General features: G+C 48.3%; 1 protein-coding gene across 2 annotated transcripts; it reads left to right on the plus strand.

The window, feature by feature from the left end:
* Positions 1 to 14,112: 14,112 nt before the first annotated feature.
* Positions 14,113 to 57,070, plus strand: BDKRB2 (bradykinin receptor B2). 2 transcript variants are annotated; one of them, XM_059879135.1, is made up of 4 exons: positions 14,113 to 14,209; positions 14,929 to 15,008; positions 50,010 to 50,117; positions 53,560 to 57,070. In XM_059879135.1, exons 3-4 carry the CDS (start codon positions 50,044 to 50,046, stop codon positions 54,650 to 54,652), a joined length of 1,167 nt encoding a protein of 388 aa, XP_059735118.1. In that variant the 5' UTR covers positions 14,113 to 14,209; positions 14,929 to 15,008; positions 50,010 to 50,043; the 3' UTR covers positions 54,653 to 57,070. The 2 variants fall into 2 exon arrangements, with proteins under 2 accessions (XP_059735118.1, NP_001179055.1); NM_001192126.1 differs by lacking the exon at positions 14,929 to 15,008 and having other exon boundaries at positions 14,123 to 14,209; positions 53,560 to 54,652.
* The last annotated feature ends 8,385 nt before the right edge of the window (positions 57,071 to 65,455 follow it).

Here is a 65,455-nt window from a genome sequence, read left to right on the forward strand (position 1 = left end):
AGGAGATCAGTCCTGGGTGTTCTTTGAAAGGAATGATGCTAAAGCTGAAACTCCAGTACTTTGGCCACCTCATGCGAAGAGTTGACTCATTGGAAAAGACTCTGATGCTGGGAGGGATTGGGGGCAGGAGGAGAAGGGGGCGACAGAGGATGAGATGGCTGGATGGCATCACTGACTCGATGGACATGAGTCTGAGTGAACTCCAGGAGTTGGTGATGGACAGGGAGGCCTGGCGTGCTGCGATTCATGGGGTCGCAAAGAGTCGGACACGACTGACTGACTGAACTGACTGACTGAGAGCTAAAAAGATTGACCTAAGTGCTGGTAAACCCAGAACCACCCTATATTGCTGGAAGGAATCAAAAGTGATACAGGCAGTTTGGAAAACAGCTTGGCAGTTTCTCAAAAGGTTAAGCATACACTTACCATGTGATCCAGCCATTCTGCTCCCAGATATTTACCCAAGAGAAAAGGAAATATATGTCCATACAAAGATTTTGTACCTGCATGTTCATAGCAGCTTATTTGTGCTCACTCAGTCGTGTCTGATTCTTTTTTTGTAGTAGCCCAGAACTAGAAACAAACACCTTTGTCCATCAGCAGATGAGTGGATAAGCAAATTGTGGTCTATCCAGTTACACAAGAATGAGAAGTAGTGAGCATCTGAAATACACAAGAACATGGGTGAATTTTGAAATTCAAGCAGACTGAGATACTGGGGCTCAATTCTAGATCACAGCAATAAATCAAAGATCGAATTAAAGCAAGTCACATGAAATTTTTTGGCTTCCTAGCACATGCAGAAGTTATGCTTCATAAACAAGATGTGGTGTGTGTGTGTGTGTGTGTGTGTGTGTGTATATATATTTACAATGGAATATTTCTTGGCCATATAAAAGAATGAAATCATGCCATTTGCAATGGCATGGATGGACCCAGAGATTGTCATACTGAGTGAAGTCAGTCAGACGGAGAAAGGTAAACATCACACAATATCGATTTTATGTAGAATCTTAAAAATGGTACAAATGAGCTTGCGTACAGAACAGAAATAGGCCCACAGACATATAAAACAAACTTATGGTTTCCAAGGGGGAAAGTGGAGCGGAGGGATAAATTGGGAGATTGGGATTGACATGTACACACTGCTATATATAAAATAGATAATCAACAAGGACCTACTGCATAGCACACAGAGCTCTACTCAATTCTCTGTAATGACCTATATGGGAAAAGAACCTAAAACAGAGTGGATGTGTGTATACGTATAACTGATTCACTTTGCTGAATAGCCAAAATGAATACAACATTGTAAATCAATTTTACTCCAAAAAAATTAATTATAAATGAAGTTATGTTTGCACTTTTCATGCTGTTCATGGGGTTCTCAAGGCAAGAATACTGAAGTGGTTTGCCATTCCCTTCTCCGGTGGACCACGTTTTGTCAGCCTGTTTATTTAACTTATATGCCAAGTACATGATGCGAAATGCCAGGCTGGATGAAGCACAAGCTGGAATCAAGATCGTTGGGGGAAATATCATAACCTCAGATATGCAGATGACACTACCCTTATGGCAAAAAGTGATGAAGAACTAAAGAGCCTCTTGATGAAAATGAAAGAGAGTGAAAAACTTGGCTTAAAACTCAACATTCAGAAAGCCAAGATCATGGCAACTGGTCCCAACACTTCATGGCAAATAGATGGGGAAACAATGGAAACAGCGAGAGATTTTCTTTTCTTGGGCTCCAAAATCATTGAAATTAAAAGACTCCTTGGAAGAAAAGCTATGACCAACCTAAACAGCATATTAAAAAGCAGAGACATTACTTTGCCAACAATGTTCTGTCTAGTCAAAGCTATGGTTTTCCCAGTAGTCATGTATGGATGTGAGAGTTGGACTATAAAGAAAGCTGAGTGCCGAAGAATTGATGCTTTTGAACTGTGGTGTTGGAGAAGACTCTTGAGAGTCCCTTGCACTGCAAGGAGATCAAACCAGTCTATTCTAAAGGAGATCAGTCCTGAGTATTCATTGGAAGGACTGATGCTGATGCTGAAGCTCCAATACTTTGTCCACCTGATGCGAAGAACTGACTCATTGGAAAAGACCCTGATGCTGGGAAAGATTGAAGGCAGGAGGAGAAGGGGACAACAGAGGATGAGATGACTGGATAGCATCACTGATTCAATGGATATGAAATTGAGCAAACTCTGGGAGACAGTAAAGGACAGGGCTGCCTGACATTCTGTGGTCCATGGTGTCACAAAGAACTGGACATGACTTGACTGCTGAACAACAGCAAGCCCCCATGGCTGGGGTAATTTGTTACAGCACCCACAGGATGACAAATCTAATGAAATCCAATCAAGGTGCCACCGTTGTCTACCAGGAACAACATTCCACATCAGAGACAGAGGAACATGGAAACTGAGGGTCGATGGAAGCACCTTTTTTATATCTTCATATTGGAAGGAATGGGGGAGACAGAGCAAGAGAAATTATGTATGAAGCACAAAGATGGGGGGATGTGCAGTGGATGTCAGGCTGAACTCAGACAGCAGCACAGGCAAAGGCCCTGGGGTATAACCTGTGACAAGGATTGGCCTATGCATGACATGTCTGCGGGAGGCGGTAGGGTCGTGAGCATGTTTATTCTTGCTGGTCTCCCCCGATCTCAGAACACCCTTGCTAGATTTAGGGGATTCCCCACCCAGTGAGTTTTGGAGATGGCAAATGCTTTCACAGCCTCTCCTACAACAGGGAGCAGGTGGGCACTGGGCCATGAGTCCCAAATGGGCCTTTGAATCAGAAGCTGGTGAGGATCTGGGAACCCCTCCCAGGATGGGCCCGCAGCTACACCAGCTCCTGGAGGCCCTAGGGTCCAGTGGCAGGCCTGGGGCATCAGCAGTGTGGTCTGTGCTCATGGGGGATAGGAGGGCAGCAACGTGGAATGCGCCCATGGAGGGGGGGACAAGGAGGTGTCCACACAGGCACCGTTCCAAGGGAGCTTTGTGGCACCGTCCCTGGCCGGACCTCTAAGCCCATCCCTGACCCCCTCTCTAGACTTGAGCCACCTACTCATGGCCTTGGGCGCACAGACTTGCACCCAAGATCAGTCTCCTGTGGTTGGTCTCCCAGGCTCTGTGTGCACAGTGGGGGGAAGAGAAGGCATCTGCTTATTCAACCAGCAACTGTTTATCACCCATTTCCCTGTGCCAGGCACTGTGTCAGCCTCAAAAATTGGACATGATTCACTCTGGTTTCCATTAGGTTGCCAAAAAAAGAAAACCACCCTCAAATAAACTCCGGAGTTAAAAATGTAACCCTCAGGAAAGGAAAAGGTCACCTGCTTACTTTCTGAATCACTCAGGTCTGGGAGGAGAACATGGACCGTTTCCCGGAAGGGTGGCCCGCCGCTGCCCCAACCGTGTCTGCTGAGGGGCCCTGGCCTATTTCTGCCCTCAGGGAACCCTGACCCTGCTCCACTCCATGCCCTTGGGGTTCACAGAAGGGAACGTTTGGGAAGGCCGTGCCTATTCACGGAGCCACAACAGCAGGGCGAACTCGGTCATGTCACCCTGATGTTGGGGGTGGTGGGGGGTTCCCTCTCCAGGGGCCCAGAGCACCCCTCCCCCATATCTCCAGAATGTCTGCTTTTCTGACCCACCGAGAAGCACGGGACCCTAAAGGATGGGCCAGATGACTAAAGCATCCTGTCTGGACCTGTTTCTCCACTGGGCGCTGAAGGGGGCCCTCAGCTCCCATGTTCTCTCATGGACCCTCCAGCTTCCAGGTGCCCACCCTGCCCACCTGAGGACATATCCTCTGCCCACCTTCTGCCTTTCTCAGAGGGCGCTGCGTGGCTCCAGGGGTGCTGGGATATCCTGAGATGCCTTCAGGTCCTGCTCTCCTTGGACAGGTCCCTTCTCCTTCTGTTGATAATTCTAGTGTCACTCGCCCCCACGGGTCTGTGAGGAGGAGGCCACCGGAGGAAGAGGGTGGGGGATACCCCTAAGGGCAGGGCAGGGATAGGAGGCTGTTAATCTTGACCACGGGAAAGCAGAGACCAGCCTCACTGGCTCTGGGAGCCCTGGGTTGGCACAAGGGACAAAGCTGGCCTCAGGGAGGGTTTGGGGGACAAACAGATGGATGGACAGATGGAGAGATGAGCGAGAATTCTGGGGAGACCCCAAGGCATGGTGGAAAAGATACAGATTGAGAGTCAGACAGAAACTGGCTTCTCTGCCATCAGCAGCCCTCCTTCATCAGTTCAATGAGTGTTTTCTGAGCACCTAGGACCTGCCTGCCAGCAGACTGGAGAGTAGTGTAGACACGGCCCTGCCCTCATGGAGCTGTGAGTTCACGGCAGAGGACACGCAACCACACACACACACACACACCTTGTGGGTGTCCAGCAGAAGAGCCCCGAGGTTTCAGACAGGAAGGAGGGCAGAGAGAACCCCCTGAGGAGGAACCACTGAGGCTGTGGCTTGGGGAGGAGAGCAATTGGCCCTGGGAGAAGAGGGAAGAACGTTCCCAGGGGAGGAGCAGGCTGGGCCGGTGTCCCGTGGCTGGGAAGTGCTGGTAAGCAAGAGGTCTGGAGCTGTGTTTTATGCTAGATGCAATGGAAGTGGCCATCAGAGAGTGATTTCACCTGCTTTAAAATCCCTCTGTTTGCAAATGTAGGGAAGAGGCACATGGACACGGGGGAGGGGCGGATGTGGGGAGGCTGAGATGAACTGAGTGACGTTGACACCTATACACTACCATGTGTAACATAGATAGCGCAGGGAGCTCAGCTCGGGGTTCTGTGATGACCTAGAGGGGTGGGATGGGGTGGGAGTGTGGGAGGGAGGCTCAGGACGGAGGGGACGTGTATACAGTTATGACGGATTCGCGCTGTTGTACGGCAGAAACCAACAAGACACTGTAAAGCAGTTAGACTCCAATAAAAGCAGTTCAGTTCAGTTCAGTTGCTCAGTCATGTCCGACTCTTTGCGACCCCATGGACTGCAGCACACCAGGCCTCCTTGTCCATCACCAACTCCTGGAGTTCACTCAGACTCATGTGCATCGAGTCAGTGATGCCATCCAACCATCTCATCCTCTGTCGTCCCCTTCTCCTCCTGCCCTTAATCTTTCCCAACATCAGGGTCTTTCCAAGTGAGTTAGCTTTTTGCATCAGGTGGCCAAAGTATTAGAGTTTCAGCTTTAGCATCAGTCCTTCCAATAAAATAAATAAATAAAATCAGCAGTTGCCAGAGAGCAGAGGAGGGGAGGGCTGATGGCAAAGGAGCCCGCAGGCGATGTGCAAGGTGACTGAATCATTCTGTGGGGCACGAGGGTGGTGGATGCAAGAATCTGACTTTGTCAAAACTCACAGAACCGGACACCACAGAGAGGAAACTTTACTGCGTGCAATTTTTTTTAAGTTTTCTATTAAAAATTAAAAGATCCCTTTTGGCAACTGCAAAGGGAAGGGTGGGAGAGGCAGGAGGGGAAGTGGGAAACAGGTTGGCCAGCAGCAGTGGTCTGGGTGAGGGTGGATGGGTCTGGGCTGGTGGTGGCTCAGGGCCTTGACCTCTGGGAGCCTGCTTCCTCACTGGGCACAGAGGGCAATGGTTCCCACCTCGGAGCTGACCGCGTGGGTTGGAGACATCTCCTGTCACCTGCCAGGAGGGGCCTGGCGGGAGCAAGGTGCTGGGTACTTGAGAGCCTGGCTGACTGTGCTTTACCTGAGGACGGCTGGGGCTCTCCGGCCAGGGCGGGGGTGGGGGCTGGGAGCTGCCAGGGGTTGCCTTAGGAAAACAGACTTGAAGGTGAACCAAGCAGGAATTACTCAACAGTGAAGGGCACTGGGCTGGAGGCCCCGGGCAGAGGAATGTGGACCAGAACGTTGTGTTTTCAGTTTCTGTCTCCCCGGGAGGCCAGAGCATCTGAGTTGGGGTGCATTCAGGATCTGAAGGCCTGAGCAGAGACGGGTGGGGAGCAGAAAGCCTGGCTCGCGGGGGCCGTCCCCTGGGAGATGGAGGCTCCCACCCGCAGGCCACAGTGCAGTGGAGCCTGGATTCTGCTCCAACTCAGCCCCCGTCTCGCTGGGGGACCTTGGGCAGGTCACTCAACCTCGCTGCTTCATTATAAGCCTCCGATGAGTAGCACACGAGAAGACACCTCGGCGAACTGACAATGCTCGAACCAAACGGACAAAGTGAAATGGATGCTGATGCTGATGTTGATCAAGGGTCAGCCCGTGAGTCGGGAGAAACTTGAGTTGTTACCGCATGCAAGTTCATGTGCCTGTCACACAGGGAGGCCAGACAAACCAAACTGTCAGAATCTGGAGCAGAGAAAGGTTTATTGCAGGCCTGAGTAAGGAGAACAAGTGACTCCTGCCCCCACTCCAAACTCCATACACTCTGATGAGTTTCAGCAAAGAATCTTTCTCTAAGAGCAACAATGTACAGCTTTTTGTGCCTACTATAAAAAAATTTTTTTTATTTTATGTTGGAGTCTAGTTGATTAACAATGTTGTGTTAGTTTCAGGTATACAGTAAAGTGATTCGGTTATACATATAAATGCAGCTATTCTTTTTCAAATTATCTTCTGTATTAGGTTATTACAGAATACTGAGCAAAGTTCCCTGTGCTATCCAGGGCAAAGCATATTTAAAGGCCAGGTGAGGGACAGGTGTCCCAGAGTCTGCGATCAGCTCACACACAGTTCTCTGCTTGGCTGATGGTGAGGTGACAGGGCAGTGTCACAGGGTTAACCTGATCAGTCCTTAGGTGCCAGTAGATCTGGGGGGCGATGAGCTTGGGGTCATCCAGTAGTTAATGTCTTCCATTTGGTGGTGGTTTTAGCATCTGGAAAACTTGAGAAATATGCATCAGGTACTGGTATCCAGCTTGGAGAAGGCAATGGCACCCCACTCCAGTACTCTTTCTTGGAAAATCCCATGGACGGAGGAACCTGTTAGGCTGCAATCCATGGGGTCGCTAAGAGTCGGACACGACTGAGCAACTTCCCTTTCACTTTTCACTTTCATGCATTGGAGAAGGAAACGGCAACCCACTCCAGTGTTCTTGCCTGGAGAATCCCAGGGACGGGGGAGCCTGGTGGGCTGCCGTCTATGGGGTTGCACAGAGCAGACACGACTGAAGTGACTTAGCACTGGTATCCAGCTACTTCGAAGAGGAGCTACAGCAAAGGACACAGGGGCGGTATCTGCCCAGGAAGCCCCTGTAGGGTCCTGCTTGGTTCTAGAATGCCCCCTGAGGCACAGTCCTTCCCCCCACAGCAGCACCAGTGGGCCAAGTGTGTGAACCTGTGAGTGAGGACCAGCAAGACGCAACTGCTGCGAAACTGTCCGGTTCTTCCGGCAAAAGCCAAGCGCAGAGTCACCACGGCGCCTGGCACCTCCTCTTCTGAGTACATACCCTAAAGATTGAACACAGGAACCCAAACGAATGCTCTATGTGAATGCTCATGGCAGCCTTATTCACAACAGACAAAAGGAAGAAACAATCCCCTAGTCCACCCAGGGGAGAAGGGGCAGATGGATGTGGTCCAGATGCCATGAAACATTGTTGAGCCACAAACAAGAGTGAAAGATTGACACGTGCTGCCAGGTGATTGAGTCTCAAAAACACGACACAGAGTGTAAGAAAGCATGGGAAAGTGTTAGTTGCTCAGTCGTGTCCGACTGTTTGCGACCCCATGGACTGTAGCCCGCCAGGCTCCTCTGTCCCTGGAATTCTCCAGGCATGAATACTGGAGAGGGTTGTCATTCCCTTCTCCAGGGGATCTTCCTGACTCTGGAATCAAACCCAGGTCTCCCGCATTGTAAGTGGATTCTTTATCATCTGAGCCACCAGGGAAGCCTAGAGTGTAAGAAGTCAGGCCCAAAAGACCATAAGTCATAGGATTCCATTTCTATTAAATATCCATAATAGGTAAATTCAAGGACACTGCTCCAGAATAAATCTTCTCTCTGAGCATCAGTCTCTTGATCAGGGGTGTGGGGTGGGAAGGGGAGAGGTGGGGTCTCAGCGTAGTGCCAGCCCAGTGGGCACAATGCCAGCCCGGTGGGCACTAGGCCAGTTAATCAGACAGCACGCTGCCAAGACGGGGGTGGAACACACTCCCGGGTTCTTTGGGAGGCACGAGGACCCTGCAGGCAGAGCCAGCTGTCCGGAGACCATGGCTCAGCGCTTAGTCCCAGGAGCAGAGGGGCCAGGGGTGCTAGGAACCAGCCTGGACCCCTCACCCAAGGCTTTCCCAAACTCAGTGGCCCCAACGGCAGGAAGTGAGCAATCTCCTCTAGACCTAAGAGCGGCGTCAGCCCCAGGGCCAAGGACAGAGTTAGGAAGCAGCATTGCCACGCTGACTGGCAACCAAGACCCCCTCCCCAAACCAAACCCGGGGGGTTACAACCTGCCGGCCCAGCAGGACCAGACTCTGGTCCACCTCCCAGGACAGCAGGGAGGGAGGGAGACAGACAGACAGACAGAAAGACTGGCTTCCCTGTGCACGAGCTCCCTCCACCTCCTTCCCCACATTCCTCTCAGTTCTCAGCGCTGAAGGTCTTTGCACCAGAAATAGCAAGGATTTCACTCACTCCCTAAATCTGGGGAGGGGTGCGGGAAAGTCCAGTAGGACAAAAGTTGTGGGGAAAACTCCCATATTGAAAAGTTAAGTAAAAACAGACGAGTTTGTTTTCTGCTGTGTTTCCACTGTTCTGGAAAGAAAAAAAAATACATATGTGCATATAAATTATAGAATACAAATGGCGTCGTTTCGGTGATTTCACATATGAGCTAAAAGGATTGATATTTGCACTTCAAGCTGAGCAGTATAAAGGTGAATGGTAAAATGCATGCTAATAAACTAAATTTTTAGTTTTCCTTTATCCAGGAGGACAATAAACAGCTAGTAACTTATTGCTGGATGGTGGGCAGTTCAGAGCTGAAAAGTGACCACTGGCTGTACCTCTGCTTCCTGTAGCATTGTAGAGGCTCCTGGATATCAGGGGACAGAGGCAGGACATGTGGGGCTGGGGCTGGCTACACACTGCCTGGACACACTCTGCAGGGTCCGTTAGGCATGGGCATCAGTGCCCACCAGCCCACGTTACAGGCTCTGTGCATGTTTTGCTCTAAAGCAGAATGTGGGCTCACCCAGTTTTTCAGGACTGGTCTGCCTGGGGTGTGGGGCTTCCTTGGTGACTCAGTGGCAGAGAATACACCTGCCAATGTAGGAGCCGCAAGAGACATGGGTTCAACCCTTGGGTCAGGAAGACCCACTGGAGGAGGGCATGGCAACCCACTCCAGTATTTTTGCCTGAAGAATCCTGTGGACAGAGGACACTGGCAGGCTTCAGTCTATGGGTCGCAAAGAGTCAGACGTGACTTAAGCGACTTAGCGCACAAGCATTCACTGCCTGGGATGTGCCGAGTGGCTGCCGAGAACAGAGGTTGCTTCTGGTCAAGACGGTAGAATTCTAGGCAAAAGCACAGCCCACTTATGAAAGCAGATGGAAAAGGGCCTTACCGGGGATGGGACTGAGGACCTCAGCCTCAAACATAGACCTTTGTAGAGACTGTTCCACAACACTGAGTTAGAGGGGCAGACACATATAAACAAACATGTGTGTACATGTCATAGCCTGCTTTGTGCTGTTCTGTTCTATGGGGTCTTTTCTCCACCCCATAGAAAAGGTTAGATTTAGGGGCTTTTGCCCCAGAACTGATCTGTGTCTTCCTTCCATCAGCAGGAGCTCACAGTGGGCCAGCTATGCTCTAGATAACGAATAGTGATAAATAAGACAGGAGCCCCTGCCTCATGGGGTTCATGTCCAGGGACCACGGACAAAAACCGCAGAGCTGTGAAGGAAGACAGTCAGGCTGCTGAGCGCAGGCGGGGCGCTGTCCTCACCAGGCACATCAGGGAAAGGCCCTGTAAGCAGCCCCTAAGAGAAGAGTGGACGTTTCCCAAGGAAGGGCGCTCCAGACAGAGAGCACTGCAGGTATGTTTCAGCTGCCATCTGCCGCACCCAGGAGCCTTAGGTGACTCCATGATGCTGAAGCTTAGGCTTGGACATGAGCTGGAGAGGCCTGGGGTGGGTTCTTACCAAGCCACAGAGGGGCCCTGGTTAAATGCAGAGACTTGTCCAGGTCACGCAGGAGGAACTTGGTCCCTACTCTGTTCACCCTGAAAACAGCTGCTGGCTGGAGCCAGAGTCCAGGCAGGGCTGAACCCCACTGTGACCCGAGCCAAGCAGATGAGTGCACAGGCGTGTAAGAAGTCAGGGGTGCCAGATTTCACAGGGAGGGTTTCATCAAGTTTTCTCAAAGCGAAAATGAAGTCCTGATTCAGATATAAATGAGTGTGGGTTCTGACTGAGTCCGTGAGAAGTTCATTTTCAAATGGTTCCCCACCCGAGCTCTGCCCCTGGGCAGGGGACTGGCCTCAGTGATAGGCTTGGTGCCACTTTTCACCTCTGTACCCCAATACTGAATTAATTCTCAGAGACAGACTTTTGAGTGAATTAAAGAAAAAAAGAAAAGCTTTATTGCTTTGCCAGGCCAAGAGGGCCACAGCAGGCTAATACCTTCAAAACCATGTGTCCCCAACCCCTGGGGGCTTGTGAGGTGTTTTATAGTCAAGGGGCTGGGCTGCTGACAAGGATGAGGGTGTGTGCAGGGTCCGTATTTCTTCAATCCAGAGACCATCTGGTAATGAAGGATGAGCTGTGACCGTCTCTGGAATGAAGAGGGCTTCATCAGGGGTTAACATCTTCCATTTGGTGGGGATTTTTGTTCTGCTGGAAAGGCTCAAAGATACATCATGTGTATCCCTTGAGGGGGCACCGGGACCCTGCCCCAAGGCTCACTATTGTTGCTTGACTGCTCTTCCCTGGTCTCTTCATTCCCTGATTAGCATGCTTGAGCCTACCCTTTGGTACTCAGGGAAGGGGACACAGAAAGGCTTTTGTGCCCAAGAGCCCCACAGGGTCCTGCTCGGTTTCAGGCTCCTCCCAGGCACGGGAGTATCCATTCATTCACTTCTGCCTATGGCAGGTCTGATAACAAGTGGATGGATGGGAGGACGGGTGAATGGGTAGATACAAGTGTGGGTGAATGGAAGAAGGGGTGATTATTTTACAAGATTTAAGAATTCTTTTGCTAGGGAGAGACCATACAGTAACACTCAGATAGATGAAAAGCAGCATATTTTGTTACTTAGAGCTCCAAAGGAGAGAAGGCTTCCAGGCAGGGCCGCACAGGGGTTGTACCAGGGACAGGGAAACAGCAGCTGCTGCTGTAAGAGAGCGTACGTAAGGCAAGCAGGATGCATTAGGCAGCTTTCTCAGGCTCCCTGTGGATTGGCTAATCTGAATAATTTTGCAAGTTCCGGGATATGGGGTTGTCTGTAGGTGTTTGGCCCCAGTCTGATTAGGGTGGGCACAGAGTGGCCTGAAGCATGAGAGCCCGAGAAAACAAGCGACGGGAGTGTGATCCTAGCTGTTCAAGAAGAACTGCCCAGCTCCCAGCCAGGACTCCAAAACCGAGTCAAGATAGCATCCCCTTCCCCCTACCAACACACTGTGTTACTGTGGTGGACGGAGATTTCTACAGACGGACGGATGCCTGGTGGAGCTGCCTCAGTCAACAGTATTTACAGAAGCATTGGCACTGGATTCAGGTCTTTGGGGATTTTTCATCCTGTAGATGTAGAACCCTAGAATATGGGAGCTGGAAGGGACTTCACCAGGTCTCTGTCTGACATCCAGGGGTCTGAAGATGCTTTGGATCATCAAAGATCATTTCAATGATTTGATGAAAACTATAGATCCTCTCTCCCAGAAAAAGCACACAGCACTGTTCCGTATACCATGTTAGAGGGCGGGTAGACCCTGGGCAGCTCTGTCCACAGAGCCCTGCCCCCACCTGGAAGGTTAGAAGCCTCAGATTAAGGAGTTCCAGCAGGGAAGAACCAGTCACTATGCAGAGGAGTCACTGAGACACCAGGTTGGGGAAGGGACCACAATCAAGCTTATGTGACCAGTTTATAGCCAAGCTAGGTCTAAACCCCAGATCTCCCCTTAAACCTTTCCAGAAATTCATTTCCCCATCTCTCTGATGACTGTTGTTGTTCAGTTGCTTAGTCATGTCCTACTTTTTGCGACCCCATGGACTGCAGCACGCCAGGCTCCCTGGTCCTTCACCAACTCCTGGAGTTTGCTCAACCTCATGTCCCTTGAGTTGGTAATGCCATCCAGCCATCTCGTCCTCGGTCAGTCCCTTCTCCTCCTGCCTTCAATCTTTCCCAGCATCAGGGTCTTTCCCAATGCGCCACTCTTCACATCAGGTGGCTATCTGATGATCAAGTCGGATTCCACTGCTGGTTTGAAGAGTTGGTAGACAGAAGTTTCAAGCAAAGGGGAGACAGAAAGTGGAGTTCTGACCCTCCGTCTATCCCCCAGTCCCCCCAGGCCCGTGTTATCTTCTCTGTTTTAAAAGAAAGCCTTTAAGACTTTTTTTCAAAAACATTTGAAGGCCCATGTACTTTCCAGCTTCTAAGCTTCGGGAGTGTTAAGTGCTGTGGATTGTCAGTAAGTCTCCAGGGTGAAGCCAAAAAACATCTGAAGGCTCATGCACTTTTCAGCTTCTAGGCTTCAGGAGTGTTAAGTGCTGTGGATTGTCAGTAAGTCTCCAGGATGAAGCCAAGAAAGTCAATCAGTGTTAAAGTGGGAGGACACCATAGCCAGACAGCCCCCCAAAAATGGCTGAGTCTCAGGAGCACAAAAACCCTTAAGTGTCACTGGGAAACAGGACCGCTAAAGGTGTTCTATCTCTGAAGATGTTTCTGAGTTTCTACTGCCGTCATTCCTTTGGAAGCATGTGGGGTGTGTGTGTGTATGTGTGTGTGTTAGCTGCTTAGTTGTATCTGACTCTTTGTGACCCCATGGACAGTAGCCACCAGTTTCCTCTGTCCATGGGATTCTCCAGGCAAGAGTACTAAGATGGGTAGCCATTTCCTTCTCTAGGAGATCTTCCCGACTCAAGGATCAAACCAACGTCTCCTGCATTCCATGCTGCTGCTGCTAAGTTGCTTCAGTCATGTCTGACTCCGTGCGACCCCATAGATGGCAGCCCACCAGGCTTCCCCATTCCTGGGATTCTCCAGGCAAGAACACTGGAGTGGGTTGCCATTGCCTTCTCCACCTGCATTCCATACATGGCATTAAAAAAAAAAAATCAGAACTCCCTTGCCTCCCTGGTCAAACTCTGCTTCTACCTTCTGTGTAAATGCCCACTGTTTATACCTAAACTCAGACACAAAACAACCACCTAGGGAAAACAGATCATGATTTGTTGCTATAAACATGCTATTTAGAAAAATGTGTTCGCTTGTGGAGTCTGTCAGCTACCTACCTCAACATCAGAAAGAAGAAAGCTAGTATTTTAGGGGTCACCTGCTAGGTATCCGATTTTCACACCCATAGTTTCATTTAATTGAGAAAAGGAATGGGAAAGTGGTTAAGAACAGACTTTGAAGCCACACTGCCTGGGTTCCAGGGAGGATTAGCTGAGTGAATGCATTTATGTCTTTACAAAGCGCCTACCACAGTAAAAGTCATATACATGTCAGGACTGTTCCTAATCCTCACCACACCCCCTCTGAGTGGTGTCACCATCAGCTCCATTTCAGAGTTCAGAGAGGTTAAGTCACTTGCCCGGGGCTTTTCGCTGGGGAAGCGGGGCTGAAAACCCCGGGCTGACTCGCAGCCCAGAACGTTTGCCAACCGGAGCCTCTCAAGGGCAGCCTGTCTACACAATAGAACACTCCGCGGACTAACTTGGAGGTCTTCCACGCGGCTCGCCCAGCTCCCCCGGCTCAGAAGCCAGGAGGAGCCCTGGGCAGCTGCAGCCACCCTGCCTGGCCTCTACAGGTCTGGGTTCTAGAAACTGTAGCCAGCCTGGCTAGGCAAGGCGCTGGGCAGAAGCCGGAGTGCTGGGCTAGGCTGGAGGTGGAGGGAGGAAGTGCCTGGAAGGGTGATGACATCACGACCCAGCCCTTGAAAGATGAGCTGTTCCCGCTGCCACTTCAGCTCTGCTCCGGAGGCTCCTGGGAGGACTGGGGACCTGGGGCAGCCTCGCTGGACCAGGGAGCCATGGAGGTGCCCTCGATTATGCTCCAGACAAGGTGGGTGCTGGGTGGGGGCTGGACGGGCAGACCCAGCACAGAGGGAGGTGGGCAGATGGGTGACACACCCGGGGGCTGATCCCCAGGCTGGGAGAGAAATTTTGTTCAGCTGCTGGGGAGCTTGGGAAAGTTCCTTTCCTTCCCTACAAGTAACAAGAAAGGTTCCCAGCAAGAGAAATTTTCTCGTTTTGTTCTCGGTGTGTCTTCTTTCAGAACTGAGGAGACAGGCAGGCAGGCGTGTGTTCGTGTGAGCAAGTTAGCGATCTGATTTTATAGGCTCCGGGTGGATTCTTGCACTAGAGCAGGGAGAAGCAAGCGAGGTGCAGTGGGAAAGGTGTGGCATTTAGACCCCAGAATCTGGCGTTGCACTCATGGCCCTGCCGCTCGTTGGCCCTGTGTGACCCTGGACAAGTTACTTAACCTCTCTGAGCCTCAGTTTCTCGTCTGTAACGTACCCTGCTCACCTATTTCCCAGGGTGTCTGGAGTTATTCAGAGCACAGATGGAAGGGGTTGTAAACTTCAGCTGATTTGCATTTGAGGTGGCTGTGATGATGATTCAGATAAGCTTCTCATCCCTCCTGTCTGGTCCTGGGTGGCTAGGATGGAGGGCTAAAACAGTACCTTGGTTCAGAGCATCAGCTCTGCATCCAGACCTAGTTGGCACCAAGTTCTGCTCTCATCCCGTGGGTAACATGTTTACATCCTTTTTTTTTTCTAGTTTCCTGGGCCAGAAAGCTGACCTGGCAGGGTGGTGGCCAAGAGAGAAATAGGCTGATGAAGTGAAGTGTCACGTATGCAGTAGGTGCTCAATAAACCATAGCCGTTATCTGAACTGCCAAGGGCAGGTAGTTTTACCAGCCTGGGTCAGGGTGGGAGGTGGGCGTTGCTCTGCCCGGGGCAGATTAGAATGTGCCTTCCTGAGTTAGGCTCCCTGCGTCTCCTGCCAACCTCAGGAAGTGGGAGCTCCAGCCCAGGTATGAGCCGTTGGGGGGACCAACCCCGCCCCATATTCCTCCTCTCAGCAAGAGAAGGGCTTGGCTGGCTGCGGGTAGAGGGAGCAACCCCACAGGTTGCTGGAGTCCTTCTGTGTTCTGTGTCCTTCTGAACCCCGGCAGTACTGGGAGTAGTGGGGATATTCCACAACAGGAGACCCAAAAGCTTGAAGGGCGCGTTTATTGTTTTTCTCCTGCTCAGAACAGGAGCCAAACAGGGGTTGGAGCCAGAAGTGGTTTTGAAAACATTGCAAACGCAGGCTCCGTGCTGGCCCCACGGCAGGAGGCACGGAGGCAGGACCACAGGGTCTCATCCCTGCTCTGCCCTGAACTCACAAAACCCCTGCAATCATGGGCTCTGGGATCCTCATGGAATAGATGAGGAAACTGAGCCTCTGAGTCAGGATGTAACCCAGCAAAGCCCTTCACTTAGGGTCTGGGAAGTCCTCAACCTCTTGGTGACTCAAGTCTATCACTTATAAGGAGGAGGAGGTTCCAATGATGGACTGATGGTGAGATATAAGGACTTGGGATTAGGCAGAAATGGGGAGATGCTGTCCCATGGCATCAAGCAGGGGAAACAGCTGTGCCACGTGGCCTCTGCTAACACAGTGATTCTGCCTGGATAAAAAGTTCAGAGGGGGTCCAAGGGTAAGACTAAGGGCTGTCCTTTTGACCTGTGCCACCTCAGGATCAGAGAGGGTGCACCCGGGGCACGGGAGGGGGGCTGCAGACCCAGCAGGGGATTCTGGTTTTCAAAATAAAAGCAGGGAGCGTGTCTGTCCCATGCACAGCCGCCTCACCTGCTTTTAAACCATGCCTAGCATAAAGCAGACGCCAGTCAGTATTTGCTGAATGACTAAATAGCGGATACATGAGTGAACGGATGGATGGATAAATGAATAAGTGAATACTGATCACTTAGCAAGCACTACAAGTATACAGCATGTTACTAAGTTAAAGAAGCCAATCTGAAAAAGCTCCTATTACATAACTTCCTGGAAAAGGGAAAACTATGAAGACAGTGAAAAGATGAGTGTTTGCCAGAACTGGGGACAGGGAGGGATGAACACACAGAGCACAGAGGATTTTTACGGCAGCGAGACTACTCTGCATGAAATTACGGTGGTTTGGGTCTTCCCTGGCGATTCAGCGGTTAAAACTCCACGCCTCCGTTGCAGGACGCATGGGTTCCGTACCTGGCTGAGGCATTGATGCCCTCTATGCCACACAGCACACTATGATGGTGGATACATGTCATGATACATTTGTCCAAATCTATAGAATGTACAACAGCAAGAAAGAACCCTAATGTAACCCATAGACTGGGTGACACCACATATCAGTGTAGGTTCAAGGATTGTGAGGACACAGCACTCCGGGTGCAGGATGTTGATTTGTGCACATGTGGAGCGGGAGGTACAATATTTGGAAACTCTGTACTTTCTGCTCAGTTTTTCTGTGAACTTAAAACTGCTCTAAAAATAAAGTCTATTTAAATTTTTTTAAACACATACAGTGTTTTGAAGATTCAGAAGGCACTTAGGGTTTCCCGGGCCATGAGTCTAATGAACAGAACTTCTTAAGACTTGACACTAGGACTCAGGACATCACTTCTGATGCCCGCCCAGCCCAGGAGTCCCCTGAACTCTGAGTAACCGTCTTAGTGCACATGCTTCTGGGAACAGGAAGCTCATTACTTTTTAAGTCTGCCTGCTTCATCTTGGGAGGATTACAGTGTTAAAAAGTCCTTCCTTACTTAGACTGAAGCTAAATCTCTCTTCCACTCACCACTGGCCCACTTTCTATCTTTTGGAGTTGGACTGTATAAGTCTCATCCTATGGGTCCTCCCTGAGCGAAACGTCTACAGCTCCTTAATCAAAACACACTTTTCAGAACAAACCCAAGGAGTAAGGTGTTCCTTTGACTCTGGGATCTCTAGGGTTCTGGAGGCTAGAAAAACATAAACCCCTTCTAGAAAAAAAAAAAATCATCACTGCACAAAGCAGGGTGGAACAAGCATGGTCTCTGGGTTCAAATTCTGACTGCTTCCTGCTGGAGAAGTTCTCTGAGCCTCAGTTTTCTCATCTGTACAATGGGGATAGTCACTCTTGCTTCTGAAGACCAAGGGGGGTTAGCTCAGAGGGTGTTGATGCAGTGCAAGTGGGGTTGGGGGACAGGCTCACTGCAGGTGCCCACCTAGCAGAGGGACAGCCTTTAGGACCACCAGGGTGTTGTCTGCCCTGCAGTGGAGTCATTGCAGCTTGAGGTTTCCCAGGAAACAGGCACCCCGCAATGCACACCTAAACTCCATATTCCTAGGCAGTGCGTCTGTGGGTGGCGACAGCTGGATCCCTGTCAGTCTTCCCTTGAGAGCTTAAAATTCGGGTTTCTACTCCACACACCCCAGCACCACTGGGCCCCCTCTGATCTCTGTGGCCAGTTGAACACCGGGGTGGGAGGGGGGTGGTCACAGAGATTTGGCTTCCAGACCCTGATCCAAACTTGCTAGCTGGCTGAGCCACCTCAGTGAGGCCACTTTGCTTCTCTGAGCCTCACGAGACCAGCAGCACCTGTGCTGGTCACCCATGGGGCGTTATAAACTGTGGCGTGCCGGGCATCGGGCAGCCCCGGAGCCTCAGGACACCCCATGGGGCATTATAAACTGTGGAGTGCCGGGCATCGGGCAGCCCCGGAGCCTCAGGACACCCCATGGGGCGTTATAAACTGTGGCGTGCCGGGCATCGGGCAGCCCCGGAGCCTCAGTGACTGTTGCTGTGCTGATGTGTACCTGTAACATCACATCTCCTCTTCTGTCCTTTGGGTCCCCAGGCGACCACACTCCAGGGTGGGTGTGGCCTGACCGGGAAAGACCAGCTGTGGACCACACTGCCTTAGCAAAGGGCTTTCTGGGGAAGCAAACTTGAGGGGAACTTGGGCCCTGTCCCTGCCCCAGGCCCCAAAGCCACCAACCCCAGACTCGTCCTCTTAATCCCCATGGCTGAGATTCAGGGTCCCCAACCCTCTAACTGGGGTTCCATCACTGTCCCTCCCATCTCATCTCAGGAACCAACAGACACACTGTCCCTGAGAACCCGGGGCCCCAGGCAGCTCCCAGCCCAGCTCCCCTGCACTGGGATTCGGGGCTCAGGAAACACCATGCTGTGTCCTGCCTCCCCCACCCAGCTGGAAGCCCCTCCTGGGCAAAGCCTGACACGGCCCAGAACACGGCACCCACTGGGAGTACCTGCACAGCAGGGGAGACACCCTGACTGCAGAGGGAGGCTTTCTGGGGTCTTTCAGAGCTTCTGAGATAGTGCCTTCCAGCCAAATTTGATGAAATTAATCCCATCAAATAATCCAAGAAAAGGAAAGATGTGTTACAGGGGAAAAGTAGTTGATCAGTTAAATGAGTTCAGTTCTCAGGTATGGCTAACAAACTGGTGGTAATATGATTGTGAAGCTTTGTAGCTGTTTCGGCAGCTACATGATTAAAATATATATATAAATTAGGAAATAATCTGGAACAAAAAATTTCTTATGATTTCAACTACATCTGAAAATGGGAAAAGAAAAAGAAGGGAGAAAGAAAAGTGTGCTAAAGATTTTTAAAATTGAAGTGTTGTTGATTTTGGAGAAGGAAATGGCAACCCACTCCAGTATTCTTACCTGGGAAATCCCATGGACAGAGGAGCCTGACATGCTACAGTTTATGAGGTTGCAAAGAGTTGGATACAACTGAGTGGCTAAACCACAACCACCACCGTGGTTGATTTACACTAAATATTTTATCTTAGCTGGAAGAAGAGTTACCCTTCTACTATTAATGCTAACAGATGAACACAAGATTTAATATATTTGTTAAAAATTTAAAGATAATCATTAGAAGAACTGACGAGTGTATATATATATAATTTTATATTATATTTGTAATATATTATTATAAATTATGATAAGTTAATGATAATTATGTTACTTTGTACTCGACAGAGTTAACACATTCTAAGGAATATTGATAGAAATTGACTATGCTCTAGGCCCTAAAGAAAAGTTTAATATAGCTCTCTTACAGGCTGCATTACTTGACAATATTGTGGAAATTAATATCAAATACAGAAATGAAGCACAACAAATCACTGTAAATTTTACAAAACACTCTTTCTGAGAACTCTTCTATCAGAGAGCATCAAAAGTGAAGTCATAGATCTTTGAGAAATCACCAGTTATAAGAACATGGTTAACCAAATTTATGCTGCTGCTGCTAAGTCACTGCAGTCGTGTCCGACTCTGTGCAACCCCATAGACGGCCTCCTACCAGGCTCCCCCGTCCCCGGGATTCTCCAGGCAAGAATACTGGGGTGGGTTGACATTTCCTTCTCCAATGCATGAAAGTGAAAAGTAAAAGTGAAGTCGCTCAGTCGTGTCCGACTCTTAGCGGCCTCGTGGACTGCAGCCTACCAGGGTCCTCCATCCATGGGATTTTCCAGGCAAGAGTACTGGAGTGGGGTGCCATTGCCTTCTCCAAATCAAATTCATGGGATGCAGCCAAAGCCATACTCAGGAAAATTCGTGTTAAAATAATAATTATTATAAAGATTATCATATTATTTTTATACATAAACAGTAAAAAGATCACAAGTCAATGAATAAAATGTTCAGTTCAAGTAGTTCAGTTCAGTTCAGTCACTCAGTCGTGTCTGACTTTTTGCGACCCCATGAATCGCAGCACGCCAGGCCTCCCTGTCCATCACCAACTCCCGGAGTTCACTCAAACTCACGTCCATTGAATTGGTGATGCCATCCAGCCATCTCATCCTCTGTCGTCCCCTTCTCTTCCTGCCCCCAATCCCTCCCAGCATCAGAGTCTTTTCCAATGAGTCAACTCTTTGCATGATGTGGCCAAAGTACTGGAGTTTTAGCTTTAGCATCATTTCTTCCAATGAACACCCAGGACTGATCTCCTTTAGGATGGACTGGTTGGATCTCCTTGCAGTCCAAGGGACTCTCAAGAGTCTTCTCCAACACCACAGTTCAAAAGCATCAATTCTTCGGTGTTCAGCTTTCTTCACAGTCCAACTCTCACATCCATACATGACCACTGAAAAAACCATAGCCTTGACTAGACGGACCTTTGTTGGCAAAGTAATGAAGTTAGATAGGCCCAAAAAAAGTAGAAGAAAGAAAAAGAAGTAGGAGAAAAACTAACGATGACAAAACAAGATGATCAATTAGAAAGGGGAAAACGTTAATATCAGTATCTCATCTAAGGGAAAACCAAAACCTGGCTCTTTGAAAATAAGTGAGGAGAAGGAAATACAGGAAGTGATTTGTGCTATGTGGAGAATTCTAAGTTGAGGGAGTGATGAGCAGTCACTTCATTGATGGTCAAGAGTGGCCTGCAGCAGATCTGGGGCTCAGCACCCTGGCCGTCTCGGGCCGTGGGAAGGAGGTTCTGCTTGGCTAGAGGTTTCTATCAGCCCCATGAGGGCTTTCTTTCCATCCTGGCCTCCTGCTCTCTGGTGGGGAGGGGAGGGAGTTTCGGGTGGGAGGGTGGGTGTTCCACGTCCCAGAAGGCGGGAGAGCAGAGCTAAAGGCCTTGCCCAGTGCCATGGCCCAGGACCTGCTTCAACATTTTATGTGTAAGTCTCATCAGATCCCACAGACCAACAGCCTCACAGATGTGCTAAGTATTTAGCCACTGGTCCTTTTTAAAAGGGTCAATATTTTAAAATTGGGATATATGAATGTGAAATTCGCTCAGTTGTGTCCGACTCTTTGCGACCCCATGGACTCTACAGTCCGTGGAATTCTCCAAGCCAGAATACTGGAATGCGTAGCCTTTCCCTTCTCCAGGGGATCTTCCCAACCCAGGGATAAAACCCAGGTCTCCTACATTGCAGGCAAATTCTTTACCAACTGAGCCACAGGGGAAGTCCAAAACTAGGATATGTCACATAAAAAAGCTTAGATTGCCAGCTTCTCTAGAAATGCAGGTGTCTCTGGCAAGGCTGAACTTGGATCCTCTCACATGGCCACACTCAGCTCTTTAGGTAAGACCTTGACCCTCCAGATGCCCACTGCTCACCCAGCACAAGCATCTGGTATCTCCAGTACCCCACCTTAACGGGTGGGCATTTGAATTTAAGGCTCTGCTTTGCACCTTGGGAAGTACAGGCCTAGTGAAGGCCACCAGGGTAGAAATGAGCTATTTATAATGTGGTGAAAGAACTCTCAGAGCAGATTTACGAGGGCCTGTGCTCCCTCCGCCACATCCACTCCCCACAGGCTCTCTGAAAAGAAAACCCCATGTAAGGGAAAGCAAAGGCAGGCCTCTCCCTACACCAGCCTCCAAGGGTTGAGCTATGCAAAGGGCCTGTGATAAAGCTGCCAAGAGACTTAGAGATGGGGCACTTCCCAGGCTTAAAGCAGGAACACCCAACTGTGGAGCTGAAACCGTATTGGAGGGCTTGACCCTTCCCAGCCAAGAGGGGACAAAGCTGGTGTGAAACCGAAGAAAATCTGAGCTACCGAGGATCCTATGCACATCACTTCTCCAGTCCTCTGAGCTTTCATTCATGCTGTTTCCATGCCTACAATGCTTTTCCACATCTTTGAGCTTCTTCACCTGCCTTATTCCTAGTCAGCCTTTAAGACGAAGGGGTCCTTCCTTCCAGGAAGTCTTCTACACCCTTCCCAGAGGGCTAGGTCTCTCCTCGGTGCCCCAGCAATGGCCTTTGGCCCCTTAGTGACAGCATCAGTCATGCTGTGTTGGAGCCGTCTGTGTGTCTGTCTCTCATGCAGTCCATGAGCCTCTCAAAGGCAGGGCCTCGCCTCAGCCATCTGTCTATCTCCAGCCTAGCAGAGCGGCAGGCTGCAGCATGCAAGGGGGCCTGAAGCGCCCTCCTAGTTGCTGCAGGCTGTACACTGTCACTGTGGACAGAGGTCAAGTTTTCTCCCAGGAGGCTCCGGATCTGTAAAGTGAAGGCCACGTCTAAATGGGGAAGGACAGGTGGTGGGCTGGATGAGGCTGGAGCCTAGATCAGGGGAGCGCCCCCCAACACAGGCACCATGGCCGCCATACCCCTGACAGAGCTGCCCCCGTGCAGGAGTGGAGGAAACATTCTCTGAGGGGACAGAGATGCTCAGGGGCTTGCTGGCCTGAGTGCACCTGCCTTGTGCTCGGGGCCTGGTCTGGTTCCCCCTCCAGGACACCGTGCTTCCCCGGGCGGGCCAAGATGTCAGGGCGGGAATCAGGAGGTGCATTCCGGCCAGCCACGAGACCAGCCCTGCCACTGGTTGGGGATGGGGGAGAGGCAGGGAGAGAAGACGGGGAAAGAGGGGCAGGGGCTGGACACTCTGGGGGAAACCTGGGCCCTGGCCTGGGAGCTTCCCACTCTAGGGTGTCATCTCCAAACCCCAGCTGGGTGCTGAGTGCCCTAATTGGACCACTTACATGTCCCTAGCTGTGGACATGTGTGTTTACCACAAAAATAAATTACAGTTGTGGGGACTTTCCTTGCAAGTGGCCTGGGGAATTTCTTTTGAGAGTGTGTGGATTGTGGTGGCTGGGACTGAGAGGGTGGACGTGGGCCCCTAGGAGAGTCACCACACGAAACACTCCTGGGTCTGGGGGGCCTCAGGGGCAGCGGTTACTCCAAGGTGGGGAAGGGAGCCGAGCGTTAATGAGATCCAGGACTGATCCCACTGGGTCCTCACCACCACTTGCAGGCATAATGACCCCAGTCGTAAAAATGGGGGGACCCAGGCCCAGAGAGGGGGCTGCTGGCTCAGTCACACTTCTTGGTAATTGTCAGAGCTGAGATCTGGATGCCCCCAGATGGATGCTACCTCCCAGCCTCTTTTGTTTGCTGCACGAAGGCTGGAGCTGGCCTGCGGATGCTCTGGGCGGGTGTTGGGGGGGGGGTGGGGGCACGTGGTAAGGATGGGTGACCAGATAATCCAGAGGTGGGGAGAGAGGGAAAGTGGCAGGCAACATGCAAAGGAAGGGTTTCCCACAGCAGCAAACACATCCAACCCAACAGAGGAGCATCTCCAGACTCAGGAGAGAAACAGGCTGTGAGAGTGAATGGTCTTCCTCCAGGGAAGGCAGCAGAGAGCCATGCTGAATGAGAAAGGGCTCAGGGAACATGCCATCCTTGCCGCCGTCGTGAGAAAGCCACCCAAAGATGAAACCTGGGTGACAGAGACATGAATCAGAAGGAGGAACAGAGGCTGGGGAAGGATGTTTTTGGTTCCTTGGGACCCCAAATGCAAAGAATAAGCCTGAGTCCTGTGACAGTAAGTGGCTTTTGGTGGAGCAAGAAAATCTCACCTCCCCCAGAGTTTCCCTCAGTCACTCCCCATCCAGGTGCTCTTTCCTGGGTTCTTAGAAGCCCATGATTCTACCTGCTTAATACCGACCAGGGTTCCTGGCACTCCCCAATCAATAGGAATTGACTAGAGGCTGGACACAGTCACGTATTGCTGAAGTCTGGCTTGGGGAATTTTGAGCATTACTTTCCTAGCATGTGAGATGAGTGCAATTGTGCAGTAGTTTGAGCATTCTTTGGCAATGCCTTTCTTTGGGATTGGAATGAAAACTGACATTTTCCATTCCTGTGGCCACTGCTGAGTTTTCCAAAATTACTGGCATATTGAGTGCAGCACTTTCACAGCATCATCTTTCAGGATTTGAAATAGCTCAACTGGAATTCCATCACCTCCACTAGCTTTGTTCATAGTGATGCTTTCTAAGGCCCACTTGACTTCACATTCCAGGATGTCTGGCTCTAGGTGAGTGGTTCAAGCTGGTTTTAAGAAAAGGCAAAGGAACCAGAGATCAAATTGCCAACATCTGCTGGATCATGGAAAAACAAGAGTTCCAGAAAAACATCTATTTCTGCTTTATTGACTATGCCAAAGCCTTTGCCTGTGTGGATCACAATAAAGTGTGGAAAATTCTGAAAGAGATGGGAATACCAGATCACCTGACCTGCCTCTTGAGAAATCTATATGCAGGTCAGGAAGCAACAGTTAGAACTGGACATGGAACAACAACTGGTTCCAAGTAGGAAAAGGAGTACATCAAGACTGTATATTTTCACTCTGCTTATTTAACTTATATGCAGGGTACATCATGAGAAATGCTGGGTTGGAAGAAGCACAAGCTGGAATCAAGATTGCCAGGAGAAATATCAATAACCTCAGATATGCAGATGACACCACCCTTATGGCAGAAAGTGAAGAGGAACTAAAGAGTCCCTTGATGAAAGTGAAACAGGAGAGTGAAAAATTGGCTTAAAGCTCAACATTCAGAAAACTAAGATCATGGCGTCTGGTCCCACCACTTTATGGGAAATAGATGGGGAAACAGTGGAAACAGTGTCAGACTTTGTTTTTTGGGGCTCCAAAATCACTGCAGATGGTGACTGCAGCAGTGAAATTAAAAGGTGCTTACTCCTTGGAAGGAAAGCTACGACCAGCCTAGATAGCATATTGAAAAGCAGAGATATTACTTTGCCAACAAAGGTCCGTCTAGTCAAGGCTATGGTTTTTCCAGGATGTGAGAGTTGGACTGTGAAGAAAGCTGAACACCGAAGAATTGATGCTTTTGAACTGTGGTGTTGGAGAAGACTCTTGAGAGTCCCTTGGACTGCAAGGAGATCCAACCAGTCCATTCTGAAGGAGATCAGCCCTGGGTGTTCTTTGGAAGGAATGATGCTAAAGCTGAAACTCCAATACTTTGGCCACCTCATGAGAAGAGTTGACTCATTGGAAAAGACTCTGATGCTGGGAGGGATTGGGGGCAGGAGGAAAAGGGGGCGACAGAGGATGAGATGGCTGGATGGCATCACCGACTCAATGGACATGAGTTTGAGTGAACTCCGGGAGTTGGTGATGGACAGGGAGGCCTGGCGTGCTGCGATTCATGGGGTCGCAAAGAGTCAGACACGACTGAGTGACTAAACTGAACTGAACTGAGAGGCTGGACAAGAAATTCAGGCGAGGCTTTATAGGGGTCCCTAATGCAACAGGGGAGAGCTAGAACAGAGACATTTCCCTTGCTTGGTCCCCGAGGTGGGGTGAGCTGGTTCCTTATACAGGATAAGGGTGGGAGTGTGTCCAGGGATTGCCGGGGTCCAGCCCCGGCTGATCCAGGGAGTTCAGAGCAGGGACGGCGTTGGCGAGGATCAGGATACAATAGCTTCAATTAGATATTAATTAGAGATATAAAGAGTAATAGAATGAGGATAGCTCAGTAGGAAAATTCAGTGGAGAAAAGAGGCTGAGTAGCTTGGTTTATGCAGGAGACCAATAAAACTTCAAGACAAGAAGTTTGCACCACTTACGTAGGCCGCAGGCATCCTTCCGTTCTCCCAAAGGAGAGGAGACACTGAGGCTTCCCCGATCGGATCTTAGAAACCCAGGCATAATTAGTAAGCATGGCGGGTTCCATGCTCCAGATGGAGACTCAGCCAGAATTTGAGAGAGAGAGAGACAAGGGGAGACCAGTCTTTTGAGGAACTGATCCCAATTCTTTATTTTCCGTGGTCTACTTTTATACACTGAGATGTTATGCAAAAGTCACGTGGGGTCAGCAGTCCTGACTTTTATCAAAGTCAGGTGCTTCATACAAATGTATACAGAGGTCTTAGGGGTGTTACATCATCTTCTGGCCAGGGGGCCTGCTGACAATTTATGACCCTCTCCTTGTGACAGCGGTCAGTCAACCAGGACACTTATTTCTCCAGGGGTGATTATTCTCAAAACAGACGCCACGCAAATAAAGTTACATTCCTATAGGGTGAGGGTATAGTGGGTTTTAGTTAAGGAAAGAATTTACTTAGCCTAAGGTCTAACGTGATTTATATCAAAGGTTAATACTTATTTCTTCTATATATTCATTAATGTGTGTAAGGGCAGGGGATGTGGAGACTTAGCAACAAACATTGGCTCAACAAATGAAAAACCCTTCACCAATACAATTTCTAATCAGCCCACTATACTTATACTAATGGTTTTCTAACTTTTCTAAGGAACCTGTTTTTAGAAGGTTTAAAGCATCTCATGCCTTTCACAGTTGGGAGGCTGTGAGCAATCACATGTGGCCGGACAAGCCTGTCAGGCAGGCTAGAGAACCTTCAGAGGAGTTTGTAGGTTAAAACACTCTTGTCACGCCCAGGAGTTTTTATTAACTGGAGTTCTAAGTTAACTCCTTCTCCGAAAGAGGTGGTGGGGGACAGCCCCCCGTAAAGTCAGAGGTGTAGGTAAGAGCACAAAATAGTAAAGTAGGCAGCCTCTGGTTATGGGGGTAGATGCTCGAGGATTTTCAGGGGGACTCCTGAGGCTCAATCCCGCCTTTGCGTATGTCGAGCCTCCTTCCTCATGACCTTTGCCATGGGCGGAGTGCCTCACTCTGGCCCCCAACAAGGGATGGCTTAGGTGTTTTGCCCATTCCTTTGGGGGGGCATTGCTCCTGACACCCTGTTTTTGTCCTGGACTTTTCAGAACTGGCAGTTGGGTTTTTTGCTCTTTTTGTATCTTCTTGTCTGAAATTTGCACCAACTGCACATGCACGCAACTATTTTTAGTCCCTTTTACTTTCTTTGTATTTTGTAGCTAGTGGAGATGTAGTCTGTTCTGATGCAAGCATTGCAGCACTGCAGCAAAGGGTCCTGAGTCCCAGGCTGTCTCATGCTCAGGACTGGTGGTTGGGTAAGACGGGAAATCATTGAAGACACAGCTCATAAATACACGAACCATTTCATTCTAAATGAAAACCTGATTGCGCATTGATTTACCAGTTTTCGTGTAAGCAGAGTCTTTTCTTTGAACTTGAGCTGGCTAATTATCTCTTATCCAAGCTAACCCATTACTCATTCTCTATTCTGAAAAAACAAATAGAAGAGAAAACTTGGCTTATTTAAATAGTTTTCTTCCAAGATTAATCAACATTCTTCACAGAAAATGTGAAGGCTACTACAAAGAATGAAGGAAATACAAAGGAAACCCAGGATTCCATTGCTCATTTGCAATAATGACTAATTATTAGTAGGGCATGTGTGCATACTGTAGTGTCTGACTCTTTGCAACCCCACGATTATAGCCCGCCAGGCTCCTCTGTCCACGGGATTATCCCAGCAGGAATACTGGCGTGGGTTGTCGTTTTCTCCTCCAGGGGACCTTTCTGCTTAGGGATCAAACCCGAGTCTCATGCGGCTTCTGCATTGGCAGGCGAATTCTTTACCACTGAGCCACCTGGGAGACCCGGTTATTAGTAGTAATAATTTGGGATTCTGCCTTCCAGATTTTTTCCTGCTGTGTTATACATATGATTTAGTGCCCAGGTTTTTCCCCACCTGACATTCTCTCCACAGTGTTCTCTCTCTCTTAGTGAACTCTTTGGAGCATCACTATTCACCTGTTTAATCAGTCTCCTAGTCTGAAAATTTTTTGCTTGTTTCTTATTTCCCTCATCCAAGGGTGGGAGGCTTCTCCTGTCCTTTTGATTGTTTTCGGAAATAACAAGCAAAAAGTAAAGGGTATTTTTTTAGGTTCTTGATTTGCTTCACTGAAATATCCCCAAATCCAATTTTCAGAGGCAGGTTTGAGAGCCTGTCAACCCTCTGTATCTAGAGAAGACACAGAAGCTCTCATCTGCCGGCCTCCCTCCTTCAGTGTGTGACGAGCCCTCTAAACATCTGCAAACCAGATTGTTTTATTGTTGTCTTAACTCCAAGGATTCCTGAGGAATCAGGGCCAGGCAGCCAGGAGCTGGAGACGGTGGACAGCGTGGTGTCTCACTTTTATAAGAGTAATCCCTAACTGAGTGCCCGTGTGGGTGCCAAATCACTTCAGTTGTATCCAACTCTTTGGGACCCCATGAGCTATAGCCTGCTAGGCTCCTCTGTCCATGGGACTCTTCAGGCAAGAATACTGGAGTGGGTTGCCATGCCCTCCTCTAGGGACTCTTCCTGACCCTGGTATCGAACCTGGGGTTCCTACGTTGCAGGACCACTGAGCCACCAGGAAAGCCCAATTGAGTGCCTACGAATCATCAATCCCATGTCAGCAATAAGGAAACCAAGGGTCCTAGAGGTCCAGGGACCGAGCAGTGAGAAGAGGCACGGAACTGTGGTCCTGCATCTCCCTCCTGGCCAGGCTTTGAGTGGAGTGTGCTGGAGGGTGAGCAGCTTGGGCGTGGCCTCCCCCTGGCCCAGGCCTCCCATGGGCCAGGCGGAGCATCTCCCAGGCTCTTCCTTCTGCTTCCCGAACTGTGACATACACTGGGACTAGGTGAACTCATGCATGTCAGAAATGCTCCTCCATCCCAATTCAGAGTTGGAAATTCCCAGCTGCTTTAGCACTAGGAATGATGAGCCCTGGTGGCCTGCAACCGCAAGCAGTGTCTGTGGGAGTGTCGGGGCCCTGGACCAGGACACAGCCCCCTAGTGCCATGAGCTGCAAACTTCAGTTCCTCTGCAGGGTTAGAGAAGGGAGATACCAGTCCCCTCAGCGCCCTGCTACTTCTCCCCTGCCCCCCGCTAGGAGAAGGCTGCCTAGTGAGGGTAGAGAAAGTGCAGAGGTTGGGTGGTCTAAGGCCAAACCTTGCTTCTCAGCTGGGTGGCTTTTGGGGAATTAGTAACCTCTCTGCCCAGGTGGCTCAGTGGGAAAGAATCCACCTGCCAATGCAAGAAACTCGGGTTCGATTGCTGGGTTGGGAAGATCTCCTGGAGAAGGAAATGGCAACCCACTCCAGGATTCTTGCCTAGAAAACTCCATGAACAGAGGAGCCTGGCTGGATCACAAAAGTCGGACACGACTTAGAGACTAAACAGCAACACCGACCTCTCTGAAGTTCGTTTTCACGCTGAAGTTGGATGGTGTCACACCCAGAGTAACACTCCTATAGTGTTCTTGGAGAATTAAGGGAGATCAAGTCTGTGAATCTTCTGACAGTGGGCAATTCCAGTACCTTCATATCATACAATTTAAGATATGTGTCTCTGTACACACTGCTGTATTTAAAATGGACACCCAACAAGGATCTACCATATAGCACATGGAACTCTGCTGGATGTCATGGGGCAGCCTGGATGGGAGGGGAGTGTGGGGGAGAACGGATACATGCGTAGAGGACTGAGTTCCTTTCCTGAAACTATCACCATGTTGTTAATCAGCTATACTCCAATACAAACTAAAAAGCTAAAAAAGAATAATACATATGTCTCAAACCGGAAAGGCTGAGGGGCAGGGAAGCCATGGGGTTAGGTGGGACGACCACATGTAGTCCCTAGGGCTAAATTCATAGAATTTAAGGAAGCTTGGTCCAAATACACCAAAAACACTGCCCAGACTTTACTTGAATTCTCCCAGTGACAGGAAGCTCGCTACTGCTAATAGCAATACAATTCAGCAAACATTCAAAAGCAGTTATGCAAGTAGAACTTCAAATTCAGAGAAGCAAAAACTCTGTTCTGTGCTTGAGTGACTGACAATGTGACAATCAAGACATGTGTAAAGAGAAAGAAAATTGCAGTGTGTGTGTGTGTGTGTGTGTGTGTATGTGTGTACGTAGTGAAGTGAAAGCCGCTCAGTCGTGTCTGACTCCTTGCGATCCCACGGACTACACAGTCTGTGTAGGACTGTGTAGTCCATGGGATTCTCCAGACCAGAATACTGGTGTGGGTTGCCATTTCCTTCTCCAGGGGATCTTCCCCACCCAGGGATCGAACCTGTGTCTCTTGTGTCTCCTGCATTGCAAGCGGATTCTTTACCACTGAGCCATCTGGGAAGCCACTGTTAATGTAGAGTTGGATCCCCAAAAAAATCTCTAAATGACAAAATTTTTCTAGCTTGAAAATTCCATGGTCCTGACACATCCGGGGCACTTGGAAGTTTACAAAGTACTTTTGCATCTAAATCCCTGAGTTCAAATCCTACCCCATCCCTGTCCACTTACTAGCTGATAAACTTGGCCAAGGCCATTTACCTAAACTTGCACAAGCCCCTCTCTGGAATCCGAGCCTGTTTCATTGTTTATTCAGATGAGGACAAGGCTGTGAGCCCCACCCTCCTTACAGGACTGAGGGAGGCACTTCTGCACTGCGTCTCAGGCCAGGCCCTGAGGCTGAATTCTGCTGAGGCTCAGTTTAGCAATGTCTGTCTAGAGCTGTTGCAAAGACTGAGCTGGTTGATATTTGTTAAGTGTTCAGAACAGAGCTGGCATACAGCAGATGGTACATGCATTGCTGCCAACATCATTGTCATCATCATTATTCATCCTTCTACAATACTTCCTGATCACCAGCCCCGGGCCCTACGTACAGGGGTTTCTCTGTAAGGTACTTGAAAATGTGGGCCAACAAAATTAAGGTTGTAGGCACTTTTCACATTGTGGCCAGTCTTCACAAACCCTTTTCAGGAGAAGTTATACCTACTGGGGCTTCCCTTACGAGTCAGTGGTAAAGAATCTGCCTGCCCATGAAACCCACTCCAGTATTCTCACCTGGGAAATCCCATGGACAGAGGAGCCTGGTGGGGGTGGGATAGTCCATGGGGTTGCAAAAGAATCAGACAAGACTGAGCATTGTTGTTTACGACGACAGGCCCATTTTACCAAAAGGCTATATTGCCTGCCCCAGGTCATCCAGCCAGACAAAAACCAAGACACGTCCCAGGTCTGCCCGGCTCCCATGCCAGGCATGATGTGAGTACCTAAGCAAGGGACAGGGGCCTGACATTTCCCGTCCTCTCTGCTTCTCCATTCTTGGGGGATGCCAGGCCCATTCCTTTGCAGATCACCCTTTCGTTCTTTTCTAAAGAAGGTATAACACGAACAGAACCCGGAGCTCTGGAATTCTGAAGGTTGACTCCCTGGATTCCAAGGGGATCAGCCTCCTGCTGTGGAATCGGGCAGAGGGTAGCAGTCACATGGCTGGGGAAGGCTTTTTTGTTTGAAGTATAATTGATTTACAATGTTGTGCTGCTTTCTGCTGTACAGCAAAGTGATTTAGTTATACATATATATACATTCTTTTTCATATTATTTTCCATTGTGGTTTTTTTTTGCTATAAAAATACAATTTATTAATAAGTTTTTCTTAGAAATAAACAGATCTCCTAATAGAAAGGAAATGTTTTCAATTTTTATGAGCTTTATTGCCCAAACCATGTGTGGTGCCCATGAAAATCCACAGCTAAGATTTCTGTCTGGGGAAAGCACAATTGACTGCAGGTCCCACCTACTGATGGTGGTGGATTCCCCACCATCCTCATGCCAAGTCCATACTTTTCCCAGGTAGCTCTCAGCTGGTAACTGAACGTGGTAATGGTAATTTACTATGGCAGGCCCATTATGGTGAGACAGGAACTCCTCCAACAGGAGACTTAGCCTCATGACTCCCCACCATCCTAGCAGCAGGAATAGGCTCTGTCAAAACTACCCTTCTTAATCCTCTTTCTCCTTCCACAGGAGTCAGATCAGCATCAGGATCTGAAGTCTTTTCTCCTGCCTTTTCCTGCCTCTTCCCCCGTTATCTCTCTTTCATGTCTAATTCCATCTTGGCATCTCTTCTGGAAGGCATGACCTGATACAGAGTTGCTCTTAATAGCTCTGATTTTGAATTTCTGTATTTCTAAAATACAGAAAAAAAACCCCAAACTTTATTTTGCTGAGTGTGTAGGATTTCAGTTTGACTTCACAAAAAAGACACTTTGAAAGCATTATTCAAACACATGTATATATTTTATTTATTTATTTTTTATCTTGGAAATTTTTATTTTTTTAATTTAATTTTATTTTTAAACTTTACAAAATTGCATTAGTTTTGCCAAATATCGAAATGAATCCGCCACAGGTATACATGTGTTCCCCATCCTGAACCCTCCCTCCTCCCTCCCCATACCATCCCTCTGGGTCGTCCCAGTGCACCAGCCCCAAGCATCCAGTATCGTGCATCGAACCTGGACTGGCAACTCGTTTCATACATGATATTATACATGTTTCAATGCCATTCTCCCAAATCTTCCCACCCTCTCCCTCTCCCACAGAGTCCATAAGACTGATCTATACATCAGTGTCTCTTCTGCTGTCTCGTACACAGGGTTATTGTTAGCATCTTTCTAAATTCCATATATATGCATTAGTATACTGTATTGGTGTTTTTCTTTCTGGCTTACTTCACTCTGTATAATAGGCTCCAGTTTCATCCACCTCATTAGAACTGATTCAAATGTATTCTTTTTAATGGCTGAGTAATACTCCATTGTATATATGTACCACAGCTTTCTTATCCATTCATCTGCTGATGGACATCTAGGTTACTTCCATGTCCTGGCTGTTATAAACAGTGCTGCAATGAACACTGGGGTACACGTGTCTCTTTCCCTTCTGGTTTCCTCAGTGTGTATGCCCAGCAGTGGGATTGCTGGATCATAAGGCAGTTCTATTTCCAATTTTTTAAGGAATCTCCACACTGTTCTCCATAGTGGCTGTACTAGTTTGCATTCCCACCAGCAGTGTAAGAGGGTTCCCTTTTCTCCACACCCTCTCCAGCATTTATTGCTTGTAGACTTTTGGATCGCAGCCATTTTGACTGGTGTGAAATGGTACCTCATAGTGGTTTTGATTTGCATTTCTCTGATAATGAGTGATGTTGAGCATCTTTTCATGTGTTTGTTAGCCATCTGTATGTCTTCTTTGGAGAAATGTCTATTTAGTTCTTTGGCCCATTTTTTGATTGGGTCATTTATTTTTCTGGAGTTGAGCTGTAGGAGTTGCTTGTATATTTTTGAGATTAGTTGTTTGTCAGTTGCTTCATTTGCTATTATTTTCTCCCATTCTAAAGGCTGCCTTTTCACCTTGCTAATAGTTTCCTTTGATGTGCAGAAGCTTTTAAGGTTAATTAGGCCCCATTTGTTTATTTTTGCTTTTATTTCCAATATTCTGGGAGGTGGGTCATAGAGGATCCTGCTGTGATGTATGTCAGAGAGTGTTTTGCCTATGTTCTCCTCTAGGAGTTTTATAGTTTCTGGTCTTACATTGAGATCTTTAATCCATTTTGAGTTTATTTTTGTGTATGGTGTTAGAAAGTGCTCTAGTTTCATTCTTTTACAAGTGGTTGACCAGATTTCCCAGCACCACTTGTTAAAGAGATTGTCTTTAATCCATTGTATATTCTTGCCTCCTTTGTCAAAGATAAGGTGTCCATATGTGCATGGATTTGTCTCTGGGCTTTCTATTTTGTTCCATTGATCTATATTTCTGTCTTTGTGCCAGCACCATACTGTCTTGATAACTGTGGCTTTGTAGTAGAGCCTGAAGTCAGGTAGGTTGATTCCTCCAGTTCCATTCTTCTTTCTCAAGATAGCTTTGGCTATTCGAGGTTTTTTTGTATTTCCATACAAATTGTGAAATTATTTGTTCTAGCTCTGTGAAGAATACCGTTGGTAGCTTGATAGGGATTGCATTGAATCTATAAATTGCTTTGGGTAATATACTCATTTTCACTATATTGATTCTTCTGATCCATGAACATGGTATATTTCTCCATCTATTAGTGTCCTCTTTGATTTTTTTCACCAGTGTTTTATAGTTTTCTATATATAGGTCTTTAGTTCCTTTAGGTAGATATATTCCTAAGTATTTTATTCTTTCCATTGCAATGGTGAATGGAATTGTTTCCTTAATTTCTCTTTCTGTTTTCTCATTATTAGTGTATAGGAATGCAAGGGATTTCTGTGTGTTGATTTTATATCCTGCAACTTTACTATAGTCATTGATTAGTTCTAGTAATTTTCTGGTGGAGTCCTTAGGGTTTACTATGTAGAGGATCATGTCATCTGCAAATAGTTAGAGTTTTACTTCTTCTTTTCCAATTTGGATTCCTTTTATTTCTTTTTCTGCTCTGATTGCTGTGGCCAAAACTTCCAAAACTATGTTGAATAGTAATGGTGAAAGTGGGCACCCTTGTCTTGTTCCTGACTTTAGAGGAAATGCTTTCAATTTTTCACCATTGAGGATAATGTTTGCTGTGGGTTTGTCATATATAGCTTTTATTATGTTGAGGTATGTTCCTTCTATTCCTGCTTTCTGGAGGGTTTTTTATCATAAATGGATGTTGAATTTTGTCAAAGGCTTTCTCTGCATCTATTGAGATAATCATATGGTTTTTATTTTTCAATTTGTTAATGTGGTATATTACATTGATTGATTTGTGGATATTGAAGAATCCTTGCATCCCTGGGATAAAGCCCACTTGATCATGGTGTATGATCTTTTTAATGTGTTGTTGGATTCTGATTGCTAGAATTTTGTTAAGGATTTTTGCATCTATGTTCATCAGTGATATTGGCCTGTAGTTTTCTTTTTTTGTGGGATCTTTGTCAGGTTTTGGTATTAGGGTGATGGTGGCCTCATAGAATGAGTTTGGAAGTTTACCTTCCTCTGCAATTTTCTGGAAGAGTTTGAGCAGAATAGGTGTTAGCTCTTCTCTAAATTTTTGGTAGAATTCAGCTGTGAAGCCGTCTGGATCTGGGCTTTTGTTTGCTGGAAGATTTTTGATTACAGTTTCAATTTCCATGCTTGTGATGGGTCTGTTAAGATTTTCTATTTCTTCCTGGTCCAGTTTTGGAAAGTTGTACTTTTCTAAGAATTTGTCCATTTCTTCCATGTTGTCCATTTTATTGGCATATAATTGTTGATAGTAGTCTCTTATGATCCTTTGTATTTCTGTGTTGTCTGTTGATCTCTCCATTTTCATTTCTAATTTTATTGATTTGATTTTTCTCCCTTTGTTTCTTGATGAGTCTGGCTAATGGTTTGTCAATTTTATTTATCCTTTCAAAGAACCAGCTTTTGGCTTTGTTGATTTTTGCTATGGTCTCTTTTGTTTCTTTTGCATTTATTTCTGCTCTAATTTTTAAGATTTCTTTCCTTCTACTAATCCTGGGGTTCTTCATTTCTTCCTTTTCTAGTTGCTTTAGGTGTAGAGTTAGGTTATTTATTTGACTTTTTTCTTGTTTCTTGAGGTATGCCTGTATTGCTATGAACTTTCCCCTTAGGACTGCTTTTACAGTGTCCCACAGGTTTTGGGTTGTTGTGTTTTCATTTTCATTTGTTTCTATGCAAATTTTGATTTCTTTTTTGATTTCTTCTGGGATTTGTTGGTTATTCAGCAGCGTGTTGTTCAGCCTCCATATGTTGGAATTTTTAATAGTTTTTCTCCTGTAATTGAGATCTAATCTTACTGCATTATGGTCAGAAAAGATGCTTGGAATGATTTCTATTTTTTTGAATTTACCAAGGCTAGATTTATGGTCCAGGATGTGATCTATCCTGGAGAAGGTTCCATGTACGCTTGAGAAAAAGGTGAAATTCATTGTTTTGGGATGAAATGTCCTATAGATATCAATTAGGTCTAACTGGTCTATTGTATCATTTAAAGTTTGTGTTTCCTTGTTAATTTTCTGTTTAGTTGATCTATCCATAGGTGTGAGTGGGGTATTAAAGTCTCCCACTATTATTGTGTTATTGTTAATTTCTCCTTTCATACTTGTTAGCATTTGTCTTACATATTGCGGTGCTCCCGTGTTGGGTGCATATATATTTATAATTGTTATATCTTCTTCTTGGATTGATCCTTTGATCATTATGTAGTGACCGTCTTTGTCTCTTTTCACAGCCTTTGTTTTAAAATCTATTTTGTCTGATATGAGTATTGCTACTCCTGCTTTCTTTTGGTCCCTATTTGCATGGAAAATCTTTTTCCAGCCCTTCACTTTCAGTCTGTATGTGTCCCCTGTTTTGAGGTGGGTCTCTTGTAGACAACATATGTAGGGGTCTTGTTTTTGTATCCATTTAGCCAGTCTTTGTCTTTTGGTTGGGGTATTCAACCCATTTATGTTTAAGGTAATTACTGATAAGTATGATCCCATTGCCATTTACTTTATTGTTTTGGGTTCGAATTTATACACCATTTTTGTGTTTCCTGTCCAGAGAATATCCTTTAGTATTTGTTGGAGAGCTGGTTTGGTGGTGTAGAATTCTCTCAGCTTTTGCTTGTCTGAAAAGCTTTTGATTTCTCCTTCATACTTGAATGAGATCCTTGCTGGGTACAATAATCTCATTTTAAGTATGTCTTGCCATTCCCTCCTGGCTTGAAGAGTTCCTATTGAAAGATCAGCTGTTATCCTTATGGGAATTCCCTTGTGTGTTATTTGTTGTTTTTCCCTTGCTGCTTTTAATATTTGTTCTTTGTGTTTGATCTTTGTTAACTTGATTAATATGTGTCTTGGGGTGTTTTGCCTTGGGTTTATCCTGTTTGGGACTCTCTGGGTTTCTTGGACTTGGGTGATTATTTCCTCCCCCATTTTAGGGAAGTTTTCAACTATTATCTCCTCAAGTATTTTCTCATGGTCTTTCTTTTTGTCTTCTTCTTCTGGGACCCCTATGATTCGAATGTTGTAGTGTTTAATATTGTCCTGGAGGTCTCTGAGATTGTCCTCATTTCTTTTAATTCATTTTTCTTTTTTCCTCTCTGATTCATTTATTTCTACCATTCTATCTTCTAATTCACTAATCCTATCTTCTGCCTCTGTTATTCTATTATTTGTTGCCTCCAGAGTGTTTTTCATTTCATTTATTGCATTATTCATTATATATTGACTCTTTTTTATTTCTTCTAGGTCCTTGTTAAACCTTTCTTGCATCTTCTCAATCCTGTCTCCAGGCTATTTATCTGTGATTCCATTTTGATTTCAAGATTTTGGATCAATTTCACTATCATTATTCGGAATTCTTTATCAGGTAGAGTCCCTATCTCTTCCTCTTTTGTTTGTTTTGGTGGGCATTTATCCTGTTCCTTTATCTGCTGGGTATTCCTCTGTCTCTTCATCTTGTTTAAATTGCTGATTTTGGGGTGTCCTTTCTGTATTCTGGCAGTTTGTGGAGTTCTGTTTATTGTGGCTTTTCCTCGCTGTGTGTGGGTTTGTACAGGTGGCTTGTCAAGGTTTCCTGGTTAGGAAAGCTTGTGTTGGTGTTCTGGTGGGTGGAGCTGTATTTCTTCTCTCTGGAGTGCAATGAAGTGTCCAGTAATGAGTTATGAGATGTCTATGGTTTTGGGGTGACTTTCGGCAGCCTGTATCTTGGAGCTCAGGGCTGTGTTCCTTTGTTGCTGGAGAATTTGCTTGGTATGTCTTGCCCTGGAACTTGTTGGCCCTTGTGTGGTGCTTGGTTTCAGTGTAGGTATGGAGGCGTTTGATGAGCTCCTGTCAATTAATGTTCCTTGGAGTCAGGAGTTCCCTGGAGTCAGGGTTTGAACTTAAGCCTCCTGCTTCCAGTTATTGGTCTTATTTTTACAGTAGTTTCAAAACTTCTTCTTCTATACAGCACCATTGATAAAACATCTACGTTAAAGATGAAAAGTTTCTCTACCGTGAGGGTCACCCAGAGAGGTTCACAGTGTTACATGGAGAAGAGAAGAGGGAGGAGGGAGTTAGAGGTGACCCGAATGAGATGAGGTGGAATCAATAGTGGAGAGAATGGGCTAGCCAGTAATCACTTCCTTATGTGCACTCCACAACTGGACCGCTCAGAGATGTTCACGGAGTTATACAGAGAAGAGAAGGAGGAGGAAGGAGACAGAGGTGGCCAGAAGGATAAAAGGGGGCAATGAAAAGGAGGGAGACAGATCCAGCCAGTAATCAGTTCCCTAAGTGTTCTCCACCATCTGGAACACACAGAAATTCACAGAGTTGGGTAGAGTAGAGAGGGGTTAGGGAGGAGACACTGGTGACCTGGTGGAGAAAAAGGAGAGTCCAAAGAGAGAGAGAGCAGTCAAGCCAGTAATCTCGCTCCCTAGTGAAAAATGGGTACTGAAGATTGGGTTCTTAAAGGTACAGAATTGGTAACAAATACATAAAAGCAAAAATTAAAAATCTAGAGTAGAGTTTGGAATTTCAAAAATACGATGTTAAAGAAAAGAAGGAAAAGAAAGAGAGAAAAAATGAACAAACAAAAACAAACAAGGTCATGAAAATTATAAAGAAAATATAGGTACAAAATTGATAACTAATACTAAAAAGCAAAAGTTAAAAATCTAGAGTAGAGTTTGGAATTTCAAAAATACAATGTTAAAAAAAAAAGAAGAAAAAGAGAGAAAAAAAAACAAAGTCGCAAAAATTTTAAAGAAAATACAGGTACAAAATTGATATCAAATACCAAAAAGCATAAATTAAAAATCTAGAGTAGAGTTTGGAATTTCAGATATACAATGTTATATAAAAGAAGAAGAGCAAGAAACAGAGAAGAAAAAAAAAGTCACAGAAATTATAAAAAAAACTATAGGTACAAAATTGATAACAAATACCAAAAAGCTAAAATTAAAAATCTAGAGTAGAGTTTGGAATTTCAAAAATACAATGTTAAAGAAAAGAAGGGAAAAAAAAGGTCAAAAAATTATAAAAAATATATATACGAAGTTTGCTGAAGAAAAAAAATAGGGTTTTTTTTTTTTTTTTTTGCAAAGTAATAGGTTATAAAAGTGAAAATTAAAGCAATAACAGAGGACTTAAAATTTTTTTTTAATTAAAAAAAAAGAAGAAAGAAAGAAAGAATGATCGTAAAAGTAGTAAAAATATATCTAGGACTTTCTCTGGTTTTGTTGTGAGTATTGTGTATTCAGTTCATTTTTGGCTAGTTCCTTGGTCCGACTTATATTTCTCAAGATCCATAGGCCCCTTCCTATGTAGTTGGTAGTAACCACAGGGTTTTAATCTATTGTCTGTAGCTTCCAAGGCGGTTCCCTCTGTTATAGCTTCTTCTGATTGTTGGTCTCTTCAGTGTCTGGTTTCTGCCCTGACACAAAGGGGATGGTGGAGGACACTTTTTTTTTTTTTTTTTGGCTCACTTGTTCAGTCGCGCTGTAGGGAGGGAGGGAGGGATGCTGCAAACAAGTAACACTGGCGTGTGCTCGCAGTGCCTCAGCCACACTGGGTCTGCCCCCGCTCACGGCGCGTGTAGCCTCCCTGCCCACACCGCTCAGGCTCTAGGTTGCTCTGCCGGGAACCATCCGTGGCTGGCCCTGGGCTGCCTGCACCTCCCAGGTCCAAGCCACTCAGGTTCAGGCACTCGGGTAGTCCTCAGAGGCGCAGACTCTATTGGCCCTGCGTTTTGTGCCCTTCCCAGGTCCCAGCAGCTCAGGTGATGAGGTGTTTGGCGAGCGCAATTGCTGCGACTTATTGCCTCCCCACCGCTCCGTTATCTAGGTGTACAACCGGTGCACCTTCTCAGGCAGATGTTGACCGTCCAGACCCCCAAGAAGTTTTAGTTAGCAAAGAAGCCTGCTTACAGTTTTATAGATAATGTCTCTCTGGGGCTGCAGTTGCCCCCTTCCGGCTCTGGCTGCCTGTCACCGGAGGGGGAAGGTCTGCAGCCGGCTATCTCTGTTCAGTCCTTTGTTCCGTGCGCGGGCCTGGCGGTGTCTTAGGTTAGTGCTGGCTTTTCGCGTGGTAGATATTCCACAGTCTGGTTTGCTAGCCCAAATTATTTCACTCAGATAGCGCTCAGGGTATTCAGGCCAGGTCCTTACTCTCAGCGATGCAGCCCACGCCGCGCCTCCCTGCCCAGCCCCCGCTTGCTAATGGCGTGTGCAGGCATCTGTGCTGCTTCTCCGCTGGGGGAGTTACCGTAGGGCTCGCAATCTGCGGGTTTTAATTGTTTATTTATTTTTTCTCCCTGTTATGTTGCTCTCTGTGCTTCCAAAGCTCGGCACAGATTTGGCAGTGAGAAGGTTTCCTGGTGTTTGGAAACTTCTCTCTTTTTAAGACTCCCTTCCCGGGACGGAACTCCATCCCTCCCTCTTTTGTCTCTTTTTTTGTCTTTTATATCTTTTCCTACCTCCTTTCGAAGACTTGGGTTGTTTTTCTGGGTGCCTGATGTCCTCTGCCGGCATTCAGAAGTTGTTTTGTCTCCACTGTGTTTTTATCACAGGATTTTGAATACAGTTCCCTATGCTATACAGTAGGACCTTGTTATTTATCCATTCTATATGTACCGGTTTGCATCCGTTAATCCCAAACTCTCACTCCATCCATCCCCAGCTCCATTCCCCCTTGGCAACCACAAGTCTATTCTATGACTGTGAGTCTGTTTCAAAGATAAATTCGTTTGAGTCATGTTTCAGGTTCTACATATAAGTGATATCATCTGGTATTTTGTCTTTCTCTTTCTTAGTTCATTCACTTAGTATGATAATCTCCAGGTCCATCCATGGACTGCAAATGGCATCATTTCATTCTTTTTCATGACTGAGTAATATTCCATTGTGTATATGCACCACATCTTCTTTATCCATTCGTCTGTTGATGGACATTTAGGTTGCTTCCATGTCTTGGTTATTGTGCATAATGCTACTTCATGAACATGGGGTGCATCAATTTTTTGAATTATAGTTTTTTCCAGATATGTGCACTGGAGTGGGATTGCTGGATCACATGATAATTTTATTTTTTAGTTTTCTGAGGAAACTCCATACTGTTCTTCATAGTGGCTACACCAACTTACATTTCCACCAACAGTGTAGGAGGGTTCACTTTTCTCCACACCTTCCTCAGCATTTGTTACTTGCAGACTCCTTAATGAATGACGGCCATTCTGACTGGCACAAGGCAATACCCCTGTAGTTGACCTGACTGTGGCTTTGACTTGGGCAGGCCTGATGGGGTGGGGCAGGTACCCTGAACCTGGGAAGCTTGGAGGCTTCAGGGAGCCTGGCAGGAAGATACTTCTGCTTCACCATGCCCAGCGAAGGGCAACTTGCTAAGACTGACTCATTCTGCCCATCTCTATAAGAGTTTTTGGATGCCAGTGAGTAAGGAGATGGACCCTGAAAAAGCAGTGCACTGACCCTATTGCCTCTGCTTGCATGCTTCTCAGAACGGGGAGCTCACTGCTCCCCCACAGCAGCTCATTTCCCCTCTAGGGACGTGATTCTACAGATGTCTCCAGAACCATGTAGTACAAGCTCTCATTCTCCCAATGAGAAAATGAAGTCCCAGAGTTGTCAAGGTCACCCCTGGTACCCAGTAATGGAGGCAGGACAAGAACCCAGGCTTGATGCCCAAAGCCCTGGACCCTTCTACCTCTTTGCTATAGAGTCTCAGACAAGGGAGGGAGCCCTGATAGCTGAGAGGTCAAGGAAGGCCTCTCAGAGGAGGTGACATTCAGTGGTCCTTGAAGAAGGGCACTGGGATGTGGCTTGATGTCCACATTCTTTTTGCCTGCCCAGAAAGCCTGTGCCTTTCCCGCTGTATCGCACACTGAGCGCAGCAAACATGAGGAATAAAAGTTTGTTGAATGAATGAATAAATGGGCAGAAAGGCCACTCCCAGGAGGTAAATGGGTGTGGGTCCCTTCACAGCCAAGGGCATCTGGCGGAGACCCTGTGCAGGAAGGGATGAAACACCACCTGGCTCACGTTTGGCGTCCACCACTCATTCTTGGGCAGGACCCAAACCTCTTCATGCCACGAAAGGTTGTTTTTTCTCTGCGGTTGGCTCAGACTCCACAGTATTTTCCTCCCACGTGTTTTATAAACCGGGCTGGATGGGAAGACTGGTCACGACACACAAACTTGCATGTGGCTGAAGCCCCAGGCCAGCTGTCCCCTCCTCCTGCCCCAGCAAGGCCAGGGCCACCCCTGGGGCCACCAGGACCTTCAGGGAGCTGGGGCGTCTACTGGAAAATGAGGATCTTCAGGTCACCAAGTCTGAGCAGTTCCTGAACAAAGGCTTTTCTGGAAAACACACTCCCTCTGGACCTTACATAGTTTTGGCTTTTATTCTTTTGCAAAGATTTCTATTTCCTCCCTTTATAAATTATTTACATGCTCGTGATGAAAAACCCCAGAACATACAGGAAAGTGAAAAACAGACATCTTTCTTTTTAAAAAATCTTTTTATTGAAGTATAGTTGATTTACAATATTGTGTTAGTTTCTGGTATATAGCAAAATGATACATATGGGGTGTGTGTGTGTGTATGTGTGTGTATATATATATACACACACACATATATATACACACACATATATACATATATATTCATATATGCTTGCTAAGTCACTTCAGTCATGTCCAACTCTTTGCGACCCTATGAACTGCAGCCCTCCAGGCTCCTCTGTCCATGAGATTCTCCAGGCAAGAATACTGGAATGGGTTGCCACGCCCTGCTCCAGGAAATCTTCCTGACCCAGGGGTCAAACCCACATCTGTTACATCTCCTGCACTGGCAGACGGGTTCCTTATCACTAGCACCACCTGGGAAGCCCTTGCAGGATCATGCTGCTGCTGCTGCTGCTAAGTCACTTCAGTCGTGTCCAACTCTGTGCGACCCCATACGGCAGCCCACGAGGCTCCCCCGTCACTGGGATTCTCCAGGCAAGAACACTGGAGTGGGTTGCCATTTCCTTCTCCAACGCATGAAAGTGAAAAGTGAAAAGGAAGTCACTCAGTCATGTCCAACTCTCCACGACCCCATGGACCGCAGCCTACCAGGCTCCTCCGTCCATGGGATTTTTCCAGGCAAGAGTACTGGAGTGGGGTGCCATTGCCTTCTCTGTTGTAGGATCATATGGTAGCTCTATTCTTCATGTTTTGAGGAACCTCCATACTGTCATCCATAGTGGCTACACCAACTTACATTCCCACCAACAGTGGAGAAAGGTTCTCTTTCCTCCACACCCACATTTTTATAATAGTCATTCCAACGGGTGTGAGGTGATACCTCAATGTAGCTTTGATTTGTATTCCTCTAATGATTAGTGACAGTGAGCATCTTTTCACATGCTTGTCGGCCATCTGTATGTCCTCTTTGGAGAGATGTATATTTAAGGTCCTCTGTCCATTTTTTGATTGGGTTGTTGGGGTTTTTTGGTTGTTGAGTTGTGTGAGCTGTTTGTACATTTTGGAAATTCAGCCCTTGTGGGTTGAATCGTTTTGCAAATATCTTCTTCTAGAAGAACATCTGTCTAATCACGCAAAGGCAGCTGCTCTTATAGTTTCCGTGCGTGTCCCCAGCACACCTTTGCAGGGGCTGGGAGTGTGAGGCTTGGGTTTTTGAACATGTTCACAGTCAGGCCTTAGCACACAGCCCTGTTTTCTGCACAGGATGAGGGCAGTTGTGGGATGACTTAGAAAAAGCAAAACAAACAGGGGGCTTAGGTACCATGATTCCAGGACCGGGGTTCAGTGTTGCGCTCTGGCACTAAGTGGCTGTGTGTCCTGGGAGAATGTCAGCTGTCTCCGCCCTCTGTGTCCACTTCTGTAACACGAAGGGGTCTGATGAAAGAGTGTCCAGGAGCCCTTCCCACCCTAGTATTCCAGAATCCTGTCAGGCTAACCCAGGATTCTGGAATTATCCTGGAGCAGAGGGAAGAAGGAAGAACATGCTGGGTACAGGAACCCAGCTTTCCAATAAGATGGCCCCTCGGGTTCTGTTCTCACTGGCCCCAGACCTGTGAGCACATCCCAGGGCCTGGTCACCTCTGGCCTGGACAGACCCCTTACAGGTCACTCCAGCAGGAGACGGGCCGGGCCGTGGCTCTGCCTGAACACCGGCGTTTACTTGCTGTGTGACTTTCGGCATCTCCTCACCTCTCTGAGCCTCAGTTTCCCCCTGTGTCATGAGGACCTGGGGGTAAGTTGAACATTTTCTTTTTAAGTAGAACTCCTTTCTCCAAAAAAATTGTTTGCAGAAACCTAACATAGAGCAGAGAGGAAGGAAACCCTGACACATACAGCTCCTTTAAAGTGTGTTAACCATTGTCCTAAGCACTTTATGTTCATGACCCTGTCTCTCCTGACTGCAACCCTGCAGAGTGGGTGCTGTTAGCTCTCCATTTGACAGATGGAGACGCTGAGGCCCTGAGGGGGTTGGTTATCCACAGCTAGTAAGTGTTGGAGTTGGGATTCTGAGGTGGTTGGATCTCAGTAGTGAAAATCCAGGCCCCTGACTTTCCAACCCACTGGGGACATCCCCCGGCACCCAGCCCATGCTCTTCCCGCCCCCCGCCTCCCAACACACACACACTGAGGTTTGCCCTCTGCAGCTCCTCTCAAGGTCTAAACCACAAGTGATTGATGAGATTGAGACATTGAGGTTTCCTGTCCCCCCAAAACCCACATCACTGATGCTGAGCAGGGCCTGGGAGGCCCACAGGGGCCTGCTTGGCATCATCACCAACAGGTCCCAAGACCCAGGGCCCATGGGCTACCAGTTTCCAGCCTGTGCTGATCTCCTAGCCATGCTCACGCGGCCAGCAGAGCCCTGGTTTGAATTGTCCACCTACAGCCACCTGCACAGACCTTCTTCCCTTGAAGAATGAAGTCACAGTGCCCCCTTCAGACCAGGGGCAGCCAGGCCTGAAAGCCCATATGATCCCTCAACTATTCACAGGGGGTGCCTTGCATCAGGAACTTTAAGGAGGGGGATGATGCCTTCCCAGGCAAGAAAAATGCCTTGGCATTTGGACTCAGGTAGACCTGGGTTTGAATCCTGGCTCTGCCTATGGCTAGCTGTGTGATCCTGAACCATCTCAGGTTACTTAGCTAAGTCTCTGCCTTCCTGTTTGGTATATGGGAATATACCATATATTTATATTCCCATATACATACCATATATGGGAATATACCATATATGGGTATATACCCATATACCATGTATGGTATATACCATGTATGGTATATGGGTATATGGGAATATACATCAACCACACGGTGCAGTCTTTAGGATGTAGCAGGCAGAGCACACAATAAGTTCTTCCACTTCCCTTTGCCTCTACTCTGAAGATGTGTCTGCTGGGGAGGAAGAGAAAAGTAAGGATCACCCTGCCTTCTATCTGTCAGTGAACAATCATTTATTGAGCACCAAGTAGGAGTCAGAGGAAGGAAGACACAACACAAGCATTTCTGATAGACCTGCACTAAACAACATGGTGGAGAAGGAGGAGGGGGAGAGGAGGGAAGAGAACGCCGCTGCTCAAAGGTGTTCAACTGAGAAAAAGAGCCGCGAAAAAGAGACTGGAGTGCGGGGCTTGAGGCATGTGCTTGGTCGCGTCTGACTCTGCGACCCCATGGACTAGTTAACCCCCAGGCTCCTCTGTCTATGGGGATTCTCCAGGCAAGAATACAGGAGTGGGTAGCCATTCTCTTCTCCCGGGGATCTTCCTGACCCAGGGATTGAACCTAGGCCTCCTACATTAGCAGGTAAATTCTTTATCTGAGCCACCAGGGAAGCTTGGCAATGGGAGACAGGTACTAACAAATTTATTGCAAGGAATTGGCTTACATGATTGTAAGGCTGACCAGGCAAGCCCAGAATCCATCAGTAAGGTGATCAGGAGAGGCGACCTGAACTCTCAGGCATGGCCTGTCCACAAGTGGAACTTCTTCTGGGAAACCCTGCTTCTGCTCTTAGGACCTGTCAACTGATTAAGCCAGGCCCACCTAGATACTCAGGATGATTTCCTTTACTTAACATCTGATAAGGGATTTCAATAACACCTTCAAAATGCCTTTACAGCAACATCTGGATCCATATTAGATTGAATAATGGGGGGGGGGGGCTGTAGTCTAGACACGTCGACACATAAAACTAATCATCACAGGGCACTTTGGGAGGCTCCATGGAAGGGTTGGTAACTGAGCAGGTCTCAACTTCAAAAGGTAGAAAGTGGAGAAGGGGATTCAGGCATCGGGGGCAGCCCTGGAAAACGCAGAGGGGATGGGAAGGTAAGAAAGAGCCTTGGGAAGCGGATGTGGATCATCATGACTGGAGTCCCATGGAAATACATTAATACAAAGGGATAGAAATCGAGGAATGGTTTAATAAATAACAATAAACCAACACAATGCATTCTCTTAAAGGCATCCTTATGATGCTATAGAACAGCATGGAAAATTTTTCTTGGTCTGATGGTCTATGTAAAACCACAGGAGACGAAAGGCTGGTTGAAGGTGTATGAAAAGAGTTGTTTGGGTATAGAATTCTGGGAGATTTTAGCATTTTTAAATGCTCTACTGTGGTCATATTACCTTTTTTTTAAAAGGGGAGAGGTTTATTTTTTTAAGGGGAAAGATTGGTGTTAGGCTATCAGCTAGAATTGCTCATTCATCCATTAAAACAACAAAGCTCAATGTCTGGGAAAGAAACAGAATAAGCTAATTCTAAGCAAGTGGAAACAGATAAGACCAGCAGGAGCCCCAGACTCTGTGAAGACAAGAGTCCGGGAGGCATGCCCTCTCATCGCTGCAGAAAGCAGGGTCAGTGTGGTGGGGAGCTCTGCTTCACCCAGCTCCCCCACTTCCCGCCACCCCACCCCACCTCCACATGTGTTTCCAAAACATTCCAGGCCCATAAAGCGTCCAAATGCCAGAAGGGCCCACATGCACGTCGGACTGAATGGATCTGATTCAGCTCTCTAGTTGTTCCTGGAACAGACGTTGAATTCCCAGAACCCCGTCCATCCCCCCACAGACAACTCTGGCCGTTTCTCAGGGAAAAGGAGAAAAAGCCCCTTGGAAACTGGGCTCAGGCCACTTCTCCCTGGTATCGAGGCTGTTACCGTGCGTGCGGCCCCACAGCCTTCCCTGCCCCGGTACTGACAGTGGTCTGCAGTTCACCTCGGTAACTGTCTATAAACAACATCCTTCCTGAGTGATTACGTGAAACAGATTTTAGAAGAAACCATTTATTCCAGGGAGATGTCCGGGAAAGGGCTCTGAGCTGGATTTGGGAGACCTTGCTTCTTTCTAGCTCTGGCCTCGACTCCAACCTGAGTGGTCTGAGAGATTTTACTTATTTATGGAGCAAAGGTTTTCCAAGAGACTGAGATGTGCGAAACACGGCGGTACAGGCGCGGCGGAGGGTGGGGAGATGAGCCAGGCAGGTGTTAATACCATAGGCCAGTTGCGCATGCGCACACAGGGCTGTCGCAGCGAGACCGGATGCAAAAGGCAAAAGTTGACAGGCCCAGCCCTTGGACAGAGGAGAGAACTGTGTGGTCTCACGGGCTCCCCTGGATTCGGTGGGCTGGTGATGTCCCAGCGACCTGCTCATCTCTCCGTGCAGCTGTGGAACTGTGTCTGTAAAGCATCGCTGGGGCTGTGCCACGAGGGGGCTCTTGCAGTAGACGGCCCCCCCACCCGGGTGCCTCCCTGGGTGGTTCCCGTTCTGAACACATTTACCACGTGCTTTGTGCGGTTGACACGGATAGCCTTGTCTGCTCCTCACAGCCAGCATCTGACAGTTGAGAAAAGCGAGGCACCATGAGGTTAAAGAGCAATCCGATGGAGGGGGACCAAATTCCAGGTCTGCCTCCGGAGCGGGTAAGCCTGAGCCTGACCACCGGGCTGGGCCTCTTGTTTGTGACCTGGGTTTTCAGCTGGACGCCTGGGGCTGTGTTTCCCTCTTTCTGTCATTCTACACACAAGCTCTGACATCATCTCCATCACCTGTACAACTACTTTTCTTTTTCGGATTTCACTTTTTCTTTTCTTTTCTGGCCACACTCTCCAGCATGTGGGATCTTAGTTCCCCAACCAGGAATCAAACCCGTGCCCCCTGCGTTGGGAGCAGGGAGTCTTTACCATCCGACCATCAGGGAAATCCCACAACTATTTCTTTAATAGCGACTCACTTCTGAACTGTTAACTGTGTATCACCAACTTAAATGGAAAATGAGTATCATTTGTCACCAAAAATGCCCTGTTGAAATAAATACAATGGACTATAAGCAAGCCTGTTAAAGTCTGGTTAGATTTGGGTGTCCAGCCCAGGCCTGCTGGTTTTGTTGAAAGGGGAGTTACAAACCACCAGAGGGATGCTGAAGACACACAGCCCCAACCTGACACTTTTCTCCAGGGTTAACCTGGAGTCAGTGTGGTTACTAACCACACTGAGAGGAGTGGGTCAATGATTGGGGGTTATCTACCATCCAATCCACAACCCTCACTTTGGGAACTATCTCCCAGCTTCAATACACACCCATGAAACACTAGGCACAGTTGATTACTCAGTCAGGGTTCCATAAGGCAAACCCTGGCCCTGGTGAAAGTGATGGTGTGTGTCCTGGGGCGACCACAGCCTCACAGCCCTTTGGACGTGGATTCTTGGGGAACCAAAATAGACTCTCTCTGGCACTGAAACAGAAATGAAGAATTTCTCTGGTGGTCCAGTGGTTAAGACTCCATGCTTCCAATTCAGGGGCTTGCAGGTTCAATTCCTGATCAGGGAACTAAGACCCCACAGGCTGCGGGTGGTGCAGCCAAAAAAAAAGTGGAAATGACTCTCAGCAGCACCAAGAGCCAGTGTTTATGTGATTTGACAGAAGGAAATACTTTTAAAGTTAAGTCTTCTTGGATCAAATTCCGAGGGCGATAGAGAACAAGTGAATCAGGATGTTGGATGTTTTTTCTAAAACATCTGTTTGAAAAACAAGGGAAAATCCCTACTGTAGAGTCACACCCTGTCACCCCCACGCAGACACGAGGATCAAAGTCTGGGGGGAGCATGGGTCCATCCCTCCCACCCCCAGCTGTGTCAATGAGAAAACTGAGGTCCAGGGAGGGCTAAGGGACTCCCTCAAATAGCACCCAGAGGGTCGCACACCGACCATTGCCACCCGCTGTGTACCCAGGTGCCCACCACAGCCAGCTCCCCACCCCCCAGGCCCTCAGATGCATCCGTGACATCTGAGTCTGTAATCCCCAGACGTATCAGTTCGGGTCCAGTAGGAGATTGAGAGGCAACAATCAAGCTGCCTAATATGCAGAGGAGTTTAAAGAGGGTCTACTTTCAGAGTGTAGACAGCATGTGGGGGTAACCTCTGCAGACGACCCTTTCCTCCCAACCCGAGGCCTGAACCACGAGAAGAGACGGCAGTTGTCAGAATCACTGGAGTTGGAAAGGCCCCAGTGGGAGCTCTGCACCGGGGCTGGGCCCAGGCAGTCCCTGGAGGTCCTCAAGGGAGGAAGCTAGGAGCCAGATCCCCTCCTCCTTCCCCTCCCTCCCGCAGCCTCCTGCTGCTGCCCTGGGGCCAATCCCCACAGAAGCCGGACTGCAGCCCCTCCTGGTGTGGTCCCCGCATCCTGGGGCAGGGCCAGGGAGAAGCAGGAACGATGATGCTCCCACACACGGCGCATCCGAAGCAGATGCAGGGAAATTAGAGTTGTCCCAGATTTCCCCCTGGTCCTCAAACTGCCTGTTCTCTGGACACGGGAGACAGAAAAGCCCCCCACTTTGTTTTGAACAGGGGAGCAATGTTGACAGACAGTAACAAATAATTAGGATCCCGATGGGCTGACTCTGCCAGATCTGGGACGCCTAACCAAGCAGACCCGTACCAGAGGGCATGGGGGGGGGCGCGGATGTGGGGGGGGGTGGGGGGACATCACTCCCCCAGGGTGACAGAGCTGGGAGGCCCTGGTTACCTGGGTGGCTGTCACTGTCTCGATGGAAATGGTGACCTTGGCAAGCAGGCTGATGGCCCTCGCCTGGACAGGGAACCCCACGGGGAAGGGAGCTCAGCTCTACCCTGCCCCACCAAGTCTCCAGCGCTGCGGGTCATGTCTGGCTTCTCCGTGAGACCATGAGCCCCTGGAGGACGGACACTGTGCCTGTCCCCACATCGTGTCCCAGCACCGGGTGTGTGATGGGTACTTAATAAATATTTAAGTGAAGGCCCCCGTTTCTCTCCCTAGGGGAGAATGCAGTCCCACCATCTAACCGTCTCCATCATTTCTCCTCCAGGGAGGCCCTCACTCACCTCCCCCTCTGAGTCCCAATGTTCTCGGCCTGGAGGAGACCAATGTTCCTATCCATCCATGAGGACACCGTGCCTACCACTGCCTCCTTCGGGTGAGTCAGAGGGGCTTCTTGATTTACTATTTCTGGGACAGGGGTGCGGGCACTCTGGGGAACACCTAGGAAAACGTGCCCCTCCTCTCTGGGACGATAATGGAAGCCCACTGGAAACAACAGGCAACGTTAAATCCTGAGTCAAAAGTCCTCAAGGGCTGGTATTCAAATCCCCCAGGGCCTGTCAGGGGCAGAAGGGAGAGGACTGTTCTGCTTTTGGGCTGGGTGTTGCAGGAGGAGGGACACACCGTACGGGGGGTCTCATGTGAACCACATGGTGTTGAGGGGGGATGTGAAAAAGGAGATGGAAACTCTGAAGGCAATGCAAGAAATCAGACAGAGGCTGAGCCAGGTCTCCATGGAGACAGGATGTCTCCAACACATGGCCGACATCTGAGGAAGGTCTGGACACTCTAAGGAGAGAATGTTGGGGGAATGGGTCTTGAGTGGAAGCAGAGGAAAGGGAGGGTCAGTCCTGAGGGGGCAGTGTCAGGGAGAGTGGGCAGTGGGGCCCAGCTGGAGCTCTCAGTCCTATGGCAGGTGTGGCCTGCTATGGAGATCACCAATGGTCGTCTCAGTAGAGGCCATGGAACATGGGCCCAATCACTCCCAATGAAGCCCTCCCCAGACCACCTTCTAACGACCCTGTGGCTTCTCGAAGCCAGGTGCCATCCTGTTGGGAAAGACTACCTTGCTGGAAAATTAACAAGTAACATCAGTTGGGACACTCTGATCTCTAGAGAGCCAGACCACAAGAGACAGCACTCCAAGTCTGAGGCTCTGGGGAAACAGGGCTTCTGTTCCTGCAGAAATGGGGCCAAAGGCTGGACCAAGGGGAGCATGCAGGGCAGGTCTTACCTTCAGAAGCTCCACAGAGAAGACTGCCAGTGTCCACGGGTCTGGACTTTAGGGCTTGTCTCTGTTCCGTGATGTCTGGGGCCTCACTTGGAAGATGCACAGGCTAGGGGACCAGAATCAGCCAGAGGCTTCACTGGGGCCACAGGATCCACGTCCAGGGCGGCAAGTCGGGGCCTCTTCATGGAGCCTCTCCATGTGGCTGCTTGAGCATCCTCACAACGTGGCAGCCAGCCTCTTCCTGAGCAAGAAACCCAAGAGGCCCAGAAGGAAGCTGCAAACCCGCTCACGCCTTAGTCTTGGAAGTCACACACTGGCACTGCCACCCTGGGTGGAAAACGAGTCACTCAGTCTGGCCACATTCACTGGAAGAGGAATTAGACTCCACCCTTTGCAAGGAGGTTTATCAAACAATTTGTGGACATATTAAAACCACCCTCCATGAGAAGAGTATTTCCAGTTCCATCACTTGCTCCTTGAAGCACTCAGGGACAAAGCCTTACTTTCTAAGCAGCCAGTGAAGACTGTCCTTTTTTTCTCTACTTCAGCCTCATCCCTTGCCACTTGCCAACATCTCGTCCACCCGCCAGAACCTGCCAGTGGCTTCCCCACTCTGGGCTCTGCTCAGGCTACTCCTTCTGCCTGATCTGCCCTCCCTCCCTCTCGGCCCCCGTTGGCACGCTCTTCATCCTCTGAGTCCCAGCTCCAGAGTCACCTCCGACCTCCCCTGCCTCCTCCCACCTGGGTCCCTTGACCCTCCTGCCACCCCGAGGCCTCATGTGCCTCGTTCCCACACTGGGTCTGAGGTGTCAGGAGCTCCAGCAGGGCAGGGATGTGTGGTGTCCCTTTCTGGGTCCCTACAGTCAAAGTGGAGCTCAACACAGAGAAGATGCTCAAGAAACATGTAAGGATAAATTGCGTCGATGAGTGAGTTCATCACAGGTCCCCAGTCTGGCCCCTCCAAGCCAGTCAGCTGCTCCAGGATGTATAGGGGCTTTTCCTGGGAAATCCCAGAAGCGATCAGCAGATTCTTTTCCATAATCTATTGCTCAGCTCCTCTCCTCCAAGCCTACCCAAAAATCAAACTGCCCAGGAAGAGTCCCTCCACCTCCACTTTTCCCACATCCACCCAAAAGAGCACTTGGAACACGTTCAGTTAGTCCTGCCCTCTGCATTATGCGTTTAGCTTTTCGGTATGTCTTTACACCTACTCTTTGATTTGAACCTTGCAATAGTCACGCAAGGCAAATCAACGAGAGAGTAATACTCTACTCCAAAGAAAACAAAGCGGAAGCTCAGACGTAATTTACCCAAGACCACACAGCTAGGATTGGAGCCCATGTCTGTCCAAGCCCCATGCCTCTTTGCTGAAGGCAGAAAGGAACTAGCCTTAGAGAAACACTTGCAGAAAGTGAACTGCCCTCTGGTCCGAGTCTCACCCCAGAATGAAAGAGAAGCCAGCGGGTTAATGGTAAAATCAGCAATGTGAGAATAAGAACTGAGACTTCCCTGGTGGTCCAGCTGTTAAGATTTTGTCTCCCAAAGCAGAGGGTATGGGTTCAGTCCCTGGTTGGGGAGCTAACATCCCACATGCCTCGGGGCCAAAAACCAAAACCTAAACCCGAAGCAATGTTGTAACAAATTCAATAAAGACTTTAAAAATGGTCCACATCAAAAAAAAATCTTAAAAAAAGACAAAGAACCAAGAGTAGTACTCGAGTTTGACACTGTTTATTTTAATAAGTTCACACACACACACACACACACACAAAGGTAATTATTCTTGTTTATTGAACAGAGTGCAGTGCTTGGGACTTTCTGTACTTTATCTCGGATCCTCACCACAATGCACAATGCCAAGAAGATTTTGTTATTCCTAGTTTACGAAGTAGACCATTATGGTCCAGAGAGGTTAGTTAACTTACTCAAGGTCATACAGCTAATGAATGAGTCAGGACTGAACCCAGAGGACTCTCTGACGCCAAAGCCCCCACGCTCCCTTTCCGTCAGGCAACCTCAGTTCATCATCAATGCTATGCTGATGGAAGGTAGAGAAGCTCGACAGCTACCCTCTGCCAGGAAGAGACAGGGCGTGGGCAGATGGGCTGTGGTCTCGGAGCCAGGCTGGAATCCCCCTGTCTGGCATGATACCACTTTTCTTTTCTAATTAATGGCTCACTCACAGCCAGGCCACAAGAAGCTGAAAGAGACCAGCGCCCTTAGGAGGAGTCCCTGTGATAAGGAAGGAATGTGCTGTGGGTCCTCCCACCATGGAAGCTTCCAGGAGGACCAGCATCTAAGACTCACGCTTGTTCATTGTTCATATGGGTGACGGATGCTGGCCAAGGAAACCTCCCAGCGGAGCCTGGAGGCCAAGAACACAAGCTCTCAGTTTAAGTGCAAGGAGCACAGGCAGCTTTCCAAGACCCCTGGGGACTCAGGTGCACCCAGACTGTCTATGAACACGGCACAGCAAGGGCCTGAGTTCCACCCCTGACTGGACGCACCCCCTCGCCCTCTGCAGCAGTTGCTACTCCTTCCTCCCGTCACCCCGAGGTGTAACTGCCTCTTTTCCACTTTCTTGCAGCGCTGAAATGTTCAACCTCACCTCCCAGGTCCTTGAACCTGCTCTCAACGGGACCCTGCCCGAGGGCAGCAGCTGCTTCCAGTCCGACTTGTGGAACTGGCTCAACACCATCCAGCCCCCCTTCCTCTGGATCCTCTTCCTGCTCGCCGCCCTGGAGAACACCTTTGTCCTCAGCGTCTTCTGCCTGCACAAGAGCAGCTGCACGGTGGCGGAGATCTACCTGGGCAACCTGGCCGTGGCAGACCTGATCTTGGCCTGCGGGCTGCCCTTCTGGGCCATCACCATTGCCAACAACTTCGACTGGCTCTTCGGGGAAGCCCTCTGCCGCGTGGTGAACACCATACTCTACATGAACCTCTACAGCAGCATCTACTTCCTCATGCTGGTGAGCATCGACCGCTACCTGGCCCTGGTGAAGACCATGTCCATGGGCCGGATGCGTGGGGTGCGCTGGGCCAAGCTCTACAGCCTGGTGATCTGGGGCTGCGCGCTGCTTCTGAGCTCGCCCATGCTGGCCTTCCGCACCATGCAGGAGTACAACGCCGAGGGCCACAACGTCACCGCCTGCGTCATCAATTACCCATCCCACAGCTGGGAGGTCTTCACCAACATCCTCCTGAACTCTGTGGGCTTCCTGCTGCCCCTGAGCGTCATCACCTTCTGCACCGTGCAGATCATGCAGGTGCTGCGTAACAACGAGATGCAGAAGTTCAAGGAGATCCAGACTGAGAGGAAGGCCACGCTGCTGGTCCTGGCCGTCCTGCTGCTGTTCGTGGTCTGCTGGCTGCCCTTCCAGATCAGCACCTTCCTGGACACGCTGCTGCGCCTCCACGTCCTCTCGGGCTGCTGGGACGAGTACGTGATCGACATCTTCACACAGATCGCGTCCTTTGTGGCTTACAGCAACAGCTGCCTCAACCCCCTGGTGTACGTGATCGTGGGCAAGCGCTTCCGCAAGAAGTCGCAGGAGGTGTACGCGCGGCTGTGCCGGCCAGGGGGCTGCGGGTCCGCGGAGCCCAGCCAGACGGAGAACTCCATGGGCACGCTGCGGACCTCCATCTCTGTGGAGCGCAACATTCACAAACTGCAGTAGCGGGTGGGGAGCAGCCAGCGAGCAGATGGCACCTGGGGCTACCGATGCGTGTGATGACGGATGGACGGCGGCTCTCGGGACGCGCCCCCAGGAGGAAGGAAGGCATCCCAGTTGTGACCTTGGGCAGTGAGTCGGTGTCTCCAGTAAATTCCTGCCCTGCCCGAGCTGCGGTGAACAGGGCTGCGAGGTTGGAAGGTGCACAGCCAAGGGCCCCAGAAATACGACAGTATTATCCTTCTTACTGGCTGCCACCCCTGAGCCAGTCTGTTGCTTCCCGAGGAGCAGAGGAGCCTTGGGACAGGGACAGGAGTGGCCGAACTCCCCTCCCACGTGGCGTGTCACTCTGCCGGAGCAGGACAGCTCAGATCTCCAGAAATGCCGCCCAGCTTTGGGGCAGCCGCTGAGAGGGCCTCACGCACTGGCTGACGTGTAGTCTTGGGTTTCTTGAATCCGCTCAGCTGGGACTTTGGAGGATGATTCCTCAGGTCAATGATAGTTAAACTCTGAGCGATCCACAGTGAGAGCCCAGAGACCAGGACTCTCGTTCCCCTTGCAGAAAGACAAGTGGTCTGTGCCAAAGACGAACCCAATAAGTACTTACCCAGCATTTGCTGTACACGCAGTGTGGACAGAAAAAAGAAAATAATCTGTCCTGAAGGAACTTGCAGACTTGCGATGATTCAGCAACCACCTCAAGGCCATTCTAAACGCGGTCAAGCTAGGCACTGTGGACAGGGCAGGGAGGAGGAGTCGGGCGCCCCAGCTCAGAGGATAACTGGCTGCACGTGGCCGCGTCCCCGCCTCGGTTTCCTCCCGGTAACAGGCACAGAAGTACTTTGACAAATGAAAGGTGCTATGTAAATATGAGGCATTATTATGCCCGCAGAACGGGAATAAATTTATTCTAAGGAGAAAGACAAGCTCAGCAAAAGGTCTGTAGAAGAGAATCGGTATTGAACCTAACGGTTGTGGAAAATACGCATTAGTGTCTGACACATAACTAAGTGCTCTGTATGTTAAGTTCCCTTCCACCACCTGCCCTTCCCATCAATTTGCACGCGTGCACGCGCGCATACACACACACATACACACACACACACGCACAAGCATTTTCAGGAAAGGTCACCCCTTCCATGGAGGCGGGAGAACACCCTCCCTATACCACCTCCACCGGATCATTTACCTGAAGAAGCAACTGCAGAGGCCGCGGCCCTGCCTCCTGCGGGCGGGACCACGTGGCGAAGGGCGTGGTGGGCAGCGATGGGAGAGGTGGAGGGCGGGTACCAGGTGTCTGGCTGGAGGAAAATGGACCAGCATCCTTGGCCCTTAATGGACAGGCGCCTGGCCCCAAGCCCCAGGTCCTCCAGGGGGAATTCCTTTCTTCTTTTTCTACACGTTTTATAGTCTGCCTCCTGAGGCTGGCCCTCTGGGAGAACAGATGCTGACATCAAGCTCTGAGAGTCAAGACAGGGATGGGTGCTCAGGAGCTTCTGGTAATGTAGGCAGCGCCCTGGAAGCACTCACCGGATCAGTAGATGGGTGATTCGTTACCGGGCTCTTATCTTCCCCAGGGCCAGCAGGATTGGGATGGCAAAGAGCCCATAAATCCTGACCAGTCCAGCTCTGGACTTTAAAAGAAAAGATTTACTCCCTATCCCAGACTTTGTTTTCTGCCATGCAAGCCCCTCTGCCCAAATAAACATATGCACTCATAGCTGGAGAAAGAAAACAGGTGAAATAAGAAATACAAACCATTTCATATTAGAATGAAGTGAAATCATGTGTGGGCATATGTTGGTAAAGAATCTGCCTGCCATGCAGGAGACTCCGATTCCATTCCCGGAGAAGGGATAGGCTACCCACTCCAGTATTCTTGGGCTTCCCTTGTGGCTCAGGTGATAAAGCATCTGCCCACAATACGGGAGACCTGGGTTCAATCCCTGGGTTGGGAAGATCCCCTGGAGAAGGGAAAGGCTACCCACTCCAGTATTCTGGCCTGGAGAATTCCATGGACTGTTCAGTCCATGGGGTCGCAAAGAGTCAGTCATAACTGAGCAACTTTTACTCACAAACCATATGAATAATGAGAGTGGAGTTTCACAAAAGGAAGCTAGGCTGGGCTTTGGGGTGTGAGGAACTCATTCATCAGCGGGTGTGTATGGTCTGAGGGTCTCCTGCCAGCAGAGTCCTGGGCTCCTAATGGCCATTTAGGGTCCACCCATGGGCAGAGGAGTAATTTGTCTATGGGAGGGGAGCTGCCCTGTGGGTTGTGTTGATACTGTGATAAAGAACATCTGTCCTGTGAAAGACCCAAAGGGCTATCACATTATAAAGAGGGATTATTTCACAAATGAGGAGAAATGGGTGAATAGTGTAAATGTGCCTTTTCTGTCCAAAATAATAAAGGGATGAGGCATTTTTGTGTAGTTCTTTCATTTGTTACAACTCCCAAAACTCTGAATCTTGTCACAGACACTGCCATAGGCAGTTAGAAGTCTTGGGTGCACGGGTTCCATTTATTTCCACTCAACCTACTTAAAGGCTCTGTGCTATAAATTAGTGGTGTCCAAACCATTGTAATTGCATATCCATATAAGTAAAAAAATTTTGATGATTTTTACCCAATATGTACACTTATTAACAGGTATTAAAATGTACACTCTTAAACATACCCAAGTAGAAATTTAAGAAATTTTGAGTGCTTGAATATTTTCTCCCATCCCACAATGGTGACTCAATAAGTTCCCATCAGGTGCCCCTGAGGCCCCATGAGGTCCTAGAATCATAAGTAAAAGTGAAAAAGTGAAAGTATTAGTCGCTCAGTCGTGTCTGAGTCTTTGCAACCTCATAGACCGTTGCCCGCCAGGGTCCTCTGTCCATGAAATTCCCCAGGTGGTTCAGATGGTAAAGAATCTGCCTGCAATGCAGGAGACACGGGTTTGATCCCTGCATCGGGAAGATCCCCTGAAGAAGGGAATGGTCATCCACTCCAGTGTTCTTGTCTGGAGAATTCCATGGACAGAGGAGTCTGGCGGGCTACAGTCCATGGGCTCTCACAAATCATAAGGATGACAGCAATTCCTTTGCGTGTGTGATATGTATCTATTAGGTGTCTTCCATTTGATTTCCATTTGACGAGGTCTAGATCAAACAGTTGTCTAACCACTGCTTGCATTCTCATAGTGATGGGGAACTCGTCACCCACTCCATTTTGAGACCCCTTCATTATTCATGTATTCAGTCATTCATCAAACAAAATTTACATTCTGTGTCTACAGAAATGGCACTGCTCCATCTCTGCATCCATCCATCTCTGCTAGAAACCTGGGGTTCATGGTAAAGAAGAACAACCCTCTCTGTTATTCCTTCCACCTAGTGAGTTGGTACCTTTTTAGATTCCCCCCAAGTGTTTCCTGGATCTATCTGTTTCTTTCTATGTCTAACCATCATCTCTTATCGGTCTCCCCAATCTGACATTAACCACCACCATCCCACCATCTCCCAATTCTTGTTTTCCACTCTTCAGCCATTGACATCTTTTAAGAAGGCAAAGACAATGATAGGGAGGCCATACACGTAAAGAAGAATGTTTAGAACGTGATGACATAAATCAAAGCAAGATCCTCTATGACCCACCTCCTAGAGTAATGGAAGTAAAAACAAAAGTAAACAGGTGGGACTTGATTAAACTTAAAAGCTTTTGCACAGCAAAGGAAACTATAAGCAAGGTGAAAAGACAACCCTCAGAATGGGAGAAAATAATAGCAAATGAAACAACTCGCAAATAGTTAATTTTCAAAATACACAAGCAGCTCATATAACTCAATACCAAAAGAACAAACAACCAAATCAAAAAGTGGAAAAAAGACCTAAACAGACATTTTTCCATAGAAGATATACAGATAGCTAACAAATACGTGAAAAGATGCTCAATATCGCTCATTATTAGAGAAAAGCAAATCAAAACTACGATGAGATATCACTTCACACTGTTCATAATGGCCATCATCAAAAAGTCTACAAACAATAAATGCTGGAGAAAGTGTGGGGAAAAGGGAACCTTCTTGCACTGTTGGCGAGAAAGTAAATTGATACAGCCACTATGGAAGACAGAACAGAGATCCCTTAAAAAACTAGGAATAAAACCACCAGATGACTCAGCAATCTCACTCCTAGGCATATACTCTGAGGAAACCTGAAATGAAAAAGACACATGTACCCCAGTGTTCACTGCAGCACTATTTACAATAGCTAGAACATGGAAACGACTTAGACATCCATCAACAGATGAATGGATAAAGAAGTGGTGGTACATATACACAATGGAGTATTACTCAGCCATGAAAAGGAACACATTTGAGTCAGTTCTTGAACCTAGAGCCTATTATACAGAGTGAAGTAAGTCAGAAAGAGAAAGATAAATATCATATACTAATGCATATATATGGAATCTAGAAAAATGGCACTGAAGAATTTATTCACAGGGCAGCAATGGAGAAACAGACATAGTGAACAGTCTTATGGACATGGGGAGAGGGGAGGAGAGGGTGAGATGTATGGAGAGAGTAACATGGAAACTTACCGTTTGTAAAATAGACAGCCAATGGGAATTTGCTGTAGGTCTCAGGGAACTCAAACAGGGGCTCTGTATCAACCTAGAGGGGTGTGATGGAGAGGGAGATGGGAGGGAGGTGCCCGAGGAAGGGGCCGTATGTCTACCTATGGCTGATTTGTGTTGAGGTAGTGTCCCAACACTCTTGGGATAAAGTTCCACTTCCAAAACGAGGCTCACAAGACCCTTCATTAGCTGGCCCCTGGCTTGCCTCTTTCCCTCTCCTCAGTCCCTGGCTCATTCCCTACCCTCAATCCATGTTGGACACAAGTGTCTGGCAGGTATTCCATTCCCCCTCTGGTGCCCACACTTCCCTCCCTGCCTGGACCCCAATGGGACCTTGAGCTTGGAGAAAGCTGCCCACAAGTGTGCAAGGGCGCTCACTCATCGAGGGACTTTGTTCACAAATGGGGTGTGACTCAAGAAAGTCTGGGATCCGGGGGTCTGAGCAGGGCTCTGAGCAGGTAGAAACAAGGTCAGAAAGCCGCCCTCCCACCTCCCTCTGCTCCCAGCCAGGTAGCAAGACCGGCTCTCATCTCCTGACCCTTCTTGGCCCCCAGAGAGCTGATACACTGGGGAGAACTCCAGGTGGGTGTCTGGTGGACTCAGAAGCAAGCAATAGATCCAGGTCCTGAGTCTGCCCTGCCCAGAGTTTCAGACTGTCTGTCATCTGCCAGGTGCCTTGATGGAAACTAATGCTGGCGATGCCGGCTCCCAGCAGTGATGAAGCCGCTTATGATTCGGAAGTGCAGACTCCATCTGTAGACTCCAGTAACATATTCCATCACTTCCTAGTTCCTCCATCCCTAGGCTTCTGCAGAGCCTCACACAGCCCTGACCTCTCGCCAAGCCCCAGGAGGATGTAGGGGTCCAAGTTGAGCAAGCAGGTCACAGTTTAGCAATAGCCATGGCTGAAAGTTTAATGGTTTGTTTGTGGGTTTTTGGCTGAGGTTCAAGGGGCCCCACGCAAATATCTCACCCTCTACTGAGCTCTTATTTACTTTTTCTTTGCTGCTGTGGTTAACTACAGGATATCGAATATAGTTCCCTGTGTGCTACAATAGGACCTTGTGGTTTATCCATCGCTGAGCTCTTTTTAGACTTGACTTTCATGACCACTCAGGTAGGCAGGTGCCTGTCCCATTGCTGGTTCAGGATGTGGAAACAGGAAATGACCTGCTCAGGCCACGTGGTTCTTCAAGAAGGTGCTCAGAAGCCAGCCTGCTCTTGGTGTGTTTGTGATGCAAATTTTGTCACAGAGGAGGCTCCCGAGGTGCCTTCATGCATGAAGGGTATCCGAGCCTCAGCTTGGGCTATTTCTGCCCCAATAAACAGACTTTGTGTCTTCTGGGGCTTGTGAGTTCTTGCTTCCTGCAGAATCGCCTCCCCAGAGGCAGGTGGTTGACACCGTACAATGAGATATTTACTGAGATAAGATTTCCATGCCTTGCTCATTCCAGTGGCTTTTAGTGAATTCACAGCGTTGTGTAACCATCACTGCCCTCTAATTCCAGATTGCCTTCCTCCCTCCACACCCATTAGCAGTCACTTCCTCCCTACCACCTCTGGAAGCCACTGGTTTTCTCTCTGTCTCTAAATTTGTCAGTTCTGGACATTTCGTGGAGCTGGAATCACACACTGTGTGCCTTTTGTGCCTGGCTTCTTTTACTGAGCCTACACGGAGATATAATGTCGGATTGTAGGGGAAGAATCGTGCAGGCCAGGCCTCGAGTCCCTTCCATGCCACCTATTCACCATGTGATCCTGACAAACCACGCAACTCATTTCCCCCACACTGGCCTTTGGCCTCGGTTTTCTCATCTGTGAAGTGGGCAGACAGTACAATAAGTATACCTATGTCATGCAGAGCTACTGACTCCAGAAAGGAGGCTTTGGAAACTGTAAAGGGAGGCCCCAACTTGGCAGAGACTGCTCTGCACTTGGAGTCAGAGCCCTTATCCATGCACCAACCCTGTGATTTCTTGCCTGTGAGGGTTTGGAGAAAATCGGTTAACTTATCTGAGCTTCTGGAGGGTTTTGCCTATAAAATGAGGATTTAGGTGTTGTGAAGGTTAGTGTCTCCTTCCTTCCTCAAATTCACATCCACTTGGAACTTTAGAATATTATCTTACTGGGGGATAAGGTCTTTGTGGAAGACCCTTCCCTGGTGGCTCAGATGGTAAAAAATCTGCCTGCAATGAGGGAGACCCAGGTTTGGTCGCTGGGTCAGAAAGACCCCCTGGAGAAGGAAATGGCAACCCACTCCAGTGTTCTTGCATGGAAAATTCCATGGACAGAGGTGCCTAGCGGGCTGCAGTCCATGAGGTTGAAAAGAGATGGACGCGACTGAGCGACTAACACTTTACACTTTCATTCTCATCCTGGATGAGGATGGGCCCTAAATCCAATGACTAGAGTCCTGATGAGGAGAGAAGAGGGTCCACAGAGACACAGAGATGGGAGAGGTTGGAAGCAGAGACTGGAGCGATGGAATGTCAGGATTGCCACCAGAAGCCGGGCAAAGGCAGAGGACAGACTCCCCCTCCAACCCTCCAGGAGGAACCAAGCCTGCCAATGCCTTGACTGTGGACTTCTGGCCTCCTGCCGTGCAAGAGAACAAATTCCTGCTCCTTTAAGCCTCCCCGCACGTGGTACCTCACTCCAGCCGCTGTAGGAGACCAGTTGCAGGTGTTTTCACAGCTCTGAGCGAGTGCTCACCATAGAGATGCTGGTCCCCGTTGACGCAAAGCCCTTCCCCAGCAATAGGAGGCGAGAAGCGGACACTCTCCAGGTTTCCTGTGGGCCAGCGGTGCTAGCTTGTGATAGAAGTTTCCTAAGAACGAATGGGATGCAGCATCTTACAGAATTTCAGAGATGTCTTTACGGGGAAGATACTGAGGCCTCCCTCAAGGTACTGTAGTGTGCTGGGGGCTGGCCCAGACCCCAGAGCGAGTGTGCCATAGGCCTCCACACCCCGTCTCTGCTGACCCACCATCGGGACTGCCCCGTTTCTCTCCTCCTTCCTCAAAAGGCAGGCGATTCCAGGAGCCTCAGCCCAGGTTAAGAAGTAGCCACAGGGCCTGGCTCCCGGCTTCCCGGCAGCTCTGTGGCAAGCCCACCTTGGTGGGAGGTTGTTTATCAACAAGCCTGAAAGATGGCCCAAGATGAGCTCTGAGGCTCCTCTGAACACCTCCCTGCACGCGGAGTCACTGCACGGCCCGCTCAGTGGGCAGCCGGGCACCCCTGCTGGTTCCTCCCCCAGTCCTGGCAGAGACGGTGGACCTTACAAAGCCTTCCCATTCTCAAGCTACCACTGGCCCGTGCGACAGGCAAGTGATAAAATCAGAGCCACTCCCAGCAGCTCCTGGTCAAGGGCCACTGTGTCACCATCATCTCCTGTGATCCCCAAACTTGGAGAAGAGGCCCACTTCACAGATTAAGAGACTGAGGCTCCAAGGCAGGTGAGGGGGTAGATAAACTAGGAGCTTTGGATTACACATCCCTCTACTGTATATAAAATAGATAAACAAGGACCTACTGTATAGCACAGGGAACTATATTCAATATCTTATAATAATCTATAATGGAAAAGAATCTAAAAAATAATTATATATACCTGAATCATATATATATATGTGTGATAAAACTGAATCACTTTACTGTACACTTAAAACTAACACAATATTGTAAATTAGTTATACTTTAATTTTTAAAAATGGTTTTAAAAATCCAGAAAAAATAAAGAGACTGAGCCCCCAGGAGGTGGTATAGGAAATGACCCAAGTTCACCCAGTTCACCAGGGATGGAGCTGGGATTTAAACCCCTTCGAGGTGACTTGTTGGCCAGACGTGCCCACCCAGATTTCCCCACCAGACCTCAAGGACTGGGGTCTTGCTTTGGAATCAGATTCTTTCACAAAGTCTGGTCCCCTTAGAGGAGGATAAAGCAATGAGACCGCTGACATCTTGACTACTGAATGGCCTTCAGGGTAGTCAGAGCCCTCCCCCTTCAGATCCATCACGGAAGAAGAGAAACTCTCCTTTGATGCCTTACCCGCTCCCCATTAGTTGCCCAAATTCTTCCTCTTCCACTCAGTACTGACCCCCATTTTCTCCTATAGCTGCAGGGCTCCCCTTCCAACGTTTAAGCTATTTTGATGTTATTATTTACGTACTCATTGGAAAAGACCCTGATGCTGGGAAAGATTGAAGTCAAGAGGAGAAGGGGGTGACGGAGGATCAGATGGTTGGATGGCATCACTGACTCAATGGCATGAGTTTGAGCAAACTCAAGGAGAGAGTGAAGGACAAGGAAGCCTGGCAAGCTGCAGTCCATGGGGTCGCAAAGAGTCAGACACGACTGAGCCACTAACACTTTCACTTTCAACTTAAGTCCAAAACCAGCCTTTTGACTGTCTTTGTAAGAACCACATTCCTGCCTTCATCTTCCCCATCCCCATAAGTGGTACCACCCAGTCACCTCTAGAAAAATCTCTGATGCTTCCCTCTTCCTCATTCAACGCCAGGTTCTCCTGGTTCTACCTCCAAAGAACATCGCAAATCCATCCTCACCTCTGGTTCCTCTTCCAGCCTTAAACCCTTCTAGCCACACAGGAGCTAGGGTGACCTTTCCAAATGTTTAAAACCCTTTGGTGGCTTCTTGTTTCTGGGGGATGTGCCATCCTGACACTCTTTAAGGAATGAAGGAGCTGCTACTCCAGCTGCTGAGATGCTGCTCAATTAAAGCCCTTCTTCACCCAAGATCAGGCCATCTTCCAGAGAATCCTTCATCCAATGGCTGAGAGAAGGAGGGAAACCCAGCCCTCCTGCCCCAACTCAGAGAGCTCTGAAGGGTCATCCCATCCAGGAATTTGCGCAGGTCTGTAGAGGCTTCTCTTAAGACTCCCCATAGCTCACTTCTCCCTTTGTCCAATCCTTCTTCCTTCCCTTCACTTTTGCAGGTCCTGATCCCTTGGACCCCCTGCAACCTGCAATGCCATAGACCTGGGAAACTCTGAACTCAACAAGGCTCTGTCAAACTCTGAACTCAAGGCTCTGTCTCGGCTGGCCCTGCCACTGTTCACCTCCTCTCCAGCGGTTCAACTTTCTACGCTTGCTTCTTCAGTTCCTCATGCACATCAGGCTGTTGCAGCCTCAGGACCTTTGCTTATGCCCTTCCCTCTGCCCACACTGAGCTCCTCCAACTCTACAATTGGTTTCTCTTCTTTCTCCCAGTTTTCCCCCTGCCTCCCTGACCTCCCTCAGGATGAACCCTCACACCCTCTCTGTTTTGTGGAACACTACATCCTGAGCTGTTTCTTTCTAGAACTCATCACAGTTAAAATCACAGGTGGTTTTCTCTGTCTGCTGGTCTGTCAAGGATGACCCTGAGTCTTGCAGAAAAGGTGAAAATTCTCTTTAGCATTCAGTTCGCCTGTACACAGAGTTTCGCAGCACAGAGAAGCATCCCCAGTTATGGGGACCAACATGATCTATGTTAAAGATAAACACTCACAACATCAACTCTGTCTCCATTAAAAACATCAAATGAGTACTCCTGGTTTTTAAGGAATGAACGTGAACGTGTGGTCAGTCATGTCTCACTCTTTGCAACCCTAAGGACTGTAGCCCACCAGGCTACTCTGTCCATGGAATTTGCCAGGCAAGAATACTGGAGTGGGTTGCCATTTTCTACTCCAGGGTTTTTAAGGAAAAGGAATGTATTGGTTGGGCGAAAATGTTCATTAGGGAACATCTTATGGAAAAACCTTCCTAAATTTTGGCCAACCTGATACTTCATGCCCCTATTTTTTTGCAATGCATGTGGATCAGTTAGGCATCTAGGTTGACTGGTCCTTTCCCAAAGATTACACAGAGAAAAGTCATAAAACTGGGAAACGCTACATCAGCATACACGCACTCATCTTATCCTGTGAACATCTATATAATGTGATATTGACAGTTTTCACGCACATGTGTGATCTTTAAGACAGCTCTCAAAGTAGTCAGGGCACCGTCTCAGATGAAGAAACCGAGGGTCAGAGCGTGCCCAGGACAGTCTGGGTCCCCCAGTTCTCTTCGGAGAGTCTGGCAAGTGCACAGCCTCCCCCTCTGTACCCACTCTCTCAGATCCAAAACTGTTTTCTTGTATTATTTATTTGGTTTTGGTTCTGCTGGATCGTAGCGGTCAT

The sequence above is a fragment of the Bos taurus genome, chromosome 21 (genome assembly GCF_002263795.3).
Source record: "Bos taurus isolate L1 Dominette 01449 registration number 42190680 breed Hereford chromosome 21, ARS-UCD2.0, whole genome shotgun sequence".
NCBI classification, from domain to species: Eukaryota; Metazoa; Chordata; class Mammalia; order Artiodactyla; family Bovidae; genus Bos; species Bos taurus.

Excerpts from the sequence above, each read along its gene's own strand:
- BDKRB2 (XM_059879135.1), top strand. The coding sequence starts at position 50,044 with ATGTTCTCGGCCTGGAGGAGACCAATGTTCCTATCCATCCATGAGGAC. Across the intron at positions 50,118-53,559 it reads CCTACCACTGCCTCCTTCGG|CGCTGAAATGTTCAACCTCA; the intron begins GTGAGTCAGAGG and ends ACTTTCTTGCAG.